This window comes from Thalia democratica, chromosome 2, assembly GCF_965202585.1.
Source record: "Thalia democratica chromosome 2, ktThaDemo2.hap1.1, whole genome shotgun sequence".
Taxonomy (NCBI): Eukaryota; Metazoa; Chordata; class Thaliacea; order Salpida; family Salpidae; genus Thalia; species Thalia democratica.
In genome coordinates this window covers 40,130,231-40,181,662 of record NC_139166.1, presented here as the reverse complement: position 1 = coordinate 40,181,662, position 51,432 = coordinate 40,130,231, and the positions used below count along the sequence as shown (strand labels likewise).

Sequence of the window (51,432 nt, the reverse complement as noted above, 5' to 3'; positions counted from 1 at the left end):
ACTATCATAAATGCGTAACTGCTGAGGACTTAAGCCTGATAAGAAATGCCTGCAAATCGGTACTCTGCGAACAAGCAGCTCTGTGGCGTAAAAAGGGAGTAAATACCACCAACTCACTTTTTGACGTAGCACAGGGATCTTACATGGGCGCATAACTATGCGAACTTGTTGGACTTTTCTTGTTAGACGGGTTAAAAGATATCTTTAATTTAAATAGAGTTGGGTTATACAGAGACGATGGTCTAGCTGTATTGCTTAACTCTTCTGGCTTTAAAGTTGAAAAGCTAAAAAAACAAATGCATGCCTTTTTCAGATCTATGGGATTAAGAGTCACTGAGAATCGCCATTAGTGATAACTGACTTCCTAGATGTAAAGCTCAACTTGAATGATATCTCTTTTATGCCTTATAAAAAAAAACGCTAAAATTATGTATGTTAACAAACAATCAAGCCACCCTAAAAATATCATAAAAAAATCCCTAATATAATAAATCAACGCTTAAACAAACGATCTAGTAAAGAAGAACATTTTCTAAAGACAAAAGATAAATATGAAAAAATAACGAAAAAATGCGGATACGATAATAAACTTAAATTTGAAAAACCTGAGCAACAACCTAAAAATAATCAAAAACATAAAAGAAAAAGAAATGTAATCTGGTACAACCCTCCTTTTAGCAATTCAGTAAATTCAAGTTTATTGTCGATTGGTAAATTAATTATTGCACAAGCAGTTTTGCATGATTTTTGATAGTTTCAAAATTACGTCATGATATATTTATGCTAAATTTTTTAACTTTCATTTGTGTGTTTTGTTTTGTGCTTTATTTTAAACTTGTTTTGAAGCTGATGAGTGCATAAGCACGAAACTCGAGTCCTTTGAGTTTTACATCTTGAAATAAACCTTTATGTATATACATATATATATATATATATGTACAGGGTTTGTCAAAGAAAAAAACTCCCGGTTTTCTGAATTTCTTCCATGTTTTTGGAAGTACAAGTCTTTTTTCCATATTTAGTACAAAGTACTTAAAGTAAAAAACTGTCTTTAGTAGTATAACAATATTTAAAAGATACTGTAATGCTACTTTAAAAGTGTTTTTAAATATATAAAATTTTAAATGATACCAAAAATTTATTGTATATGATAGATTTTTCATATCTAAAAAAAAATTCATTATTATGTATGTAAAAATTGTTTAAAGTTTAAGGTTTTTTAAGTTCTTTTTTAATATTTTTTTCAAATTCCAGGTTTGTCCAGGCTCCAAGTTTTTTGGCAACCCTGCTTATATATATGTATGTTGCATATATTTAATCAAATTAATTTTTATTTTGTCAGTGGGTAACAAATACTAAATAGGTAAAACGAGGAGGGGGGTTTTAAATTAGTGATTTTTTGCATTAGTTTCATCAAAATAGTTAAGTTTAAAACTTGATTTTTTCCAGAGATAAAGATAACGAAACTTGAAAAAGCTAGAAGAGAAAAGTTTAACTGTCCATTTTCATAAAAATACATACCGCAAACAAAAAGAACTAGTCACAGTCGCGTATCTGAAACAGTGACTTTTTTGTGTGAATTTAAGTAAATATTTAGTCATAAGTGTTCTTAACTAGTGATGTACCGGACCCGGATCCGAACTTTTTTTTCAAATTAGAATCCGGCCGGAACCAGATCCGGACTTTTTTTTTAAATTAGAATCCGGCCGGAACCGGACCCAGACTTTTTTTTCAAATTAGAGTTCGGCCGGAACCGGATCCGGACTTTTTTTTTCAAATTAGAATCCGGCCGGATCCGGATATCAGACAAAAATGGCAATATCCGGCCGGACCCGGATAGTGAGTCCGGTACATCACTAGAATAAACTAGCCTGAGTCAGAATGAGGTTTTTAAAAACTGAAAAAAAGAACTTTCATCTAATAATAAGTAGAACAACTAGCCACAAGGTTTACAAATTTAGGTCTTATTTACAATTAAAAATCTGAAATCAAGTTCTTGAACAAAATACACTAGAAAATTACAAAATATTGAAAACTGGATCAGCTCAAACTTCTTCAAAATCTAAAAGAAAACTAGCCTGAGTTTTTATAAAAAACTAAACTAGCCTGAGGCTGTTCAAGATTTTCTAAAACTCCCAAAAATTTTCAAACTAGCAGGGTTGCCACTGTTTAAGTCAATAAAACTAGCTAGAGTGAGTATAAACAAGCCTGAGTCAGAATGAGGTTTTTAAAAACTGAAAAAAAAAACTTGAATCTAATAATCAGTAGAACAGCTAGCAAAGGTTGACAATTTGGTAGTAAAGTTGTGGACTGATTGTGGTACACTTAACTTATTAGTAATACCCATCATAACTAAATCCTACCTTATTTAATTAATATCTAACAAAAACTAAATTCTAACTGAGACTACTTTCTATAATCAGACACGACAGTTTTGAGTGATGAATCTTTCATATAACACACAACAAGAAATACTAGCATATACAAAATTACTAATTACTTTGGTAACACTTCAAAAACTTGAAGCTATTTAAATATATACCAAAAACTTAAAACAAAAAACTAAAAATTAAATAAAACTTTTAGTAAACAAGAAACTGTAAAATTTTTAATAAACTATAAACCTGGCTTAAATATTTAAACAATTAAACACCTGTTGAAATATTCACTTTTAAAATAAAACACTTCTTACAATAAGCATTCACAAACAAGTTCAAGATATTTTGTTGCTTCAAGCTACACACCAAACTAACTAACTGCTTACATATAAACTGCCTGTCATGTTCTGATGCTTTGTTGCATCAGTATTTAGTTTGAAACATTTCGTCATATGATTCTCATTGGCTCGTACATTCAACCGTATTAACACTAAATATTCTCTGAGCTCAACAATAAACAATAAATAATGCAAGTATTCATTCCAAAGTTTTCAATTTTACAACATATGTAAAGAATTGCATTTCATGAAATGTTTATTTCATAGTTTAAATGTAAACAAATGTAAATTAGTCACGTGTACAAAATGAGCTAATCACTGTAGGTGTTTGATTTTAACTGATGAAAATGACTCTTATTAATTTACACAGGGTTTGTTTTTGAAAAAATTCTTTTCAGTATGCTCTTTTTTACTAACTAGATCCGGGTCCGGCCGGATCTCTGTTAGGATCCGGACTTTTTTTTCAAATTAGAATCCGGCCGGAACCGGACCCGGACTTTTTTTTCAAATTAGAATCCGGCCGGATCCGGATATCAGACAAAAATGGCAATATCCGGCCGGACCCGGATAGTGAGTCCGGTACATCACTATTCTTAACACCCATTTAAAATAGGTTCACAAGTTCTGTAGTACCTCAATGAAACTTAATTTATAAAAATACATAGTCTAAACAAAGTATCAGTATTGTTCAACTTATTTTAATTAATTCAAAAATCATATTTTACAAAAACAATCAAAGTTTATCAAGGGTATTTGGTAATATTAAAAAACTAATTTAACCTCTACACCTATCTTTTCATAACTGTACTTTCCATCAGATATTTCTTTTTTTAAGTATTTCACTTGATCATCACAACTTTGAAGCTTTAAATACATTAATAAGATAAAAATATAGTTATTTTAATTATTTTATTTAAAAGGCTGAATAAAAATTTAATTCATATATAAAAACTGTTTTTCTCCTTCTTTTTTATTATTATTTTTTCTACTTGAAAATTTATTTAAACTTTACGAGCAATAATGTCAATAACAAAATTTGTTAGGTGTATCAACTTTTTATCTAAAACTGATAAGTAATATTTAAGTTCAGAGTAGTAACGGATAAAATAAAATAAAAATCTATTAAGTTATAAATTAGAAATATAAATGACAATTTCTTTTAATTTAATGGAAAAATCAAAAACTACGTTGAACTTAGTTGAAAGTTTAAGGACATTTATGGAATTTAGGTTTTGATATATCTTCGAGTTTTTTTTTTTTTAGTTTTAGTTTGTGCTTACAACACGTAAACTATCAAATTGGTTAACTTTGAATTGTTAAGACAGTAGTTTAAAACTTTCTAATTAGCAAATATACCTGAAAACTAAGCTTAAGTTAAAAAAAAAATAAAGTTTTTTAAATACTTTACACTTTCTGAAAGAAAAGTATTTAATAAAAATTTAGTATATTTTTTCTTACCTATGTTATGTTTTAACATAAATTATATACCTTATTTTAATACTTTACATACATAAATAACTGAAAAAACTTTGAGACCTCAATATATTTCTGAGCACATTGCTGTTTCAACTCGTTGTTCTGTTTATCTCTTTTTTTACTAATTTGATTCAATTCATCTATTGCTTTCTTAAGCTTTTGGTTATCAGAAGCTAACTTTATTCCAGACTTCCGCTCCTCATCAATCTAAATATAAAGTTATACTTCTAAAAAGTGCTTATAATAAAACTTATAAAAAGAACTTTTATTATTTAATAATAATTTTATAAAATAAAATCAATAAACTATTATATTTTTACTTTTATAATTTTTACTACTTTACTTTAAAGTAAGGTGGGTAAATTTTCTATTTAGTGGGCCTGAATTACCAGCAAAAGTCTTTTTTTGACCTAAAGTAATTAAAAGAAAATCTTTAAATGTTAAAAAAGAATGAAAACTTAATGTCTATAAAAAAAATCTTTAAAGCAAAAAATTACCAAAATTAGTAATTGGTAAGCACTACTATAAATTAAAAACCAACTGATTTCAAAATGTAAATAAAGTAGTTATAATTTGTTATGCACAATTTATTTTTAAGCTAAGAATTAGGTCAAAATCAAAATATTTCTGCTTAATGGGAATTATTTAGTCTATACTTTAAATTATTAATTTTTTACCCCTTTTTTGAAAGTTGTTACCAAATGTACCCCTTTTAGAAGGTAATTACCAAATTTACCCCCAATAAACAAAATATTGGTTAATTTTTAGGAAAAAACTAGATCTTTTGAACTTATTAAATATAAAAAATTTTAAAAATTAAAGATTTTATCAACTTAAAAAAAACTACAGGTAAATACTAAGTTATACTACAACTAATAAATTATGAATACAACTAACAAAAAATTATTTACATAAGTTGTAACAAAAAAATTTACCCCTTAAAGCAAGGGAATTTACTCCAGGTTAAGAATCACTGCTTTGAATGATTCAGCTGTTAGTTAAACTTCGAATATAAGTAAGTTTTTGATTGCAATTATTTATTGAAGTATTTTAGCAAGTTATGAATACTTTATTACACTTAATAAGTTAACAACATATCTGGAAACTCATTTTTGAAACTTTATTCAAGAGTTCATGAAGTACTGTTTTTTCTATATTCTTATATGCTAATTTTTTTTAATAAAACAAATTTCTTTTAATAAACAAACTGTACTTATTCTAAGAAAAAGCTTGTGCCTGTACATTTGTTTTTAAGTGAGTGTATATTTTATATAGCGTGTGTGTAGTAGTAAAGACATAAATTCAAATATTATTACATCTTTTTTAATTTAGTTTCTTTTATATTTCTTAGTTTAAAACATATGACTTTGAAACAATGTCTATTTTAGAGGCTTAGCAGACACGGAAGTCTTAGTTTACTTTTAAAATCACTACTTCGAAAAAAACTAAACATTTCAGAAAAATAGTTTTGTGAAACAGTTAAGTCTAGTTTTTTATAGTCTTTTACGTTTTTTTTTTTCAAACATAGTTCATGTTCTCAAACAAAGTTACAACTTTAAACTTAAAAAAAACTTCAAATAAATTCAATAATTTAAAAACATTCAAGATGACTAAAACTTTCAGGTTAAATAACATTCTAAATAATTATGGCCTGACCAGACCATTCTTGTACTACAATTTAATGAGAATAAATTAGTATCATTTAAAAAAAAGTATCAAACTAAATATCTGCATAACAAGATAAAAAACTAGAAAGTACAAAAAAATTTAAATAAAAAGGCTTAAACTTCTTTATTCAGTTCTTTTCTTTCATTCTCCAATAAACATAAATTTTCTTCTAATTGTGTTATTACCTTTTTGGTGTGAGAAACCTGTTACATATAAGTTTTCAAGTTGATTTGCTTTAGCCACGTGTCTTTATTTTAAATTAAATATTTTTGGTGTGTTATTGTAAGAATTTTTAAGATATAAAGTTTACAATAATAAGAAAAAATGTTTAGATGTGCTTTTAAACTACATAAAAAGTCAGCTAGATTTTTTTTTTAATCTAAAAGTATATCATAACTTTCATCTAATAAATCTTTAGCGATATAATCAAAAAATTATAAAACAAGTTTCATACATTCTGAACGAAAACTATATTTTGGTGATTTAAATCTTCAAGCTTAGTTTTAAGTTTTTCACACTCAAGAGTTTTATACTCCAACTTTTCTTCAACTAATTGTATTTCTTCCATCATTAATATCTACAATTTTTATACAACAGTTATATTTTGAAAAACTAAAAAAAAAATACTAAGATATGTTTTAAAAAAAATTTTGTTAGAACATTTATACATTAACAGAGTTTCACTGAAATTTTTATTGTGATTCTACAATAAAAAAATTTAAATGACAAACTATGCAAAAATTGTAGTTAGATTAATTTTAAAAAATATTATACCATACTGAAAATTGTTCAACCTGTTTCAACCACATATTTATTAACTAAATTATTCATTTTTATTTTGTTTATTTACTCATTTTTAGCTAAGTATTATAACAAAACTATAAAAAACTAACTTGTATAAAACAAACTATTAATTTTATATTACTGGTATTTATCTTAATAATTTTTATTTGTGTATTTATAATGTTAATAAATTTACAAATAGTTTTTCATAACTATTTATTATATTAAAATAAATGTATAAAATTAAAACTAATAAACAATCTTAGTTTTATAGTAGCATACCTAAACTTATTGTTTATAACATGTTTCAAAATTAAATTAAAAAACATCACCTCTGATTTACAAAATTCTTCTTTATCACCTAGTCTTTCAGCTATCAATAAATTACCTGACATTTGGGTTAAGTTTTAGAAATTCCAACTCATAACTTAAATTGACTAACAAAATGATATAATGTCTAAAAACATAAAGTTTAAGATACAAAAGAAAATATTACAACTAAGAACTTTCTTGATAACTAAATAAGAGAATATTTTTTTTAAATGAAGCTGTAAAAGTTATTTTGTTTTAATGGATATAGACTTATAAAAATTAAACACTTTAAGCTAAGTTTATAGCAAAACTGCAAAAATATTTATTATTATATACTAATACTATAATAACTTAAAAATCTTGAAATACAAAAACTACAAAATATTTGTTAATATTTGCCTTTAATTTTTTTCTTAAAAAAAAAACATCTTTAGTAACAGGGTTGCCACTCTTAGAGTCACCAGAATGTCCTGAGTGACCTTAAACTGTCCTTAGTCCATCCTGAGTTTTTTAATTATCCGGCACAAACTACTAATAGGCGTGAGGCTGATAACTGAAAGGTCTTTTTCTACACCAATCCATTGAACATAGTTGTGAGCGTTCACATTTTTCTTTTGTGTCTAATATCCTATGTTTTTCTTCTAAATAATGTTTAAAAAAACTTTATATGTTTATACATTTTATGGCTAAATATAAAATAACTAATTATTGAAACTATATAAGGTATATCTTGTTCAAAATCTAGAATTTGTTTATTTAACTTCCTGAGTTTTTTACAAAAAAAAACAGAACTATTGTAAGTCAGCCTGAGCTTTAAAAAAACATAATATTCTGATTTATTCTGAGGTGTCTTGAGTCATCCTAAGATTTGCAAAAACTTAAAAACATGCTGATCTATCTTAAGTATACTGAGTATCCTGGGTGTGTGGCAACCTTGTTAGTAAAGAGAAGCTTATTTTTAAAATCTTTTATTTAATACATATTAGATTTAATATTAAAGTAGCCACTCTTTTATCAGCAACTGATTAATTTTATATCAGCTTAAAATTTTATGAAGTTAATAATTTAATTTTCATTTAAATCTGGGTTTCCTAAACTGGACCAAGTGGCCCCCTTGGGGGTTATAAACAGCAAAGGGGTCAAAGGGGGGTCATGGGTAATGAAGGGGCCACATGGGGGCCATGAGGTCATAGTTTAAAACTTACACTAGACACTATGAAGTTGACAATGAAGAGCAAAAATAAAGGTCTTAGGCGTTTTTAATGGTAGTCTTGGAAACTTATACTGCTAATACTTATAAATACTTTTTAAAGTATCATTAATTACCCCTTATTACCTTCCTATCTCTATATATATAATGCGCTCTAGATTGTTGTTTTATTATTGTACCTGAAGAGCTGCTTAGCAGTGAAACTTCGGTAGTAACAATAAATGTCTGTTCTTAACGTATTGTCATTTTATAATTGCTCACATTTTGTTCAAGGCCTTTATTATTATCTAGCTAGAGACTTTTATAGTCTATTATAGTTATAGAAACTTATATTAGAAACTATAGAAAAAATTAGGAAATTTGGTGGGCCACAAGGCCATAATTTGAAATTTACACTAAATATTCTGGAGTTAACGATGAAGAACAAAATAAAAAAGGTCTTAGGCGGTTTTAATGATAGGTTTAAAAGAAATCTTGTTGGAGGGGGCCATAGTTTTTTCAATTTCTTTAAAGGAGGCCTTTTAAAGTTTGGGAAACCCTGATTTACATAATCAAACCAGACAAAACTGTTAAAAAATTTTTTGATCTCTTATTAGAAAAGTTTCTGTTTTTGTTTAAAATAGAATTATTATATTATAGAATAGATTTTTACTATTGGCAGAATAAGGATAAAAAACTATTTACAATTTCAACTTGATTTTTAAAAGTTTTTAATTGACTTCCAACAGTGAATTATAAGTTTATTTATTGAAAAGCAAAACATCCAGTTAAAGAAAATTAGGTAATTACCTAGCATGATGTTGCAACAATATTGAGCTGAAATTCTATAGTTAGCCTTATGTTCATATTTATACTTAATATATTGTTCAACCATAATTTTAGGCTCAATAACTAATCAACTAATGATGTCAGACTCATTTTAACCTTTAGGTATCTTTGATAATTATAAAGAAACATAGTAATTATAAAATAAAAGTTCTTACTGAGTTTTGAAATCTGTCCCAAAATTAATTTAAAGTAACAATACTTTAAATGCTTAGTTTATTAAAGCTTACATTTACTTTTATATAAAATTGTTTTGGAACTAAGAACAAGCTTAGTACAAAAATTTAAAGCAATATAATTGCTTTATGTTGTAAAAAAAAGCAATTAAATACTTATGTTTTATTAGTTTATAATAAACAAATTTAATTCTTTTTATGTATGTATATAGATGTAAAAGTATAAAGTGAATACAAATGTAAAATTTTATTTTATTTTTTGAGTTTTATGTCAAGATAATACTAACAAATTCATAAAATACTTATTATTTTATTGATTTTAGTGTTGATATTTATTTATTTTTTCAAATACAAAAAGTATCTCTTTTTTCCTACTTACAGTATTTCTTAATTCTAGTTTGGTTTTATAGACCTCAAAACTTTAAATTAGATATTAGTTTATTTGAGTTTGCAACAGCTGATTGTGAGTTCACACTGGTGGCAGTGATCAAATGATTGGATTGTTGATGTGTTTTTGTTGTAGGTAGGCGGATACTTATTTGGGGATTTTAGCTTCATGGTTTTCCCACATTTTGTGGTTTTTGTTGTTGAGATTTTAACCTTGTGAGTGTTTGCCAAATGACTGTCATCAGGGGGTTTTTAATAAGATGGTAGTATTAGTTTTTATTTATGTTAGTAAAACTTTTTAGTTTATAGACAGATTTAGTTTTACTTTTTATTTAAATGTAATTTTTTTCTTGATAAATTTAACAGGGTTTGTGGCAATTTTTTTTTTCATTTAGTCTGACTGAGATTAATTTAGCCTGACTTTTTTCAAAGTAAGGAAAATCTCCTTTAGAAGTCATTTTAGGTATTGGGGGGTCTTGATTACTACTATTATAATATCCGACTTCAACCAGCTTTATTTCAAAAATATTTTGAGCTTTAAAAATCTGCAAAAAGCAACTCATAACCTTTTTAAAAACTTAGTCTTGTTTTATTGAGTTGTAACTAAGTTTTTAAAAAGGTGATTGACCCCCCTCCCCCCTATGCCCTTATCATAACAAATTCAGAGATAAGTTTTAAAATAAGTTTATATCTAATCTATTACTAGTGTAAAAATGTAATATATACTACTAAACACAATTGTTCAATTTAATTAAGCACTAAGTAAAAACATTATAACCAAGAAGATTTATAATAAAACGACGTGCATTGTCGTGTTTTATATTAACATTTAAAATTAAAAGCTTACACGAGTATTAAAATAAGTAAAAAAATATTATTATAGTATTTTGACTAATACTTAAAAGTGATACATAATTATAAATTCTAAACTCTAAATAAATACAGTGATTGTTGATGTCATATCAGATTAAAGCTTACACTTTAAGTTTAAAATTTAAAAAAAACCTTAAATGTTTTGTTCTTGTAAAGAAAAATGAATTGTACCTAAAATTTGTACTCCCACAATACTTAATACTTATATCTTAAAGCTAAGTTTTAGTGTTGTGAATATCTCTAATAACTTTAAACAAGCAGTAAAATATATGAATAAACTGCTAAGAGTTTTAATCTAAAAATTATTTGGTATAAAGCCTTTAAATTAGAAATTAAAACAGTTCAACCAACTAAGCTCTGAAAAACATAGCTGATGTAAACAAATTAAAACAAACAGCTAAGTTGTTGAACTAAACTGTAATGTTTAAAATGTATTTTTTATGAACTTTCATAATTATGATGTATACAATCTACTTTAAACAAAATAATGAATATTCTTAAATTTTTTTAGAGATTCACGAAAGGTTTTAAGCATTTATGTTTACAAATACTGACTGGTTTTGTCTTTAATAACTAAATCTTTATTTAGAAATAAATTCACTTCTCAATTTGACTTTAAAAAGATTTTTCAATTTTTTTAAACAAAAATTTTAAGCATTTTAACTGAGAAAAACTGAGATTCTCAAATTTTTAAATAAAAAAACTGATTTACCCTGGCGTTTTTCAACTTTTTTTGAAAAACTGATTTAGCCTGACTTAGCCTGATGCGCAAGAACCCTGATTTAAAGATAGGGCAGGTGGGATAACACATGGTGAGCTCAAACACACTTACTTGACCTTCAGAAACCATTTTATTGTTGCAGAGGGGAGAGTGAGTTTTGATTTTTTTCTACCATAAAAAATATTACTCAAGTTAGACACACATTTGAAAATGAGTTCTATATTCAACTTCTACCTCCATAACTCATTTTACATTTTTTAAATCCTTATAATATTTTGTACTTATAATCTAGAACACCTCCTTTGTGCACAAAAACATATTTTGACAAAAAATAACAAGAATTGATTTTATTTTTCATAGTTGATTTTATGTACTTATACATTAAAATGCTAATAATTAGAAAACAACTAAAAAAGAGCAACAAATGTACAATAATTATAATAATATAATTTTACAACGACTTCGTCTTATGCAGTCAATTATGATGTCTATACTCGTTATTTTTCTCAAAATCTATTTTTGCCCACAAAGGAGGTGTTCTAGATTATAGTACAAAGTATTACAAGGATATTTAGGGAGTAAAATGAGTTATGGAGGGGGAAGTTGAATATAGAACTTGTTTTCTAATGTGTGTCTAACTTGAGTAATGTAAAAAAAATAGCTTGTTTAAAACAAAGTATCTTTTTTAAACATAGATTTTTAGTCTAAAATTGTTGTTGTATAAACTTTGTATTACTATAATATTTGTATATAACATGTTAAAAAAGACAAAGAATATAAAATGAATAAAAAGCCAATAATATAATTTTGGCTCAATATTGGTACCACATCATGCTAAGTTATTACCAAAAATTAGTTAAAAACAATAACAAAACCAAAAAAATCATTTGATAAAGTTTAGCTTGGTACATTTTCAAAGCTTAAAATTTTGTAAACTTTTTATTTTCTTGAACTCATTTCATTGTTTTTTTAAAAACATCAAAACTTTTATACAACACATCAGAACAAAACAGAAGCTTAAAAATAAGATGGTTCTTAAAATGTAGCTTAATGTTTCTAGTTTTTGTTAAGTGAAACTTGCTTACTTAATTACTCATGATATTGTTGAAGAGGGAAGAAAAAAGACTGATAATTTATCACTTTAAACCATTGCCTTATTTTTAGCTTTCAGTTCATAGTAACTGTTTAAAACGCCGCTCGTGGTATAAGCTAACTGAATAAGTACCTTTATGGACTTTATTTTAAACTGATGTGATATGAGTTCGTTTAAGTTTGTAATCCTTCCGACTTGTTATGAAAATCTTCATTAAGGTATCAAAATTTTTCAAAGCATGAGTAATAAGTACCAATTTTTTTAATATCGTAAAATCACTCTTTTTCTTAGGGATGTCTTTTAAAATAAAACTGTTAAGTTTTAAAAAAATTATTGGGCAAATATTGTTTTGCTGAAAGAACTCATCAATGCTAGTAGATGCAAAAAAATCTAAAAAAGTATAATTAAAAGTCATAATGTTTGGTTTGTATAAGCAAAACACTGTTTTCCGAATATAATGTTGAAAAATAAGCAATAATTTTGTTCTCTTTTTGGAAACTTATGACCTCTAGTTGTTTTTATAACAATTAAACGTATAATAACAAGTTGTTATAAACAACTTTTTGTTTTTTGATTAAAAAACTCTGTTAAAAAACAGTTTTTAACTTCTATAGAGTTCTTTAGTTTTGATTAAATTTTAAGTAAAAACTTACTTTTGAAAATATCTGTTTATGAAGTATTTATTTAAAATAAATATCTCTAAAATAGTAAAACAAAGTATTATAACAAAAGTTTTTAAACATAAAACATCTATTAGTAATAACTTAAACCTGAGTTAAAAACTTTAACTGTTTTACTTATACTTAATACCAAAACTATATAAATTTTTTTAATTACTGAACTTTTGCTTTAATAATGTATGTAAATGTTTTACTTAAATGACAAAAGAAACTAAACTAACTTGACTAAGCTTTAAAGAAAAAAAGTAAGGACTGAAATACGAAGTATTTTAAAAGTACACAAACAGTAGGTATGAAATAGCATTATGTTACAGCAAACGTTTAAAAAAACTGTATACTTACAATTTCCACCTTTTTTTTTATGATTATTTATTTTTATTTATTTATTGTCTTTTTACGATAAATGTTACCTCTTAGTCTAACCTTTACTCTTAGTCAGTAAGCAGTTCTCTGACTTAATCGGGTGTTTACTGTGCGGGTGGGAATTTTGCGGGGGTATAAATAGATCGCAGTTTGAAACTGAGCGGTTCCCAGACACATTAAAAATAAAAACTATATTTTTCGAAAAATATTTGATGACGATCTACTTTAGTTTAATCTTTTTCCTACTAATTTTATCTATTTACAGCAACGTATTAACATTAATGACTTATAATTTATTATCGTTTATTTTTAATTGATTTTGATAAATAAAATCAAAATATTAACTACAATACAAAATTGACTTATATTAAGAGTTTTGTCATCTAATTGTAAAATATGTACTTAATTCTGCAAAAAAAAAGGTGCCATGCAAGATTTCAACAAATAAGAACTTTGCAATGCTGAATAAACATTTGTTTATTTTATGTTTAAATGTCAGTTCAAGCAATTTTGCTGCTATTTTTTATAGATATCAATAAAATATGACGAACAATTAATTAATTAAACATTAAAACTCAGTTATAACTTTTACTAAAAAGATTATAAACTTGTTGTTATTTCATTTCGTGTAAGAAATACTTATTATTAAGGATATGTTTGCATTTTTCAGTAATTAAAGGCAACCCCTTTCCACCCTTTTTCTTTTACGATTCATTATCTAACTTAAAAGATAGTTGTCGAAACTCAAAACTTATTTAGAAAAAATTGTAGGGAAGTACTGCTAAAACACTAAATCAATTAATTTTAAAAGCTCCTTATGCAAATTCGTGTCTATGAAGATAAAAAGTAAGTAGCAAATTAAAAAAATTTCGCATTCCGAAAGTACAGTATTTATCAATAGAATTTGATATTTCTGTTTCGTAACTATTAAAATTATTAAAATTTTTTTTTTTCTTTTAAGTTTACAATCATTGTTATTTATCATGATAAAAGTTGAAAAATTATCTTCGCTTGTTTTTGTCATGTTTATTACAATACTTTTACTTGCTTTATTTTTACCTTGTTTTTTATGCGTTTAGCAGGAGCGTGTTTTATATAGTTTCTTGTGCAAACCCAAAAAAAATCAAATGAACGTAACAAAAAGGCGATGGAATATGGTTTTACTTTTAATAGTTTTGTAAAAAATTATGTCTGACTGTTTTTTTTCTTATAAAGTTTTTTCCTACAAAAATGCCCACTTTTATAATTTTTATGTAGAAAAAAAGTGTTAATTATATTAAAAAAATAGCTACGAAAGTGGGGTAGCTGTCTAAATTGCACTTGCGTAAAAAATTGCACGAGGGGACAAAATTGCACGAGTGCACAAAATTGTACTGAGATACTTTTGCACTAGCAGACAATTTTACACGGGTTATTTTATTTTTTTAAATATATGTTTTTTTTCTTAAACTTAATGTTATTTTTTATGCAATCACTGTTACTCCTAGCCCTTAACCTTGGTAGGTAAATTATCTTTTTTTTGTATTTTATTTAAATACATATATATATATATATTTTTTTTACTTTTACTCTTACCCCTTACCCTCGGTCGGTAGCTTTTTTTTCAATTAATTTTTTTCTAGTTTATTTTATTTTCTATTATAATTTTTATTAATTTTTTTTTATTCTTATTTTTATTATCCTGTTACCCCTAATCCTTATCCTCAGTCAACAACTTTTTTTTCTTTTTTTTATTATATTTATTTTTGTTTTTTTTCTGTTTATTTTTTATTTTTATTTTTCTGTATTTTTTACTCTCATGCGCAAAAATTTAACTCGTGCAAAATTGACCCTTGGTGCAAAATTGTCTTCGTGCAATTTCGTTCTCTCGTGCATTTTTGTGCCCTCGTGCAAATTTTTTCTTGTGCAATTAAGTCCCTTTGTGCAATTTAGTAACATCGTGTAATTTTGTCTTCGTGCAATTTAGACCTGTTCCCACGAAAGTAAGCACATTTGAAATTTTAAAATACTTGTATTCGTGTGCTACTAGTTAGATTAATAATACATAAGTTCTTTTCGGTTTAAATTTTATTTATATCTAAATATTTTAACTAGAACTGTTTGACTAAGTAAGTTATTCAAATATCATTTAAATAGTTTTCTCTATTATTAAGACAAGATAATTAGTATTTGTGATTTATGCTTAGTTTAAGTTAGTTATGTGTAAAAGAATTTGTTATAATGTTAGTATCACAATTTGAGGAAAAATTTTTACACTGTCAATAATAACAGAACTTAGGTTTATATTTTAATTATCTTACGAAAATTTAAAGAGCTGGATTACTTACTAAAATTTTGCGTTTGTTTTACTGGTATTTTAGAATAGTTTAAAGTTTAAACATTTTTATGTATCTGAGAAAATTTTAGAAGGTTACGTAGTTTTCTAAAAAAAAAATTATAAACAGATACTACAAAAATTACTCTATTGTTGAACAAAAAAGTGTACTACCCCACTGACAAACGTATAGACAGGCCCCTGGCGCTTAAATGTATTACTACGATTAGTTGTTTATAAACTGCGTTCATCTTTAAACCGTTTAACACAAGTCCGATAAATTGAAGCAAATTGAAATCTAAGCCAAATTACATTCAAGCGATGATTTACAATCTGAAATAATTAAAACTAATAAAGTTAGAGTTCACTGAGATTCAAAAAAGATTAAATTAACTCCTTTAAACCCGAATATTTAACTTGTCTTAAATTAGTATCCTAAAATTCTGTCGATAAACACTTTGATATTGTAAATTTCGACAATTCTAAGGACAATATACTAAGTTAAACATTTTATTCTTATCTAGTCAGTAGCTTTTGTTTGAAATTATGTTTGTTCAGGGCAAAAAGTGATTTCCTTTTCTTTTAATAAATTCATATTTAATTCTAATTCACCTAATTCTATTCTCGTTTTAATTAATATTTATAAAAATAGCTAAGTGAATATTCAATTAGCAGCTGATCAGTAAGAAAACGTGTTAAATATGCACCATGTTACTTTTACACGGTTAAATTTTGTGAAACTAGTATAAAACTTAAGTTTGTTACATTCAGTATTTAAAATTCGACTTCAACAAAAATTCAACTATGATTAGAACAAACCTTATTTAAAATTTAAACAGTTATCTAAAGTTAATTCAAAATAGAAATTAAACTTCGTTGAAAAAATATTACAGAGGACATGAAATAATCAAAATGGTATTAAGATAACACTGTTTCTAAATATTAGCTAATTGAACTTTAATTATAACAAAGGTACAACAGCATTTGGTTGATATTTATATAAAAAAAAAATTGTATAGGGTTCAGAAAAAACACTTTACAAGGAAGAAAAGATTATAAATCTGGGTACAATTTTTAGTTTAGTTTTTATTATTTTATACATAAATATAAAAGTAAATTAGTTAAAATTCAAAAATTGAATTTAAAATAAAGATTTTGTTAAATAACTTATTTAGAAAGTTTAAAGAAAAACTAAAGTACTTAATATTTTATTATCATTAACGGATTTCTCGTTTTAAATTTACCGAGTATAAACAAAAAAGTTAAAGAAGTTTAGTTTAATACTTAAAAAAAGTCTCTTGGTGTTTTGTAAATACTTTAAAAAATAAAAGACTTTGTACCCTTTTAATTTATTTGTAATCATTTGTAGACAACTTTTTTACACAGAAAAGACTTAATGATTATACTACTATGTATGTTACACCGTACTCTGAGTTAAAGTAGAGGTGAGCAACGTAGGACCCACAGGGGTAGCTGTCTAATTTGAACGAGCGTACTAAATTGCACGAGTGCACAAAATTGCACGAAGATACTTTTGCACGAGCAGAAAATTTTGCACAGAGACATTTTTGCACGGCTTAATTATTTTTTTTTATAATTTCTATGTTAATTTAAGTTATATTTTATTTTTTCACTATCACTTTACCCCTAACCCTTGGTCGGTAGCCTTGTTTTTTTTGGTTTTAATATATATTTTTTCTTTTTTCTTAATTACAATGATTTAAAAAAATTATTTTTACTATCAGTGTTACCCCTAACCCTTATCCTCGGTCAGTAACTTTTTTTTCTTTATAAACTTTTATTTTAGTTTTTTTATTTTAGTTATTTTTTTGTAGTTTTTTAGTCTCGTTCAAAAATATTACTCGTGCAAAATAGACCCTTTGTGCAAGATCGTCTACGTGCGATTTTGGCTTCGTGCAATTTTGTTATCGTGGAATTTAGTCCCCTCGTGCAATTTTGTCTTCGTGCAATTTAGACCCATTCCCGGCCCACAGAGTGCAAATGACCGGCACTAAAATGTTTACAAAGTTCAAGTAGAATTTGATCCACCAAAGTTAAAACTGCGGCCCGCGAACATATAAACCTGGCTACATTTACCAAGTTTGAAATTAATATCAGATAACCTGGTATTTTAAATGATGATTTAAAAAAAGGTCTTAGGAACAACTCACGAGAGACTCTAAGTTTCCATAAGAAAAATAGTTCACTAGAAATAGTGTTGTGTTGAAATGAATTGAATAATAGATTAATTTTCGTGTATTAAATAAATTTAAAATGCTCCGGTCTGCCAAAGACTAAATTTTCAAACTTCTAGCTTACCGACTAAAAACGTTACCCACCACTAAGTTAGAATTTATCCTACTTCTATTTCAAATTTATTAATTCATTTCATTTCATTATTCACGAAATTTGTAAAAAAATTTACACTATAAAGTGTCTATGCTTTTGAAATTTATCAGCAGAAGTTAAACTGAAAGACTAAATAACAATTAATACATTAAAAAGTTTTTACGCTTTTCATAAAAAAAGTCAATATTTTTTTATAAAGCAAGTTTATTAATTTTAAAAATAAAATTAGTAAAAGAACACAACAATATCAATGATGTATATAGTGAACATAATTCTACAATTATAATTAATATATTTATTAAAATGATAATTTTACAGAATTAAAAGTAAAAAATAAACACTTATACATATGTAGAAATTGTATTTGAAACTAGAAACTTTTTTTTACAGTATTTTTTATTAAGTTAAATATGTTTAACTATCTCTTGTATTTCTTTATAATTCTTTCAGCTTTATTATATAACATAAAACACTTAGCAAGCAAAAATAGCTATGCATTGAACAAGTCAAAGGGATAAAAAGTCATATATAATTGTAATTATTTCAAGTTAGACTGTAAAAAGAATAACAACGAACAAGATAGCAGCTTTATGTGATTTTTTTTCTAAATTAACAGTCAAATGTTTTTCTGATCTTGATTGTAGCTTAAAAATATTAAAATCTTTTGAAAATTATTATGACAAGAGTAGTACAATTGTTTTTTTAAATATTTGTTTTAATATTAGTTTTGTAGAAGACATTGCATGCTTATTTGTTACAGTAGGTAAACAAAGTTTGATATTTCAAAGCATTTTATACAAAATAAAGTTTCGCTCTTCAATACTTTTAAAGCTATACTTAGATTAGTTGTATTTAAATCTAGATTTTTTATATAACTGAAAATTATACTTTACAAAAATTACAGGGCGAAAAATTGTTTTACCAAAAAAGTAGAGAACTCTAATTGGTGCTCTTAAAGTAAACATAAGATAAAGTATGAAATAGAAAAAATCTTAACATTTACTTCGTTAAAATATAAAATTAATGTTTGTTTTAAAAATTACTTCACTATTTTTATCTTTCAAATTTACTTAAAGTACGTTTTTTGTGAAAACAATGTACAACATGAAAACTATGCTTTTAAAAACTTAAAAAATCAATAGTGATTGGTCCTAAAAAAGTATCACGTAATTATTTTAAGATTGTTATATCGAATAAAAAATTTTAGTTGTTATGACGAATGTTACTTTCTTTTTGTTTATGACGGATTTTTTTTCGTAATCGTTGTCTATTTAAATTACTTTTCATATTTTTTTTAGATGTTAAAGAAGAATTTCTTGTTAAAGAGCAATTTAAAAGTTTACTGCATAAAATTCCTTCTGAAGTTGGTCCTTCACAATCTCTTCCACCATTGTGAGGTCTACAAATTATTTTAGTAGTTGAATTTATTTTATAAGTTGAATTTTTACAATTTACGATTAAGTACAAAAGTTTACAAAAATTAGAAATTGCAGGTATTACTTAGGACTGTCACAATTTCTTGTGCGATATGAAAATCCAGGATCACATGGAAGGTCACATTTAGACCAGTGACTCCATGACCCCCAATTTCCATCATCTGGACCTTTATCTGGTTTAATTACACATTTTCCACTAATGCACCACTAAAAAAAGTTAAAAAATCAAAAACATACTGAATATTGAAAAATAAAAAGTTTTCAATAATTTACTAGATTTAAGACTATAAAGGTGAGAAAATAACTTAAGAATACACTTTAAAATGTTATTTTATTACAAGTTTAAACTGTTCAAACTCGCACATTCTAAAAGCTTTCAGATTAATTATAATTTTATAAATTGAACGTTTTTTTTACAATTTTAATTTTGATATTTTTAACTTTGAATAAAGTTCATTAGAACTGATAGAAAACAATACAATTAAGTTAATTTTATATTAAGTTTTTGATTTACTTATCATTTTCTCAAAAGTCATTAAGCTTATGTCTTTCATAAATTATTTATAAGCTTTTTGATTTTGATTAAACATTAATAACTTCGTAAAAGGAACAAATAGTTGTAAACTTAATTGTACCTTATTTAGACCGCATTCAGTAGCATTCATCGCTGGCTCATTCATTGTATATAATTTTGATGGATGAGATGGATTGTAACATGAAAGTCTTTGACAAAAGTTTTCATTTTTCTGTAGAAATTATAAACATGGTTTATTGACGTAGTTTAAAAACTGTCTAACAGCTTTAAAAGTTTAAGTTTTAAACTTTAAAAATTATTCTAAGGCAAAAATCAAAACATTTTTTTAATTTTTAAGTATCATGTTATTTCACTATAAACTATTTAAAAATAATATTGTTTATTGAACGACAAAAACACTCAAAATATTTGGTCTAATGACCTGGTGCACGAAAAAAACCTTTCGGTTATCGAGTCATGCACCTGAACAGTTTAACGTCATATCCTGGACTAGTACAGGACAGGACTAATACTTACAGTAATTTATAAAAAATAACGATGTTTATTATAGTAAAAACTTAAAGTTAACCGTTTTAGTAATTGAAGCATTACCTAAATTAAATCTTAAACTGATTTAGATAATAGAGGTTATGCTTATGACTCAAAAAAAATTAAAAATTTTATAAACCAACATCAGCAACAACTTAAAATAGTATAGAAAATCTATACACTTCTATTTGTATTACACTGCTTAATGTAATTTGTCTTAAGCTTTAAGTATTTTAATGTTACCTTAGTAATATTTTTTAAATATATGAGAAGTTTAAAAAGTTTTACTTAAAAGCGCACCAAAGTGAAACATATCATAATTAAGTGTAAAATCTTTTTTGTTAGTAATAAATCTATAGTTATTTGTCTTAACTAGAAAAGATTGCTCATCTTACTGAACTGTAAAGAGCTTATTTAAATAATTAAAAATGTGCAAATTAATTATTTAATTTACTACCAGGTTTCGGTGGCTAAAAATTGCGACCTTTTCAAGTATAATAAATGTAGTAAACTGCACATAACAATGTTGCTTATCTATAATGTTATACATATAGATATACCTATAGATATACATATATGTATATAAATATACATGTAGATATACATATTGTTATGACATTATAGATAAGCAACATTGTTATGTGCAGTTTACTGTTTTTTTATACTTGAAAAGGTCGCAGATTTTTACCACCGAAATCTGGTAGTAAATAAGGTAATTGATTTGCACATATTTAATTATCTAAATAAGCTCTTTACAGTTCAGTAAGATGAGCAATACCTAATAAGTAATTTATTGTATATAAAAAGAAGTAAAGCAACAAACATTAACTACCGAATTAATAACTTAATTAATAGTTTAAGGTAGTAAAAGCTATAGAAACTTGGAGTAATACATATTTGTAAAATGAATGTAGTGGTTAAACCTGAATTATAACATAAGTAAAGTTAGATAAAACTTAAAACAACAAACTAAAAAAAATTATAATATTTACAATCACCGTTTAAAACATATTTATTTTACATTTATATTTTTACATTAATATTAAACACGAATACGTAATCTGTTATACACTTAAAACATCTGTATAAAAACTATTTAATTTTAACACCTGATTGACCTTTATAAAGCAATAATTTATTATCATACTAATATGTAATGTATACAGTATACACAGTTTAAATTATGGTTTTTTATGTACGTTGCTGTAACTTAATTATTGTTCAGGGCTTTGAATGCTTAATAAAAATTTTAGTTTTGTGCTTGGGTGTCTTACGGGTCTGCGTGTAAAAAGCTTAAAAAAAAAAGTAATTAAATTTTAATTTGTTATTTGAAGCTGTATCTAAATTTACTTATGATATAATTCAGATTTAACCATTAAAAATATTTTATAAACATATGTTACTCCAAGTCTTTATAGCTTAAACTACCTTAAACTATTAATTAATTCAATAATTCAGTAATTATTGTTCGTTGTTTTACATCTATTTGTTTTACATTATTTTTTTACCTTAAATTACTTATTATGTATTTAATAAATAACAATTTTTTTTTAAATTAAAGTGCCTTACTTCTTTTTTCCAAATATAAAGACAAATCATCTAGTTTGCGCTGCAAGTTAAGTGATTTTTTTTAATGTTAATGTATTAAAGCATAATATCGTGACATTGTTATTAATTTATCTAATGTTTAACAACAGTTTAATCTAATGAGTCAGTATTTCTTGAGCTTTCATATGAGTGCTTTATATTATTTTTTATTATTTTATTTTGTGTTTTACTTTACTTTATCATAATTTAGACTTTTTAATTACACAAATTATATAGTTTTATAACAGCCAGATTAAATATTATACATTTTATCTATTATTAACCATTTATCTACAATAATCTACATTACTTATTCTTATTTTTTATAAACACATATATATATATATACATAAGTACTATTATAGGAAGGTTTTTGAACGTATTTATATACCATTTGCAACTTAATATGAATAAGTTATTCATTTTGTTTTTTATATTTTATTACACAAAGCTTTTCAAAATCATACAAGATTTCTTTGTCAAGTGATAAATTTTAATTGAAATTTGAAAAAATGTTTGTTAAGTGAGTAGCTTAAAAAATAACTTTAAATTATGACGTATGAATAAATTAAAATAAATGCAAAAATTAGAGATTCAGTATTTAAAACTACAGGTATGTTTATTAATAGATTGTTAATAATTTTGTTTTACCATTTAGTGCTACTTGCTTATTTAAGTTAGGTCGCTCTTCCTCAATCAATATTGAGCAGCCTGGAATCAATATTGATTGAGGAAGAGCGACCTAACTTAAATACGCAAGTAGCACTAAATGGTAAAACAAAATTATTAACAATCTATTAATAAACATACCTTTAGTTTTAATTACTGAATCTCTAATTTTTGCATTTATTTTAATTTATTCATACGTCATAATTTAAAGTTATTTTTTAAGCTACTCACTTAACAAACATTTTTTCAAATTTCAATTAAAATTTATCACTTGACAAAGAAATCTTGTATGATTTTGAAAAGCTTTGTGTAATAAAATATAAAAAACAAAATGAATAACTTATTCATATTAAGTTGCAAATGGTATATAAATATATACATACCTATTTCAGATTCTATTCTTTCCTTACAGTATTTATTTTTTTAGAGAGCTTCATTTTAGTTATATAAACTTTTATGACTAAAAAACTATTTCATTGATAAACATAAGTAATATGTTGATTTTAAATATCAAGAAGTTTTAATTTTTGAAACTTAGTTGAGTTAAGTGTAGGAACTAATTATTTACTTACAGTTTTTTTTAGACGAGTTTATTAATGTTCTTTAAAATTGTACGGAACCAATTTGGTTTCAGTTTAAGTTTTGTTTTTATATGTCATGTGCTGCAAAATAAGTAGCTAAAACTTTTAAGAATATTAAAAGCTTTCAAAATTTTTGATTTAGAATATTCTATTTCATATTTTAGCTAAATTATTATATTATTAAAAGAAAAGTCGGTAAAGGAGTCCTTAAACATATAATTCATCTTTAAAGAATTGTGCAAAACAATCAATCACCTTACTATATAATAAATTTACAAATATTTGTCGTAAAATTATAAGCTTACTAAACGTTTTTTTTTTTCAATTTGTTTATACACATTTTTATATCTTTTTAGTATCATTTTGAAATAATAAATCATTTAAATCAAAACAAGATCAGTATCTAAAAGTGTTTGTTATCTAATTAATCAAGCCAACGAGAGACTTTTTATAGTGAAACTGGCCAGTTAATTTAAAAGGGCTGCTAACATCTGATTTAAATATAAGACTTTTGTTTAGAATATAAAACAGTAGATTTTGCCTTTTTATACTATTTTGTATTCAGCAACTATAAAACGATAACTATAAAAAAAAAAAATTGTATTAAAGAATAATTAATTAATTTGGTTTTTATAGTCATATTTTGAATTCTATAGCTTTTGCTCAACAATGCCTCTGTTTCAACTAAGTATTACATAATGTTTTTGAAATAATTTTGTTTTAAATAACTTTAGCTCACTATGTTCTTGTTTAAATCAAAGCTTTATCTGAAGAAAACAATTATTGTTAAGTAACAAATGAAATGTTAGATTGTTCATAAAGTTTTATAATTATATCAAAATAAAAAATGTAAAGTATAATTTTTAATATCATCTACTGTTGTTAAAATAAAATAATTCATGTACTATAAAACACGAAATAAAATACAAGAATTCAAAAATATGAAAAAAATCCAATTAAATATTGCCTTTTGCAAAACTTTGTTCAAGTGAGTCATTTTTCTGCTAAGTTTAAATAAACAGTGAAAAACGGTAGTAAGTCTAATAAGTTTGGAATATACTAATACGGATGTCTTAAAAAAAAATAAGCTATTTTAGCAAGCTTACACTTTTATCGTAATTGTTTTTTTAAATCTCATAGGTGTTTCTTGTAAAAACGTAATTTTCCTATCAAAATATTCGCTTACATTTTATAAGTGTCAGATGAAATTAAAACAATAATAAAACAAACTCAATTGTACCAAGACTAAAAAATTTCTACAAAAATAAAAAGTTATAAGACTTTTAAAAAATTTGGACATTTAGGAATTAAGGATGGAAAAATATTAAACTATATAATGTTAAATTAACATTATTATAAAATTGAAACAGTTTATAATATGTGATCATCGTGTCTAGATATGTGTAACAGTTTGTAAAGAAACAAAATATCCTATAAAGTTTAGCAACTCTATTTATAGTATTATATATAAAAAGCTAAACCTACAAATACTTTATTCAGTGTAACATTTAGGCAATAAAAAATATTAATTAAAGGGACATCATTTATTTTTAATAATAAAGGCTGAATCTATTTTATTTTTTAAGTACATAAAGGGAAATTGTTTAAAAGTATAAAACATTTATTTAAAATTTCTTGATCTTCTTTTCAAACTTATAAAACGTTCTTAATGTATAACTCAAAGGAAAAAAAAAACAGTACCTTTCGTGGGTGAATGAAGTGAGGTCCAAATTCAAGCTTGCATTGTTCGTCTATGGTGTAACTAGTTCCTGGATATAACAAAGGCTTTGCGTACTTCTTGAGAAGAACCGGCTGGTCCATTAAACATTTTAGCTGTCTTCAGCATGTTTTGAAAAGTTGAAAAAAGCAAAAAAAACATACACAAGAAAAGTATTTTGCAATATTAATAACACTTTTTATCTATTAAATGTTAATTTTTTGTTTTCCCTAAGTGTCTTGAAGTATTAATTCCTAAAAAGCCGTTTTTTTCTAGTAATAAAGTATGTTATTATGTCAAATACAGCTATGAAATTGTTTTAGTTTACCAAAAAATTAACTATCTAAATTTTATGAGTACATAAATCATAACATTGCAAAAATAGTTAAACTCAATAAGATACAAATACTTCATGTTAATCAAAAAAGTTTGACGACAAAGTTAAAATGTTTTAGGGGATATGCTTGGTTATATATGTAACGCGGGCCTGGCGGTTACTGACTATAACGCGCTAGTATACAGAAATCTTAAGGTCGTTCTTAAGCTATTGTGTAGAATAATCTCGTTAAATAATAAAGTAGGTTTATAAAGTGTAAATTAAACTTATACTAGTGTTCTAATATCTTATAAGTGTTGATTGAACCTAAACTACTGTTTATTGAAATAGGTTTACAAAGCTGTTAGATAACTTAAACTATTGTTTATTGAAATAGGTTTATAAGTTTAGAATGTATTTACAATTAACAAATGTACAAAGAATACACAAACTATACTAGCAAAATAATACTAAATAAAATACTTTAATTTAAAAACCGAAATTCATTACAATCGACATCGTTACGCTAGGCAAACATCGTGAACATAAAACTCAGAAAGACATCGTGAACAGAAAACTAAGAAAAGAAAACAAAGCTAAAGGCAAAGTCGAAACAAACTAAGCAAAAAACCAACTAAGCAAGCCAACTCGACCAAACTCAAACGAGTTCGTTACTTTTAACAAGGAATATTTTGAGAAAGGATAAATAAAGAAATATGAAAGTTCTCTACCGCCACAGAGCGGTCACGCTACTTATCCTAATTTAGCATTTTTAGTATTTTATCTTGGGTTTTCGAAAAACACTAATTTTAAATTATTAAAACTTATAAAAAATACTTTAAAAATTTCAATGTAATAGGAAAATGAATAAAAAACGACCGCCGACTGCCGTCGACTATTATATTTTCTCCTCAGAAGATTTCATTTTAGAATCACTGCTTAGTTTTTGTTTAAAAATTTTGTGTTAGTTGTAACTGATTTTTTTTTAACTCAGTTGACAACCTACGTAACTGATAAAATAAAGGTACAATTTAAGAAATGACGAAAAAATGAAAGAAGTACATAAGTGATGAGTAGCTGTGGTCTTCATGTAAATCCGGTACATGCTCGTCCTCGTTGATTGGTAACGATCAGTCGTTCTTACCTCTCCATCGCCGTCTTGTTTAGCTTTTTGTTTCTCGAGCCGTTCGTGCAAAAACAACATTTTAACAAGCGTATAAAGTAATATTACTTGAATTCAGCCAAACACGAGTAAAAGATATAACATAGAATTTAAAATCTACTGTATCTGTTCTGTACTATTAATTAGGAACAACTTTTTATAAAATAAAAACAAATTATACAGTAATCTTCCTTTATTGTACCAACATATGTTTCTGTGTGTTAACAAATCAACACACTTCAACTGGGTTCTGTAAAAAAATATTGTAATGTAAGGATAGCAGCATAGAATAAAGTAAGTTTATATATGTTTTCATTAAAATTAAAATAAAATAATTTCTACAGATTTTACAGGTTAATAGTTAATAATAGGTAAAATACTTAATGTTAAATCCGACTGTTATAAAACTATATACTATTTGTAATTATTAAGTCTAAATAAAGTAAAGTAAACTAAAACACACAACAAACAACAAATCATAATATAAACAAGCCACTTACATTAATGGAAAGAAATACTGATTCAAATTTTTTATCGCTGCCAATGATTGAACAAAATACATCCAATAATTACGTCACTATATATATGGAGATTAAGAAAGCTATTTAATTTGTATAGTAAAGTTAGTTAATTTAGTTTTTATGTTTGGAAAGCCGTAAAGCGCTTTAATATGAAAAGTAGTATGTAATCTGTTTTGAATAAAAATGAAACAACAACCATTAATTCGTGAATCAATAAAATTTAACAACGCTAAAGGCAATAAAAGTCACAGGAACTTGATATAACGTGTGTTTTATATATTAAATTTTTGTAATGATTAATCTAAATTTATAACAAAATCAAAGTTAGATACAATTAGGAAGCAGATTTAGTTTTAATGTAAAAATTAAAAATGTAAAAACTTTAAGTTTAAGATGTAACGCCTCTGGCTATAAATTAAATTCAGCAAAAGAGTTTTCTCTAATTAGGGTTTTTTTTAATTTGTTAACTTTCTAAATTGCCGCCTTATATAGAGATTATTAGATGTGTGGCAGTTCAAGCTTAACTTTTCTATGTGCTAAATTGTGAGTATTGTTATTAATCTCTTGTTTTTAGTTCTGTCTCTTAAATTGATATTTCTAATAAAGTTAAATTGAAGTTAATTGTACTTTGGTTTGCATAAATTTGAATAAATAAACTTTGCTGTTGATAAAGTTAAATTGAAGTTAATTGTACTTTGGGTTTTGCATAAATTTGAATAAATAAACTCTGCTGTTGATAAAATTAAATTGAAGTTAATTTTACTTTGGTTTTGCATAAATTTGAATAAATAAACTTTGCTGTTAATAAAATTAAATTGAAGTTATTTGTACTTTGGTTTTACATAAATTTGAATAAATAAACTTTGGTGTTAATACTTAATTATATTGAAATTATCTGTAATTTGGTTTTACATAAAATTGAATAAATAAGCTTTGTTGTTGATAATTAATTAAAGTAGCAAGCAGCTTTTGGTACTCTTATAAATCTCTGAAATTTACAAACCAAATTTAATTAATTTTAAAATAAACTAGTGGGCCACACCTAACTCTTGGTATAGCACAATGAGTAACAGATCCAAGCCCACCAAAAAGGATAGTATGTTCTCTAAAGAGAACATACATCATACTTTAGACAAGGTCAACAACCCCGAAACTCGCTGTAGCCAACGTAATATAAACAGAGGGATTAACAAAAGGGGTGTTGACTCACACTCTTCGCGCCGTAGCCAACCTGGTCCATCAGACCAACCACAAGCAACGTGCGAAAGATATGGTGACCCAACTAAGAGTGAACACGCTTTAATTGAGACACAGGGTATAGAAATCAGTGCCGAGATTGACATGAACGCAGGGGGGGATCAGTCAGGAGGTAGCCAGGAGGAGGAACAACCCCAGGCAGCAATGGGCAGTTATCAACAACCTAGAGACCAGCCTAATCCAAGTGGTCTGCCAAGACAAAGCTACCCACCCCAACAAAATTCTACACCTAGCAACAGCTCCATTCCTCCAGCAAGAACCTCACCTTTGCCATTCCAACAACAACTCCAACCTAACAACTTAAACATGGACTATTCCCTCCAAAACAACAGGAGACCCCCTATTCAAGTGCCACCTCAAGAACTGAGTGCCGAGGAGATAGTACAGGGGATCAAAGATTTGAAGGAACAAATTCGACAGGCTAAACTTCAAGAGGAATTTCGAAAATTACAAGAAGAATTACATGAATTGAGAAGTCCAAATCCATCCACAAGGACAAATCACGACATCTCAACTCAGGGTAGACAGAATACATACATGGATCCTCAAATCCAGGTTTCACACACCTCAAAGGCTCAAGACCTACCAAGGAGCCAGGTGACCAGTCGCTCTCCTCCGAACTATAGAGGACCTTCAGTAGAGTAAGGAGGGTCAGGTGTGAAAGAAAACTTCCAACCATGTGTTCGCAGTCCGTCTTACAACTGCCAACCCCAGCCAGAAGATAGTAGGTATGACGTCACAGTAGACATAGGTGGCAGTACGCCCCGCACAACAACAAGCCAGCTGTATAAACTAATGCAGAAAAAGGGCGATCTTGTCAGTCAAATCGGATACTTAAAGCGCGATACAGAGCAGTTAAAAATAAAGCTAAAACACTTTGAGAAGATCGCCAACGATTATGACATTCGATCGGATCAAGATCTTTACAGGCTGCTTGAAACATTAGTGACCTCGAAAGAGAGAGAGAGCTACTACCACAGATATAAACCAGAAGATAGGAACTACGACACGTTGAAAGAGTTCCTAATGAGTGGGCAAGCGCGAGTAAGCAACGTGCTACTGGCAAGAACTGACAGGCACTCCATGTCAAGTAGGGAACTAGGTGATGAGATTAATCATTGGTTAGCTGAGTTCAGAAATGAAGGTGTATTAACAAAATTTCTCACAATACACTTAGCACCTCCTCGTTTAAAAAATCGTTTACGGAAGAAGCTTCACCTGAAAGACAAAGACTTTCAAATTGCTTGGAAAGTAATGCTCGACACAAATGAGCAAGAGGCAAAGGGACGAGCTAGAAATATAAACTATAGCAATGTTCCGCGCTCAAATCAAAACAGACCAGCCCAAGCACAACAGCAATGGACAGCCATTAACAACAATGAAATTATATGCAGAAACCATCAGAGATTTGGTGTAAATACCCATACCTGTTTTGACAGGAGATGTAGTATGCGCCATCAAACCATATCTCAGCCTCATGCAAAAAACGAGATCCCAAACTCTCCGCAGTGAGAGGGAGAGTGATTGGGGCTACACTATCTCACACCAAAGCTGTCCAATTTGTAAATAAAACCGCCCCTCGACAGCAACCCCCATCTCAACCGAGACCAACCAGAAATGCCTCAAACTGCACTATAAGTCATCCAGGAAATGAAGTGTCCACACCTTCAAACAAACCGAAGATGACTTTTCATATAAAGCAAACAGCCTCACGTAGTGCAGCAGAAACACCTGATGAGAACCAAAGTTCTGAGCAACCGCAGCCAGCATCAACAGGGCCAGCGTCAACGGTCTGCGCCACCAAAGCCATCACCTCCACGACCAGCGCCAACGATCTGAGCCACTTTAGCCAGCACCACAATGGGCAGTCCCAACGGTCTGCGCAAACACAGCCAGCATCACCAGGGCCAGCGTCAATGGTCAGCGCCACCGAAGCCAGCACCTCCACGATCAGCGCCGACGATCTGAGCCACCTTAGCCAGCACCACAATGGGCAGTCCCAACGGTCTGCGCAAACACAGCCAGCATCACCAGGGCCAGCGTCAACGGTCAGCGCCACCGAAGCCAGCACCTCCACGACCAGCGCCAACGATCTGAGCCACCTTAGCCAGCACCACAATGGGCTGTCCCAACGGTCTGCGCAAACACAGCCAGCATCACCAGGGCCAGCGTCAACGGTCAGCGCCACTGAAGCCAGCACCTCCACGACCAGCGCCAACGATCCGAGCTACCTTAGCCAGCACCACAACGGGCAGTCCCAACGGTCAGCGCAACCGCAGCCAGAACCACAACAAAAATTTCTCGACACTACCAATCACAACAAAGATAAAAGTGTAAAAAAATGGACATTTCAACTAAATAAATTCCCTGCACCCAAACCGAAGAACCTCCCTCAGGGCCTACTATTTGTAGCGGACTCAAACACAAATGTCATCTTTTTGGTTGACAGCGGATCCGAAATTTCAATCCTGCCGAAGGAATTGACTAACGGTATAGACAAATATTTTCCTAAACAAAGTAGAACCATCCAAGGGTTTGGTAACAAAACAACCCACCCTATTGGTAGCGCGGATGTCGAACTTCAATTGGGGAATTTAGAACCCATCAACCACTCGTTCTGGGTTACTCAAGAATCACGCCACTTTGGCATTATTGGCATGGACCTGTTAAGAAAGAACGAACTAGCGATCCTGCCATCTACCTCTCAACTATGCAAGATGGGGTCAAACGAATCAGCTAGACTGTTCGCACCTGCTGAGTTGCCCACCCCTATAGTCGCTTCAGTCAACCACATCAATCTGGGTGGTAAGAATACGACTCCGTTAGAAGAAAAATGCAAAAGACTATTAATGGACTTCCCTGAAATTACCAGGAAGCCAACCTACCACGCGAAGCCAAAACACAACTACGAGCTCGAGATAATATTGGATAATTACAAGCCTGCCATGGTCAAAGCCAGGAGACCTGGTGGCCGACGAGCAGCCATACAAGACCACTTCAACGACCTCTTATATCGGGGAGTGGTGACTAGAGGAGAGGCAACCGAAGGGGCATCTCCAGTTACTTGCGTACAAAAGAAAGACGGTAGTATGCGCGTGTGTATCGACTATACCACGCTGAACAAAGCAACACGGCCGTTAAGCTACCCATTACCTAGAATTGACGAACTTGCCCAGATCATCCCTGGCGGTACGAGATATTTCACAAACTTGGATTTGAAAGAGGCATACTACAGCCTGCCTCTCGCAGCCAACTCCCAAAAATGTGCTGCAATTATCGTTCATAGTGGTGTTTTCATTCCCAATCGGTGCGTTTTTGGTTTGAAAAACGCACCGATGAAATTCCAGCAGGTAATGGAGGCCTTGCTGAGGGAATGCAAAGACTTCACTTATGTCTATCTTGACGACATATTGATATATTCTTACACGGAAGAGGAGCATATCTATCATGTGAGGAAAGTATTTGAAACCCTGTCAAAATACGGACTCTTCTTGAATGTAAAAAAGACTACCTTTGCTAAGTCGAAATTAGAATTTCTCGGGCACGTGATCGGCGTAGAGGGGATCAATGTACAAGCCTCAAAAGTAGCGGCCATTAAAGAGTACCCCGTACCCATTACGCGCAAAGATCTCAAGAGGTTTCTGGGGATGGCGAATTACTACCATTCCTTTATTTTTGGTTTAGCAGAGATCTTGGCCCCCTTAAGCGCAATATCAGGGGGACCAGAAAAGACCAACCGAACCATCTTGAAGTTAGACGATTCTCATATCAAAGCGTTTGAGGACACAAAGACAGCATTAGCTAACGCAGCCACCCTGTCGTTTGAAGACCAGGGTAAACCTCTCATTTTGTTCTCTGATGCCTCGGACACCCACACAGGTGCCTCACTAGAACAACTAAACGATAAAAATGTGATGGTACCTCTTGCTTTCTTTTCAAGAAGCATTCCGGAAAACAAACGAGCACGTTGTACATACTACAAAGAGCTAACAGGTTTAGTTATGGCAATTAAGCATTTCCACAGTCGAATCTATAGGCGACAACTAATAATAAGATCTGACAACATGGCCCTTTGTAACGCATTAAAGAAGGAGTTGACAGATCAATCCCCCTACGTGCAACGTCATCTCCAAAGAATACAAGAATACAACCCGACCGTCATCCATGTTAAAGGCACAGATAATGTGGTGGCAGACGCTCTTAGCAGACCACCGCAAGCGGCAACGATGTACATGGGTAGGTACGAAACGGATCCAGACTATGAGGAAATGTGGTACTCCGACTCTGAAGACGAAGACTCAGAAGACGAGTCCATGGAGATAGAGGAGGAGATAATCACACCAGAAAGGATCGACAGGAACTCTCTGGCTCTCTTGCAACAAAGTGAACCTGACTTGATTGAAACAGCCCAAACACTGAAAAAAGTAGTTGAGTTTAGCAAGCCCGAGAACATTGCTGAAATTGTAGAGGTCGGAAACAAAAGAGCAATTTTGCCTGAAAGTCTGAGATTACAGGCATTTAATGCGGCCCATCAGGTCCTACATCTAGGAGTGGAAAAATCAATTGATGCGGTAGCCAAAGACTTCTGGTGGCCAACCCTGAGGGCAGATGTGACCCGTTGGGTCAAAACCTGTCTTCAGTGTCAGGCGGTTAAAGTAATCCGCCATAACAGGCCAAAGATCGGATTCTTTCCCGAAACTACAACTAGGCTCAGTTTTGTTCATATGGATCTCATAGGACCCATGAACGTAGTCTCAAATAATTGTCGTTATGTTCTTACAATAAAGGACCGCGGAACGGGATTCCTTGTGGCGACTCCTATTCCTGATAAGAGAGCCATGACAGTGAGGAACGCATTTATGCAAAGTTGGTGTAGCTACTTCGGGACACCTCAGGTGGTTGTGAGTGATAATGGAAAAGAATTTGCAAATCAGTTGTTGTCTGATGTCTTCATCCAACTGGGAGTGGACCACCGGTTTGTACCACCGTACAGCCCTCAAAGCAACGGCTTCATCGAACGCCAGCACAGAACAATCAACCAAGCTTTGCGAGCAGAAAAAACAAAGACCAATTGGGCACTAAGGTTGCCTATGATTACGGCCACTATCAACAACACCTCCATTGAAGGCTCACCATACACTCCCTCTCAATACGCTCTAGGAATGTGTGTGAACCTATCTGGCCAGATTTTTGTTGACAAAAAGGTTGAAGATGGGAAGTTTGAGTACAATCATTCGGATACAAGGTTATTCCTCAACATTATGTCTGGTATCACTCGTAAACACCAACGACACAAAGAGAGAAAGGAATACTACGAACCCTCCCTATTCCAATGTGAGAAAGTTTGGGTGAAGCGTGCCAACAAAAAGAAATTGTCTACAGTATACCATGGGCCATACAGGGTGCTTCATGCCTCTGAACACTCAATGTTCATTCAGAAAAACGGTGGGGTAGTAAAAGTGTCAATTAGAAATGTTAAGGCATATTACCCAAGAGAGGAATTGGAAGAGAGTAAATGTGATGAAATTCCCGAAAACAGATATAATTTAAGGGAAAGGAAAAAAGTGATTAACTGGGATAAAGTAATTAACTGCCAGGAAGAAAGCAGTAGCGACGAAAACTAGGAAATTACAAAACTGGTTGACAACTGCTACAATGGAGAACCGTTGGTTCTTTTTGGGAAACTCCAAGATTTCTTCCTTTTTTGTACAAGCATAAAAAGATATTTGGTAGTTTTTAGATGAATACTACTTAGGGGCTTATTCAAATAAGCAACAGTTGATTTTCACTGATTATTTTGTACAACACCTAGAAGCTGCTTGCATTTTTTATATTACTGTTAAATGACTTAACTTTAAGATTTTTTTAATTTTAAAATTAATGGGGTTTTTGATTTTATATTTATTTGTACAACCATTAAAAATTAGTATCTTATAGACATGTATTTTTTTTTGTAATTATCTTAGCTAAAATAGGTACTGTGTGATATTTTATATAAAAATCTAAAATTTTCTATATTGCATTGAGTTTTGGTTGTCTCCTGTTTAATGAAACTATTTTTTTTTTCAAACACAAAAAACTTTTTAAGAAAACCTGCTATCTACAGTTTGGTGGTTTCTATTGTTTTAAAAAACTTAATAGTTTCAAATTTAAAAAGCATGTTTCTGTTAATTTTTAAATCTAATCTTTTCTAATATTCACTTTTTTTGTGTGTATGACAACATGTAATGGTGAACTTTGTGGACCATATTAAATGCTCATTATTCATTCGAAAATGCACTGGGAAAGCTTGCCAAGCAAATTGTAAAAATCATGGCTCAGTAACTTTCACTCATCTAGTTTGGTGGGGTAAGTCGAACTGCCACACCCCAGAGACCTCAGAATGAACCATTCTAATAAGAACAGGCTGCCACTACGTACAGCAGAATTGTAGTGACGATGTCGATTCGTCTGGAAATGCATACATGGCAGCACACCTTCGGATGCCATGGGGGCAATGCCAACCCGTCTGCTGATGATGTCAAGCAGACCCTCGAATCCGTTGGCGTTGATGACGATGGTGAACAACGCCAGGTCGCCAGCGATTAATTCGCGGAGAATGACGTCAGTGGAGCCAAACTTCCCGCCAGAGTTCCGGGGGAACCACTACAAGAAGAGCGGCCGCAGCTGGAGCAACCAGAGAAGAGGAGGAGAAGGCGAGTAAGAAGAGGCCGAGCCTCAACCTCCAGTGGAAGAGTAAGGAACCATCATCATGAACGGTAAACATTGAATTTTAAAAAATTTTTGACTTATGATTGTAATTAGGAATTTGTAAATTTATATTTAAAAAAAAGTCTTTTCTTTACAATTTCTTTAGAATTTCTTTTTTATTTTGTTAAAAAAAAGCATTTTTACCACACTTAAAAAGTGTCTTAAGCATTTACTACATTTAAATACTTATAGTTTTAATTTTACTTTAAAAATAGCTAGTAGAGTGTTTAAATCCAGATTTTGAATTAGCTCATAAAGGTTGTTATATGCAAGTACCTTCTAGCACATAAAGTTGATGATCATAAGTATCTCTTAAAATATTATTTCTGATTATTACATGTAAATTACAAAAAGAAAGTTATAAACTTATGTTGCATGCTTATATATCTCTAAGTTGAGTGCTCTAGTGTATAATGGTTTTCACCTTGACTATATTTAAAGTTTTTTTCAGTTTAACAAACGTTTAACACCTTAAAACTAATGTTTATCTAAAAAACCCAAGTTAAAATTCTAAAAATATTTAATAAGAGGGGAAAATGTAACGCCTCTGGCTATAAATTAAATTCAGCAAAAGAGTTTTCTTTAATTAGGGGTTTTTTTAATTTGTTAACTTTCTAAATTGCCGCCTTATATAGAGATTATTAGATGTGTGGCAGTTCAAGCTTAACTTTTCTATGTGCTAAATTGTGAGTATTGTTATTAATCTCTTATTTTTAGTTCTGTCTCTTAAATTGATATTTCTAATAAAGTTAAATTGAAGTTAATTGTACTTTGGTTTGCATAAATTTGAATAAATAAACTTTGCTGTTGATAAAGTTAAATTGAAGTTAATTGTACTTTGGGTTTTGCATAAATTTGAATAAATAAACTCTGCTGTTGATAAAATTAAATTGAAGTTAATTTTACTTTGGTTTTGCATAAATTTGAATAAATAAACTTTGCTGTTAATAAAATTAAATTGAAGTTATTTGTACTTTGGTTTTACATAAATTTGAATAAATAAACTTTGGTGTTAATACTTAATTATATTGAAATTATCTGTAATTTGGTTTTACATAAAATTGAATAAATAAGCTTTGTTGTTGATAATTAATTAAAGTAGCAAGCAGCTTTTGGTACTCTTATAAATCTCTGAAATTTACAAACCAGATTTAATTAATTTTAAAATAAACTAGTGGGCCACACCTAACTCTTGGTATAGCACAATGAGTAACAGATCCAAGCCCACCAAAAAGGATAGTATGTTCTCTAAAGAGAACATACATCATACTTTAGACAAGGTCAACAACCCCGAAACTCGCTGTAGCCAACGTAATATAAACAGAGGGATTAACAAAAGGGGTGTTGACTCACACTCTTCGCGCCGTAGCCAACCTGGTCCATCAGACCAACCACAAGCAACGTGCGAAAGATAAAGAAAACAAAGCACAAAAAAAACAAACTTGTTATTAAGCTTACAAAGCACTGACCGATAATTAAGTTACAGCGAAATACATAAAATCACAATGACTTTAATTACATATATATTGTATATAATAATTATTAAAATAACTGATTGTTGTTTTATAAAGTAGCAGTCGGGTGTTTAAGTTAAAGATCCCATACAGATATTTTAAATATTTAATTATTAAACTGTGTTATATATATATATATACTACTAACCTGTAAAAATCTGTAGAAATTATCTTATTTTAATTGTAATGAAAACATGTATACACCTAACCTATTCTATGCTTCTATTCTTACATTACAGTAGCTATTTTTTTACAGAACCCAGTTGAAGTGTGTTGATTCGTTAACACACAGAAACATATGTTGGTACAATAAAGGAAGATTACTGTATAACTTGTTTTTATTTATATTCCAGTGAACTTGTTTCCATAGGATTTTTTAATAGCAAACGATTAAATCTATATTTTGAACAAATAGAACAACATTTTATCTTTTTTAGTTAAGTTACTTGTTTAAACTTTAAATTGTGTTATGTTGAAATAAAAAATTAGTAAAACTTTTATAAGCGTAAGCTGCTACAAGTAGCATTATATATGATTATGCACATAAAAAACATCGCACTATTTGTCACAAGTAGCTAGACATAACAAGGTAATTAATTAAACTTATTTTTGTAATACTCTATAGCTGTTGAACTTTTACTTTTTTAACTTGTAAATATTCTAAAAAAAATTTAAACGAAATTGATTCTTAGATTTTAAATATCAGATAGCCTTTTAATAACCCTAATGAAAATGTTTTTTTTTATAAATACGCTGAGAAAAAAACTTGTTTACGACAACAAAGACATGCAAACAATGTTTCTTACAAGCAATTAAAAAGGTTGTTATCGGTCAAAGTTTTAAAATAAAACCGTTGCTGAAGATCAAATCAAAACAAGCTTTACAATTTTTTAGACAATACTTTTATTAATATCACAAATAGCTTGTCATGAAATAGCAATTAAAGTTTGATAACTTTAAAGCATAATTCTAATTTCTTACGACTCAAATTCTTGGTCAACTAAAATTTTTTTATTGTTGCCTAAAAAGATAATTTTAGTCTAGTAATTATCCGCTATAACTAAATATAAACAACAATTATTATTTTCTTGTCTCCTATTTTTAATCAGAATATTTAATCGACCGTAAAATTTCAACAATATCTTAATTTAAACGACCACAGGTGGTAACTCGATTTTGTAAAATTACCTGAAGTTTCTCTGTTGTATCTATGAAAAATTCAAATCGTGGTTTGTTTTAAGAATGCGTTCTACACTACTTTTTAAAGGTTTTTATTTTTTAAGGCCACCTATGAAATATATGCCAAGCTAATTCATGGTTTGTTTTAAAAGTATGCTTTTCGTTACTTTTTAAAGGTTTTTCAGTTTTGTATGGTCTCCTATAAAAGATGTGCCAAGCTAATTCGTGGTTTGTTTTAAAAATAGGCTCTTCGCTATTTTTTAAAGGTTTTTGGTTTTATAAGGCCACCTATGAAAGATAAACCAATTTAAGCTTTTTTTTTAGCGAAATACTTTCTAGGCTAGATAATGTAGAGAAAACTTTGTGTTAAAAGTAGATTTTTCGGATTTTCGCACTTGTTTTGCGTTTGAAGTACAAATCAGATTTTTCTGCTAAAATTTCGCAATTGGGCTTAGCATTTATTTTAGTTTTTCCAAAATTTGGTACTGTTTCTTTTGTGTTTCCGTTTGTGGACGAGGATAATTCCCGTGTATTTTTCGAATTGATGGTTAAAGAAGGCATTCTGTCAGTCTCTGATCCTGCTTCTGTGCTTCCGTTTGTTGATGAGGCTAATTCCCATGGATTTGTCCAATTGACGGGTAAAGAAGGAGGGCTGGAAGAAGGACTGTTGTCGATTTCAACAGTGGACGTAGATGTTTTTGGCTTGACTAAAATGGTTTTGTTATGCGGTAGCGGTATCTCGCTCAGTAATCTGTTTACGATCGAAGCAGATCGACTTTGAATTGTATACGCAGTTCTTGTGACGTCATAACTCGGTATAGCGTCAGCGTGCTTGTGTTTTGCTTTTACAGCGGCGGCTATTTTGGCTTAAAGTTTGCAAGTTTTTTGATTTATAAATTTTCTGCTTTTGCAAACTTCAACTAAATTATCTCATGGTAATTTAACCTCCTTTGTTGAGAGGTTTTCTGTTAGCGGCTGCGGCACTGGTCGCGTAAGTTTCTCACAAATTCTCGTATATAAGTTAGTTAAAATAATTTTAGGTTAATGAGATTTCTGTGCTCAATTGTAGTTGAAGTGAAAAATATACACATGTCTTTAGAAGGTAATATATTAGACCACTTTTTTTTTTGTTCAAGCTCGTCGATATCGTTGTACCTACAAAAGTTTTCGAATATGTTAATTACGACTTCAATTTTCGATATTTTTTGGACTGTGCCTAATGAAGGGAGAAGTTTTAAGACATTTTGTATAACTTCTAGCTCTCCAAACGTTTCCCTTGATACGACTTGGTACTGTATGTTGCTAAAACGTTGATGTTCGAACCATATTTTCTTCTCGTACTGCGTTTTCTCGAGTATATAGCGCCTACTTTCTCTTTTGCTAATCTCAGCTCTTAACAATTCAATTTTAAGGTTTTAACATCTATAACTTTTTACAGGCTGTTATAATATTTTTGAGATATTTGTGGGCTGCTTCAATTACTTCGATGCGCTTGTATCAACCCCATTGGTGACCTATATGGTCTGCTAAGTAGACCGGGTCTCGTCCCCTTTGAATAAAATTTAAGTAGCGAGCTACACACTCTTCCCATAATATAAGTTGGTGGAGGTCGTTATCAAGACTTGACATTAAACAATTCAATGAGGCTTTTTCTTAGAAGTTAATCTGATTGTACTTACAATTTAAATTTCTGTAGGCTCCTGGTACGGGTACTACAATATGGAAAATCAGAAATTAATATCTTATGTGTATCCTTTTTAAACTCATCCAGTCCCTTGCAAATTGGCTGCTACTAGGCCTAGAATAAACTATGTCAATAACAACTAGTAGACTTTGTTTGTGTGCTAAACTTTAAGTCTTAATAAAATTTTAAACTATTTTTGGGTCACTATCTACTTAATGTAGAAATTATAAAGAAGGTTAAGGTATTAATTAAGGTCCATGCGCAAAGTCGGAGTCACCATAAAACGTCTTAGGGGGTATGCTTGGTTATATATGTAACGCAGGCCTGGCGGTTACTGACTATAACGCGCTAGTATACAGAAATCTTAAGGTCGTTCTTAAGCTATTGTGTAGACTAATCTCGTTAATTAATAAAGTAGGTTTATAAAGTGTAAATTAAACTTATACTAGTGTTCTAATATCTTATAAGTGTTGATTGAACCTAAACTACTGTTTATTGAAATAGGTTTACAAAGCTGTTAGATAACTTAAACTATTGTTTATTGAAATAGGTTTATAAGTTTAGAATGTATTTACAATTAACAAATGTACAAAGAATACACAAACTATACTAGCAAAATAATACTAAATAAAATACTTTGATTTAAAAACCGAAATTCATTACAATCGACATCGTTACGCTAGGCAAACATCGTGAACATAAAACTCAGAAAGACATCGTGAACAGAAAACTAAGAAAAGAAAACAAAGCTAAAGGCAAAGTCGAAACAAACTAAGCAAAAAACCAACTAAGCAAGCCGACTCGACCAAACTCAAACGAGTTCGTTACTTTTAACAAGGAATATTTTGAGAAAGGAGAAAGAAAGAAATATGAAAGTTCTCTACCGCCACAAAGCGGTTACAAAGTAAAAATATTTTTAACAAACTTGTTTTCGAGCCTCTTAAGCAATCTATTTCTACTGCAGTTTGACCAAAAATAGTTTAAACTTGAAGCTTGTGTATTTGGACTCATGATGTTTCCATCTATATTGCCATCACACTTTGAACCTCTATCATGTTTAAATCCTAATCTTTAATATTTTTAAAGTTTAATTTTTCAGTTACAATTTATAAAAATTAACTATCTAGTTTTTAATAACAAAGCGGAAAATTTGTATTTTTAAATAGAAGATGATAATTAAAATTTAACAGCCAAGAATCAACGTGTTTTTTGTTTTACATGTAAAATTTTTCTTTCGATGTTTTATCAATAGTACTAGTTTTCTACTAGTAGTTGTCTAAAATATACTAATAAATTAACTAAATAGAATTTTTTCTTAATATGTTTTTTGATTGAAAATATAAAAACGTTAAAAACTGTTTTAATACCTTCATTGTATTTTATTTTAACTTCTTTATTACGTACTTTATACTTTAAAGGTGGAAATTAAAGTTCTCAAATAAAATAAAATAAAAGGAGATTGATCAATAATAAATTTTGAATTTTTTTAAACAAAACAATGTTTCACTCGTTTGATGACGAGATCTTCAGTTTTTTAAAATCTTATTCAAATAGATTATAAAATTTGAATAAAATTTAAATAAAATTTTAAACAACTAAATGTCTCGTCTTCAAACGAGTGAAATATTGTTTTGTTTAATAAAATTTAAAATTTATTATAAACTTTTTTATTATATAAAACATTTCATACTGTTTCTATTTTATAAACATTAACAGGGAAATTAATTTTTTAAAGTTTGTATGACAAAAATAAATTTTACTTACGTGTGACCTATTTCGTGAGCTATATCAATTGCACGAGAAAAACCATTTTCTTGTACAATAGCACAAGCTTTTCTTTTCGTGCATATACCATTTCTTTTTGCATAACCTTTTAATTTATTTAGTAAAAGTAAGTATTGACAAATAACTATTAATAAAACTTTATAAAAAAGGTATATTTATCTATATCAGATAGTACTTGTAATGTATAAATACGTTGAATTAACGTGTTAAAATAATTAAATATACCAGTGAAATTAAAATATCAATTCAACTAAATTTTAATTGTAAATTTATTTGTTTTTATCTTAAGTTGCAAATGGTACTTAAAAAAAATAAAATTTTTCCTAAATTAATCAATACATAGAGTGTGCATAATAAGAAAAATACCGTAAGAATAAATTGTTTTCTAATTAAAAAATTACTAATATATTGGTGAAAGTTTTTAGTTCACCTGTGTAGTTATTAGCTGCGAAATGTCTACTAAGTACAACAGTTACATCTTCTCTATAGAACTTCTTTTTGAGTTTGTTTATTTTTCTGACTCTCCATCGACAAACATTGTTTATACTTTGAACTGGGTCATCTTTCACAAGAATTTGTTCTGACTTAACATTTTACAACTTATCTATCTAATTCTGTCTATGATTTTAATTAAAACTACATTGCAAAAGTTTTGATAGTAAATTAAAAAGAACTATAGAACTTTAGATGTATTAAACAAATCTTCCAAGTTTTACTAAAATATAAATAAACATTTCTAACTTCATCTTGTTTGAGATAATGTATTTGACTCACAATAATTTTTGCCTTTATTCCTAAACTTTGGTGTTTAAAAAGACTGTTTACCTGAATAGAAGAAAACAATTTATTTTTTGAAAATTAGTAAAGTATTAATTTAGCTTACAATTTTAAATAAAGTTATTAAATAACTTTCAATTCTGTCCAATCCATGAAAAGCTACCACATCATAATCTATTCCAACCATTACCCCAATCTTTAGATGAGTTTTCTTTTTCGTTTTGAAATCTTCTATTTTAAAACTTTACAATTAAGTTGTTTATTTTAATTCTTTTTAAAACTTACTTATTTTAACAGAAAACATAAAATGTAGTTAATTCTTATCTTAACAAAAATATTTGATAAATAAAAAGACTTTAAGACAATGTCAAAGATGCAACTTGAAAAGTCTTTATTCAAATAAAAACTACTACAAACACAAAAAACATAATTATAATTAAAATATAAGCTTTAGTTTATTTTTATGTATCGTATTTAAATAGTACGTTTGTATCAGTGATAAGTTTGTTTAGTTAATTGTATTTTCGTAATATCCTTACCTTTTTTATAATAATTGGTTATGAATGTTATACTCAACTTTTATTTTTGTTTTATTAGCTGCCTAAAAAAAATACTCATAAAAATTTATACACTTAGAATAAACGAAAACATAGATTTGTGTAATTTATACACAAAAAAAGAACCTTTTAAGTAAGATTACATTTATAAGCCTGTTTTTATTATTTTGGTTCTTCTTATATATTAAATTGTTTTTTTAAGCTGGTTTCAAAATTAAACAATTAATATTAGTGATTTAATTGATAAACTTTATCATTTAACAAAACTCTGAGTGTAGTATCAGACTATTAAAATCATTTTTTTGTAGAGTTTACTTATGAAAAAAATTTAAGATTAGCTATATAAATTTGCAGTTCTAACTTATCAAACAAGTTTTAAAACATTTTAGACTTGATTTTAACAAAGTAAAATTCTTTCAATAACAACATAAATAGCTTTTAAAACCATTGATTAAATTGAAAGGCTGTAATTTTTTGTTAAACTGTTTTAGGTTTTTGATAACTACTACGATTAGCACAAGCTTGATATACAAAGACCTAACATAACCATTGTTTCCGAGTTGCTAGTTTTAGTTTTTCAAAGACAAGTAAAACATGTAATTTATATACATTACGAAAGCTTCGGTTATGCTGTTAAAGAATTAAAATAAGTACATATTTAAAAATCACAATAAAAACAAAATATACAGTATCCTTCTTTTATTGTACCAACATATGTTTCTGTGTGTTAACGGATTAACACAATTCAACTGGATTCTGTAAAAAAAATAAATACTGTAATGTAAAGAAAGAGAATAGAAGCTAAGGTAGGTGTATACCAGGGTTTCCCAAAGTGGGCGATATCGCCCCCCTAGGGGCGATTTTAGTAAGTCTGGGGGCGAATTTTAGTAAAGGGGCGAAAGGGGGAAGTGATAACTAGTAAGGGGGCGGATGAGGGGGCGATTTTAAAATTTTGGGCAGTAATAAAATTTTTATTTTCAACCTTGTTAATTTACTAATTTTAGCTTGCCATTAAATATTTAACCATGAGGTAAAACTTTAACAAAAAAAGTCAATTTTGTTTATGTCAAATATAGACTTCATTCCGAAACAAGTTGATAAGAATGTAAAGTATTTCATAAAACGTCGAGATGATAAAACAAAACAGTGTAAAATCACAAACATGTTCAAGAAATCTACACAAAGTATTGAAGATGGACAATTAGCTTCTTATATTCTGTCTCTCATAGTTGCTAAACAAGGACTGCCTCACACAATAGGGGAAAAAACGTTTATTCCTGTCTTAAAAACAGTTCTCGAAAAAGTCATTAATTATAAAAACACCAGTAATGTTTTACGTTCTATTCCTTTAAGCAACAACACTGTGAAAATACGTATAGATGAAATGTTAGAATGTGTTGAACAAAAGTTAGTTCAAATGATTTGCAATATTTTTTTTCCATGCAGGTTGATGAATCCAAATTGTCAGGGAATAATTGTCTTCTTTTTGTTGGCGTGCGTTTAATAGTTGATGATAAAACATACGAAGAACTAGCGTTCTCCCTACTTATGGAAACGCATAGCACAGGAAGGTTTGTGTTTGAAAAACAAAAAAATATTTTGAATTAAATAAATTACCTTCAAAAAACCTTATAGGAATTGCAACAGATGGTGCTCCATCTATGATAGGAAAGTATCGTGAACTAATCACATTTTACAAAGAGTTAAACCCTGGTATATTTACTCAACATTGCGATATACATCGCCAACATTTAGTAGCAAAAAATTTGAGCGTCCGTTTAAATGACTCATTAAACTTTGTGATAAAATCTGTCAACAAAATAAAAAGGCATGCTTTACAAAGTCGTCTGTTTAAACAGCTGTGCAACGACAATGATGGGGTTTTGTGAGCTGATAATGTATACAGAAGTGAAATGATTATCAAAAGAAAATTGTTTAGATTGTTTTGGGCTGTTTTTAATTCAGTTATTGATTTTTTTCTGAAAATGATAAGGTGTTGGTAGACAATCTTGTTAAAAGAAAAATAGACATTGCTTACATGTCAGACTTATATGGTAAGATCTACAATATCTGAACAAAACTTTACAAGGTAAAAACTTGAGTCTTGTATAAGTCAAAAGTAAGATAACCAGTTTCAGAAACCATATTGAACTGTATTGAAAAAATTTCAAAAATAATCAGTTTTCACAGTTTGAAAGTTTGAAAAACTTAAAATTTCAAGTAAGTGAAGGTGAAGTAAAAGTATTTTCATCTCATCTAGAATAGCTTAAATGTGATATTGATAAACGGTTTACAGACGTTTTTAATTAAACGTCCCGAAGTGGATCATGGATTCCTTTAAAGCAGATCTTTTTGAAGTAAACGTTGAATTATAGAAAACTTTCTCAGACTTACAAACTGATCTTGAACTTAAAGTAAACTTTTCCAAAGAACGATATGAAAGCTTTCGGACTCAACAAAAACTAAGGCAAAAGTATCCAATCATTTCGGAGGAAGTTAGATTGTTGTTAATAGCTTTTCCTTTTAGCTATGTTGTTGAGAAAGCTTTCAGTACAGTTATCAACATCTTGAGCGAAACATATAATCTATATATTTGTAAAGGAGGTGACTTGAGGCTTTATTTGACTGATTTAGAACCAGATACAGAAAAACTTGCAAGCAGTGATGAAGCTCATCCATCTTATTAGATTAGACTTCAGTTGCAGACATTATTTTCTGTAAGGTCTTCAATTTTAGTTGTTTTTTTAAAAGATTTCTTATTGAAGCTGGTTTCTGTTGTATTTAAGTATCTTTTTTATTAAAACAATTTTACTAAGTTATTTATTGTATAACAGGTTTGCTTAATGCCTAATGAGTATTAACTATGGTAGATTTCCTCTTGAAGTCGCACTACCCAAAACAAATGCAAATTTATAATTTCTTAAATTTAGCTTAAACAAAGTATACAACTAACTAAGTATTAATGAAACAAAATTTTTACTATACTTAATAGCTTATATAGATCAATCTTTTTTAATGAATGCTTATTTTATGCTTTAGTGGATTTTACGTTTATTCATAACATTATTACAATATAACATATTAAAATTTGCCAACTTGTAAAAATAAAGATAATGCATTTTTGAGCTCGCACTTTTTGATTTTGTTCAAAGTGCAAATTCAAGCGGAAGTCTACTGTATTTATTGAGTTGTTTATGTTTTAAAGTTATTAATAGTTATGTTTTGACTTGGTTAATTTTGTTTTAATTATGTAATGACTAGTTTATATTTGTCGTTTCAAAATTACACTAAAAGTTTTTATAACATAGTGAATAAAATATTTGTTTAAAAGATATTTATTGGACATTTTTTATTATAACTTGTTTAATCTGTACAAGTAAAAAAAAAATATAAACCGTTAAAATTATTATTTCAAAAAAGATTTTTTGACTTTAAAAGAGTATAAATTTGAGTTCTCTATTTGAAATGACTTTAAATATTTCACTAAAAAGATTCTTGAAGTCAGCTTTAATTTCTAACTTGATTTATTATTGTAAAAAAGATGTATGTTAAGGAAATTTTAATTGTTAGTACAACTGTTTTTTGTTTTATCTTAATTTAAAATATTTTGACAATTTAAAAATATGTTGTTTGTTTTAATATTTTAACTCTAGCTTTTAATTTTACACTGCTTTCTTCTGTTAAATTATTATAGGTTGATAGCTAGAAAACATTAATTTTTGAACATAATTAAACAAGCCATCGAAAAGACTGCTACAGTTACAAAACAAATTTCAATCTAATAAAAAAAAATTATTTGATTACTTTCTGTTCACAAAATTAACTGTAAAACCTTTATTCATTTTTAATTTAAATTAAGGTTAGGATTAAGGTTTAGTTATTTAAAGGTTATTCCAAGTCAAATACTGTTTCATGGTATTCTTTTACGAAACATATAGCTTAAAAAATTAAAAATTATCTTTTTAACTTTACAACTAACTTGTTTATAAAACATTTTAGCATTGAAATTAACCATTTTCTGCATTAATAGAAGCTATTTTAAAACCACTTTTCATGTGAGATAATCAACCAGTCGGTCAAACTCCCTAAAACTAGATCAGCAATGATGATTTTATTGTGTTTAAAATAAGCTGTTCATTTTTTTGTAATTTTTTAATCTATGGTACAGTAATTTTAGAGTATGCCTATTTATAAAACAGTTTAAGTATATAGTGCGACTTAAATAAGTTACCGAGCATTCACTTCTAAATTTCCGGAATTCTTTGTATAAGAGATTATTTTAATGTCAGGTTTCAGTTAAGATTTTAAATGAGTAACGTACGGTTCAGATCCAGTCAAATTTCGGCCCACTAAGTAACTTGAAAACTGCTTGTGCAGAACAAATAAAGTTTAGCTTTTTGATACTTAATACTTTGAAATGCGCTTTTAATTTGGTTTTCAGTTCACAGTAGTAATTCCTATATCACAATGATAGTAAATCAATTTATTACAGTTTTGCTGGACTTTTTTAATTTTCTTATATATTAGTTTTTCAAATTATTTAACCCGTAAGTACATTTTTTTAACAAGTCGACTTTAGAAAGGATTTTTTAGTAAATTTTTTTTATATTTAAACAGAATTGAATACATATTACAAACAACTTTTTAATATTTAATTATTTTAATACACTTTACTTATAGGAATATAACTGTAAATTATTTTTTTCAAGCCCAGTAAATTACTTTGAACACAGCCCAAAAGTGCGTTCATAAGAAGTTACAGACTAAATTACATATCGAATACAACTTTTTTGGCTCAAAAGTGCGTAGTTAAGGAGAAAAAAATACTTTATAAAATGATAGGGGGCGATTTTTTTTTTTAATTTCTGAAAAGGGGCGATTTAGTAAATGAGTTTGGGAAACCCTGGTGTATACATATGTTGATTAAAACAAAAATAATTTTTACAGATTTTTAGAGGTCAATGGTTAATAATAGGTAAAATACTTAATGTTAAATCCGACTGTTATAAAACTATATAATATTAGTAACTATTACGTGTAAATTAAATAAAGTAAACTAAAATACACAATAAAATAACAAACCATAATATAAACTACTTACATGAATGGAAAGAATAACTGGTTCAAATTTATTTACTGGTTGCTAATGATCGAACAAAATGTATCTAATAATTACGTCACAATATATATAAACATTAGGTTTAGCTATTTAATTTGTATTATAAAGTTAAATAATTTTTTCTTTATCTTTGGAAAAGCAGTAAAGCGTTTTATTATGAAAAGTAGTATGTAATCTACTTTGAATAAAAAGTGAAACAACAACCATTAATTGTTGAATCAATAAATTTATACTTTACTTATTACTTTTTATATTAAAGCTTTTTACTGCTTTTACAAATTTAAAGAATAAATTATTTAACTTTATAGTACAGTTTTAATAACTAAACCTAATATTCATATAAACTGTGACGTAATTATTAAATATATTTTGTTCAATCATTAGCAACCGGTAAATAAATTTAAATTAATTCTTCCTTCCATTCATGTAAGTAGTTTATATTATAACTTGTTATTTTATCGTGTAATTTAGTTTAATTTACTTAATTTAGACTTAATAATTACAAATATTATATAGTTTAATAACATTCGGGTTTAACATAAAGTATTTTACCTATTATTAACCATTAACCTCTAAATATCTGTAAATATTATTTTTATTTTAATGAACACATGTATACACCTACCTTAGCTTATATTCTTTTTCTTTACAGTATTTGTTTTTTTACAGATCCCAGTTGAAGTGTTTTGATTCGTTAACACACAGAAACATATGTCGGTACAATAAAAGGAGACTGTATCATTTGTTTTTATTATTTTTTTAGTGAACTTGTTTCACTAGGATCTTTTGTTAACAAACACTCAAATTTATATTTTGATTAGTTATTTTAAAATCATTAAGTTTCAGACTTACAATAGTAGAAACCTGTTTTTTTATATAAAGTTGTTTCGCTTTTCTTATTTTCGTTGGTAAGATTTCGACTTAAGGCTATTATTTGTCTTACAGCTGAATCTGCTTTTGCTACATTATAATTTTTTTTACCATATAGATGATCTTGTTTCACTACTAGGATGTGTTTTCTTGATAAAGATCTTTTTTTTCTTGTTTTTTTACTATTAAAGCTTTTTTCTTTCATGTTTGTATTGATAAGATACTCTACGTTGTACTTTTTCTTTCCTTTGATAATCCAACCACTCTGTAGTAAAAATCCAGGATTTTTTAAAGTACGTTTAGTTATTTATAAAACCACTTAGCTTATTTTATTAATTAAAATAATTAAAGTTAATGTCGTAAAAAAAATTAAACCATTTTAAATAGTTTAAAAAAATTTTGCCTTAAACTTAAAAGATAAGTAGCGTAAACAAAAAAGCTAAACGGTTTAATGTAAATAAGAAAAAAAAAATCTATGCTAAAATAATACTTAGTTAAAGTTTTTACGTTTAAAAAAAGTTTAAATACTACAAAAAAAAACACTTTTGCTTCAATCTACTACTTAAAAATGAATATACTATAAGTTATTATTTGTTGAATGAATATTTTTTACGTTTGAAGTTTTTACAATTGAAACTGTTTTTTACACAAAATTTTAATACGTTTAATACTTAACACGTGTTATTTATTTGATCTTTAATGATTAGTATTTACACTATTATAAGAATAAAGTATTTTTTTAAATATAAATATTTATAACTTTTTATTATTATTATTATGCACTCACAGCTTTGTTGTTCAGACATAATTTAACTTGAACGATGCCTTTTGTAGTTTTATTCTTATTTACTTTGCCATGTATTTCTCCAGCAAGATAATGACAGCTTTTACTTAGCTCAGTTTCACTATACGAAAAGTGTTGTTGTTGCTCAACTAGTGCAACAACAAAAAGTGGCTTAATTGTCGACCCGTTCATACTTGCCAAAACACGAATATAGTATGTTGAATGATGCTTATATGTAATGTTTCTTTTCATACAACAATCTAAAACTTTAAAGTATAATATGTAATTAGTTCTACATTAAAAGTTTTCTTTTTAAGCAACAAATGGTTACAACACAAAACCATAGAATTAAAAACTTTATATAACTCAATAGAATTGTGTTAGAATGTTAGCACAGCATAATGTGTTATGTATATTAAATATAAAAATTTACTTACAGGTTTAATTTTTACCTTTTTTTTATTTAGTCAAGTAAGTGTTATAACATTACTTTTTCTAATAAAACAAAAATATACGTTTAAATTAAATGATCTATGGTTGTTTTGTATTTTAAACTATTTTTGTAGACATATAGTTTAAAAACAATTAAGGTATATTTAACTTTAACAATTGATAAATAACAAAGCTTAAGTTTCTAACACAACTTTCAAAAGAGTAAAAATATCAAAATAAATTTAACTTTATGCATGTAGTTGTAGTTTTTGAAGTGAAAAAATAAACTTAATAAGAATATTAATTTATAATTTCATTTAAATCTTAAACTATTGCTATTCTGTTGCATATGGTAAGATTTTTTTAAATCATGTTTTGAAAATTCATAGCTCGCTGTCTTTAACTGTATAATCACCTTGATATAACTCTAAGATATACAAAATTATAACAGTAGTAATCATCATATAACTGTGTAAACTATTTTAACACTAAAATGAGTTTTTGTGATTTCATACTTTTTTAAAAACTTATTTTAAACTAGTTAAAAATTTAACTTAAAAAAGTTGTATAAAAGAAATTAATCCTACTTTCATGACTGTTAAAGAACCTTCTTATGTGTTGTCCAGAGCAATAAACCAAAATGATTGCAAAAATTACCTAAAATTATTAGTCATTTTAAATAGATACATATATACATATATATATTTATCTAGTTATATAAAAAATATAATCTATACAGCTGTTTCACACATGAAATGTAAAATTTCATGTGATCGTTAGTAAGTTACAGTTTATTATAATAGTGAACAGAAGTTTCGATTTTAAATTTTCTATAATAATTGTGACGTAGTAATGGTACAGTTTATTGTACAATTAGCTGAATTTAAAATAATACGCTGTGAATGTTAATTTATGCTTTTAAGGAAAGTTTAGAAAGGTTATTTTGGAAAAATGTTTTAAGCTATTAGAAAAAATCTTTTAGACTGTTGGGAAACCTTTCTAAACTTTCCTTAAAAGCATAAATTAACATTCACAGCGTATTATTTCAAATTCAGCTAATCGTACAATAAACTGTACCATTACTACGTCACAATTATTATAAAAAAATTTAAATCGAAATTTCTGTTCACTATTATAATAAACTGTAACTTACTGATGAAACAGCTGTATAGATTATAGTTTTTATATAATTAGATAAATATTTAGCTCAAATTTAATTTTTCGAGCACTATCGACCAGAACTTTTATATAAAACCTTTAATACATATATATAAATAATTGTTAGTTATAAGTAATTAAAAAAAAACTATAAATGTAACTAAGTTTAAATAAATAAATATATACTGAATTGTTTCTTTGAGATGTTTACAAGTTACAGATCAAGTAATAAAATTATCTTTCATCTTTAAATTTAATCATTTGAAATAAAACATATAACTTAACTTACTATCTTCTTAACAGTATACCAGTATTTTGCCCAAAATCTTATATTCATCTTTATTTACACAGCTATTGATATAAATTTATACATTAATACTAGAAAACAAGTTAAATAACTTTATACCATCTATAACTTAGTGTTTAACCAAAATTGGTTTACACGTAAATATTTTACTATATTTAGGAATGGAACTAACAAACTTAAAAGCGCTAAACAATACAGTTTTATAAAAGTATAACTATAAAAACTAAGTATGAACTATTTTTTCAAAAGTCTTTCAAAAAA

At 28.1% G+C, this 51,432-nt stretch overlaps 1 protein-coding gene across 2 annotated transcripts; it reads right to left on the bottom strand.

Moving 5' to 3' along the window:
- Positions 1 to 18,983: 18,983 nt before the first annotated feature.
- LOC145829807 (A disintegrin and metalloproteinase with thrombospondin motifs 3-like) lies at positions 18,984 to 51,217 on the bottom strand. Of its 2 annotated transcripts, none has more exons than XM_082937674.1 (13): positions 51,154 to 51,217; positions 50,314 to 50,363; positions 49,278 to 49,540; positions 48,485 to 48,755; positions 42,051 to 42,175; positions 41,909 to 41,992; positions 41,598 to 41,751; positions 41,147 to 41,252; positions 40,308 to 40,451; positions 24,984 to 25,119; positions 20,018 to 20,128; positions 19,447 to 19,589; positions 18,984 to 19,345 (listed from the first exon to the last, which is right to left on the bottom strand). In XM_082937674.1, exons 3-13 carry the CDS (start codon positions 49,524 to 49,526, stop codon positions 19,150 to 19,152), a joined length of 1,719 nt encoding a protein of 572 aa, XP_082793800.1. In that variant the 5' UTR covers positions 49,527 to 49,540; positions 50,314 to 50,363; positions 51,154 to 51,217; the 3' UTR covers positions 18,984 to 19,149. The 2 variants fall into 2 exon arrangements, with proteins under 2 accessions (XP_082793800.1, XP_082793801.1); XM_082937675.1 differs by having other exon boundaries at positions 40,308 to 40,430.
- Positions 51,218 to 51,432: the final 215 nt, after the last annotated feature.

What these genes read in the sequence shown, in the direction of transcription:
- LOC145829807 (XM_082937674.1), bottom strand. Translation starts at nt 49,526, where the DNA reads ATGAAAAGAAACATTACATATAAGCATCATTCAACATACTATATTCGT. An exon ending in AACTTTATATAAAAAAACAG is followed by an intron (nt 42,176 to 48,484) that starts GTTTCTACTATT and finishes GTTTTAAAATAG; the next exon opens with AAGATTTCAAAACGAAAAAG. An exon ending in ACTTCATTCACCCACGAAAG is followed by an intron (nt 20,129 to 24,983) that starts GTACTGTTTTTT and finishes TAATTTCTACAG; the next exon opens with AAAAATGAAAACTTTTGTCA.